Source organism: Strigops habroptila, chromosome 8 (assembly GCF_004027225.2).
Source record: "Strigops habroptila isolate Jane chromosome 8, bStrHab1.2.pri, whole genome shotgun sequence".
In the NCBI taxonomy this organism is placed as follows: Eukaryota; Metazoa; Chordata; class Aves; order Psittaciformes; family Psittacidae; genus Strigops; species Strigops habroptila.
Genome location: NC_044284.2, coordinates 19,310,112 through 19,382,200, shown reverse-complemented (window position 1 = coordinate 19,382,200; position 72,089 = coordinate 19,310,112). Strand labels below are relative to the sequence as shown.

General features: G+C 41.5%; 1 protein-coding gene across 1 annotated transcript; it reads left to right on the top strand.

Annotated features, from left to right (window-relative positions):
- Positions 1-14,793: 14,793 nt before the first annotated feature.
- Positions 14,794-67,838, top strand: IRS1 (insulin receptor substrate 1). Its single transcript, XM_030495140.1, has 2 exons — positions 14,794-19,522; positions 66,252-67,838. The coding sequence occupies exon 1, from the start codon at positions 15,891-15,893 to the stop codon at positions 19,497-19,499; it is 3,609 nt and encodes a 1,202-aa protein (XP_030351000.1). The 5' UTR covers positions 14,794-15,890; the 3' UTR covers positions 19,500-19,522; positions 66,252-67,838.
- Positions 67,839-72,089: the final 4,251 nt, after the last annotated feature.

Sequence of the window (72,089 nt, the reverse complement as noted above, 5' to 3'; positions counted from 1 at the left end):
TCCCGTCTCTGATTTTAGAGTCTATTTTCTGCATTTCTTAACTCCTGTTTCATTCACTTTTGTATTCTATCCTTTGTTCCTATTAACTGTTGCTATGGGAAAGCATAGTTGAATTATTTTAACACTTAAACCTGAATTTGTGGTCCTTCAAATTTCGTCTAGATAAGGAGCTACAAGCCAACAGGTTTTCATGGTTTTGTTTTCTGCTCACAGAAGTTTTGTCTGTGAAGTTGGTCACTTAATTTCTGAGGAATGCAGTTATCGAGGAAGGGCTGTCATCACAGATTTAAAAAGCCTTGGCTATCTAAGGCTGCTTACACAGAGCCAGCTGCAGTTCTCCAGTTCCTCTGTCAGGTCTCTACGTTTTGGTGAAGGCTTTGCACTTCTAAACAAATACATTTCACTTGCAAGTCTTCAGAGTATATGTCTGTTTCATATAGGCATACTTTCTTTTTGAGGTCTGATGTGCAGAAGTCATAGATATAAAACATAGGACTTACAACATGGATACCTACCCCATAGTTTTATTGCTAATCTGTTGGGGGTCTGTGAGTCTCCAACTACATGATAAAGGTAGACATTGCAATGCAATTAATCAGCTATAATCATCATAAAGAGGACACCGATAATGTAACTGATGGGTTTATTCTCATTCTGAAGTGACTGATGCCAGTATCAGTCACCAGGTTCAGGTGAGGAGGAGGGCATGACTAAGATGTTTTCATCCCTTGGTTTTTGGAGTTCTCCCTGGTAATAAAAGAGAAGTAGTGAGGGTAATTCCTGCCAAAACCAGACCACCAAGACTGTGACTGATTGGTGGTGAGGTACTGTGATATATCACACATATAGGACCTTGGTGCAGATATTTAGTGTTTATGACACTAATGCTGTTTACCAAGCTGGATCTATGTTTTACACAAACTTTGTTACAGCACTTAATGTGACAGGAGAAACTGGGTATTCTACAGTAGCTTAATTAAAATTAAGACATTTGAAGTTAGTTAAATATGAAAGTGTTTCATTATGAGAATGAATTCCTCTGGGATGTTATTTTTTTTTATTACTTTTCCCACCACACGGACAGCTTTGGACTGGAGGTTAAGAACAAAAGCTGGATGCTTTTGCTGAAATTCTCCGTATAGAAATAATTACTTGGGGCAATATTGTAACTTTCAGTTGCAGACTTCACAATCCTTTCAAATGATTAGGGGAAAGCAGACTTCTCCTTTTTTTTTTTTTTTTTTTTTTTTTATTTTCAGGTGTTCTGCAGACTCTGGAAGATGTTACTTCCAATCTGTTCATGTATTTAAGTTGATCTTTGTCATTGTGTGGTGAGAAACATCTGTTTTGAACAACAAAAGCTGAGATTATTTATCACTATTCTATAGGAAGGAATTAATTCAATAATAAACTACATAGCTGTGGATTCATTCAATACCTGGAGCTTTACTGATAGCATGGATAAATTGAGGGTTTCATTGAATTGAGATGTCAGTCTTGCATCTGTCATCACAGTTAAATAATTTTTAAAGGCATAAAAAGCCCAAGAGGTATCCTGTCCCCATGTGAACTTCAAAATCCATTTGTTCCTATCTCCTGGGTGCTATTTTTAGAAATAGAAGAAACGGACAAATTAGTAACTATGTTCATGTTTATAGTTTCATCTTACAAAAGGGGGAAAAAAAGTAAGGCAGTTGTAGTCATCTGCAGAAATTTGATTTAGTAGCACATTTGGGTTTTCTTTTTGGTTAAAATATTCAAATTGGAAAATTGTGTGATCCTTAAAGATTTCTGTCTGTGAAAGCAAACAGAGGAACTGCAAATGGACACAGAAGGAGTGTCTGGAGGCAGCCTCTGTGAATGCTGCCAGTCACAACAAGGAAATGATAGGGTGCAAAATAGACTGAATAAAGTCAAATATTTTACTCGGGTATTTTCACCAGTTTTGTGCTTGTAACATGGGAAAAACAAATACAGAAGTGTGCAAAATTGGGGAGATCCTGGGTGAGAAAGTAAGTTAAACTTCTCTATAATTACTTGAAATCTGGTCCTTGAACTAAGAGCCTTCAAAGGAAAGGAGAACATACATAGGATTCCTGTAGGGAGTAGTCTCATATGTAAAACCTATATAGAATTAGGAAGCCTCAGCTTTGTGTTCTGCAACTTAGCCCTTGAGTTTCATACCTTTAACTCTGGCTTTTGCCAAACTGAGGGTGCAATGTCAAGAGCATGGTCCTGCCAGTCTGTACACTAGGCTGAGCGCTGAGCAGCATATCTCCTAATGACACTGTTGTTGCATGAAGGGAAGCCTTCAAAATCAAACGAAAGCAACCTATTTTAGTACTTGCTCTACTCCACACACTCCTAATCCCCCCATTTTATAATGATCCTGATTTTCCCAGATTTTACAATTGGGCTTTGCTGGCTCCCTTCAGTCCACCTAAATCCATCAATTGATAAATCTTTTCTTGTCTGTATTGGAGGAAAAAAAAAAATGCAGATGTTCTCCACTTTGATTCTTTCTTCTCCACAGCTGGTCTCATGTCTTGGGTAAAAACAGCTACTTGCAGTACTTTCAATGTAAACCCCAGCATGTAAATCTGTATGAGGAGATCACGGAAACAGAGTGCTCACAGACTCTCTATTTTTGTGGACTGTATAGCAAGGATAGTGTTCTCTGAATCTGTCAGCTACTAATAATCCCCAGTAATGCTTTGTAAAGAATAATTTAATACATGTAATAACATAATGGGGGGGAGAACGTATTTATTTAAATCAACTAAAACATCCTCAAAAATTAATGCATTAAAGTGATTAGAAAAGTCAGCAGAGAATAATAGGCATGGAGACCTTCTCCCATTTGTCAGCAGAGACTCTTAAATGGTTGAAGCTGCTGTAGCACTGCCTATGCCAAATAGATGCAACATAATTTTCAGCACTAGAAAATCACCTGATAGCAATAACTTGAAATATGTTGTATTCATGTATCTAACTTGTTGTATGTATAAATGCTATTATTTTATACTTGTGTGTGTGGTTGTATGTGAATACATAGTAAAAGAAAAAAGAAATTTACCTATTTTACTTATTAGCATTACAAATTATGTATCAGCATTTTCATGGTCAGTCTTTCTTGCAACAAACTTTCTCTGTTCTCTTTGAAATGAATGAGAATTAAGCACCTGCATTTATTTAAAGGTTTGGTTTTTAGTGTCCAAAGTTAACAAAAAACATTAGTTTCATTTTAAGAAAATGGATTTTTCAGCTCTTTTTTTTGTTTTTAAATTTAAATTTATAGGAGCAGTCTGAAAGAGGTGGAAATCGTGCTCTCTTTGCATTTACCTACGTTGTGCTGAGCACAGTATTAGGTTTTTTGAGCACAGCAAGTAGGGTTTTTTTCTAATTTTAGCATCCACACTGAGGAGACCAGATGCCGTTTAGATAACTAGGCTTAATTTTTGAGGAAAGCAACTGCTGTTGACAATAACAGTGGCTAGTCAGAATTTTTTATTTGTAATTATAGCTGTAGGGTTTGTTAAGATGCAGGTCTTGGGGTGAGTACAGGTTCTGGTTGAGAAACGAGGGAGAATGGAGGGAGCCTGAAAACTCCCATACAGAAATTCCCCTTTATGTGAACAGTGTAAATTCAGAGGCTCTGTAAATTGGATGTGACATGGAACATGTCTTCTAAGAGAGGTATCAGAATTAAAAAAAAAATGAAACTCTAATGCAAATGTTTTATTTGTAATGTTTGCCTCAGTTAATGGTCTCTTTGTCTCATTCTACTCAATGAGATTTGCCATAATTCAACTGTTATGGCTTTTCTAGATAAACATATGTGCATAAATTAGTATTTCCTTTTCTTCCTATATATACCACACTTTCTTTTCTGCTGGAATATTTTCACTGTAAACAGAAACAGTTTACCTTGGCTCTGGAATTAACAGTAACTTGGATCTCCTCAGTTTGCTAATGAAACAGTTTGAACTGATATACAAGAGAAATATTTTTTTGTATTAAAAATTAGCTCAATAATTGTTTTATGGCTAGATCAACACTGTACTTGGATGACAGGCTGTTTCCTATCTTATTTCTGATACTTGGAAAGAAGGATATATCTCTCTATTATGAAGCTCCCAAAAATCTCAAAAGACAATTTTTGGAAGGAAGTTCCAGTATCTGTTAAATAGCAATTCTCTACTTGCTAGAAACAAATTATGTAACACTGCTCGATTTATCAGTGTACTGATAAATCACTTTTAGTTTTGTCAGTGTAACAGCACTGACAGATTTATTTAGGGATAATTGTACATACTGGTTTGGTAAACAGCTTTTAGTTGCAGACGTTCAAGTTGTTTGCTTTGGTCATAAAAAACAAAAAATGGATCCTTTTTTATGATGGCCCTAAAGTCATCTCTAATTCAAACCACGTCAGATGGAGGATTGTAGATGAAAAACAAACCCCTTTATTTTATCAGTCTTTGTTGAACCTGGTAGATCTTAGACATGTAATAAACCAACTCTGAGTATTTCAGTAATTTAATCTATGTACAATTCTATAATAATTGGGAGAAAAAAAAGTTAGGGATTTTAGCCTACAGGGCAGAGCTGCTGGCTGGCTTTCTGGCACCTTTCTGGCATCTCATTTTCTTACTCAATTCTAAAACATTTGACATACTAAAACGTAAATAGAGAAATAATGTATTAAGAAGGCAGATAAACTTAACAATTCTTCATATTTGATTTTCTTGCTCATTTTTTAACAACAAAAAAAAAAAAGGCTGCTATTACTGTTACTAAATGCTCCATAATAGGGCAGTTTCCATTGATTGGAGTCCCATTGATGTGTGTGTTTCCAGAAACATAATCCATATTGCTTGGCATTCCTGAATTTCAAAGCCCCAAACCCCATTACTTCACACCTAATTAGCTATTTATGCTTTTGAATCAGATCAGGATTTCTAATCTGAGAAATTAGTATTTCTAATCACATTTTTGGGGTGATCAAGATATTTAAATGCTTAGGGGCAGGTGTCCAGTCCTGACTAGTGCCATTTCAGGTGCTCAGCATATCTGAGTTGTTTGCACAATTTGGGACTGGTGGATGTCATCTATTAGTGACTTTGGTCCTTCCGGAGGAGTGCTTGCAGTGGTTCCTCTCTGCACCTTCAGCTGGGTCTATAAAATACTTGCAGGAACCAGGATCAGCAGGCATTTTTGAGAATATTCTTGTTCATGACCTGTAAATTAAATTTTCCTCATTTAAGCAATAGTAGTTACAATGTTCCAGGTAAGTAGCAGTTATTAACTTCCATTAGGCTGAAACCAGTTTCTTCAATGATGTCTCCCAAAATGGCTGTTCTAATTCGGCATGTATCATTTAAGTGGTAATTACTGTGGTAACATTTTAAATGCATGTGGTGCCTTTCATTTTATACAGCAAACCTGCTAAGTAGAGCTAGGAGTTGAGAGAAATTAATGGGTTTTGACTAGACTATTTAGAGCAGGCTAGAAAAGGAAGCACCTGAATAGCAGTAAAAAAGAAAAACGTAGTTTGGGTTATTTTTTCCTGTAGACAGAACTCAAAACAATTGACTGTATTTTGTCTAAGATTTCCTAAATTTGCTTTTTGTCTCAGATCAGGCATGCAAATTGAGTCCTGAAAGTATGAAGAAAATTAAATAATGTGAAAATGGGATTTACATTCCTCCAGTGCCTTCCTTGGCGTGATAAAATGTATGAACTTGCAGCATACTTACTCATCAGTGGCCATATATGAAAGAAATATTTTTTTTTAGTGCTTAATACACCCCCAGCCTCACTACCCCAGGCAAATCCCCCCCCAGATGCAAATAAAGTCTTTTGGCCACTGGGGCAAACTAAACCAAAGCACAGTAATTAACATGGGTGAGTGTGCTTATGCTGTATTTTTGTATTTTAAAGTTTAAATAGGGCTTTCTGGGGGGAAAAAAAATAGAGCTGATGACCTGCACTTGAATCAGCTACAGGTGCAGCTAGAGATCGAGGGGGAAAAAGAGACTTTGGATGACAACTTCTGCCTAAGTGTTACCATACAACTTCTTGATCCCTGAGGTAAGGCCTCCTTATTGGGGCCATAGTTAAAAAATGCTTAGTAGAAATCTGCAAATAAAAAGAGGTAACAGATGAAGACTGGTCACAACTACATCCAGTTAAGGTGATTCCAAGATGAGCCCAGTTCAGACCATCCTAGAAAGGCCATTTGTTATGGAAGGCACCACAAATGTATTTTCTGGGGAATTGATCCTAATACGCAAAGGCTTTTTCTGTGAAAAATGTAATGAAAAACAGTGTATAAATAGTGAGATTATGACATCAGTGCTGCTTGTATCACACACTAGCACATGGATATATACTGGGTCTCATCCCAGAAACTGTTGAGATAGTATGGTTTAGGAGAGGTATGGGATTCTAAGCAAGTAATTTAATTTGTACTTTGGATCATTTCCTATCCAATAGCTCTTGATTTTTAAAGTCAGTGGATTCCTTACAGCAATAATTTAAGAGTTTGTCAGGTTCCTAAATGTTCCTGTTTAACGTAGAGTTAATATCACTGCTTACAACTCTGTTTCTTAAATATAAAAAAAATTTATAAGTGTAAATATGAATTTCTCTGAAAGAAACTTGTCTTTTTTTTTCCTTTGGTACATTAAAATGGTACAATGCAGAAATGGTTGAAAGATGGAAAGTCCTCATCTGCACTGCTTCATCATTTGTAAAGCTCTAACTCCAAGAATTCTCAGTCTGGACTTGAAGCTGCCTCTTTTATGCTATGCTATGTTGTGTCCAGATTACTGACATACATCTTGTTGAGCTTGTGCTTTGATATGTCAAAATTTTAGTCTGACAAAACCTTCTAAAAGTTAGACTCCACTGACCATATCTCATAACAAAAGCCAATATGCAGTATATACAAAAGGGATAATAGAGACTTAACAGTGTTAAGTTCCAAAAGTTGCCTAATGAAAGGTGATGGTGCAGTATCACCAGCGTGATCTCAAAAGACATTATATGCACTCTAATACTGTAATTAAGTATTCGAAAATAATAAAGTTTTTGGGATGGACTTATTTTGGTTCTTACTGGGTAGGAAGTGAAGGTTAGTAGGTTGTCCTTCCTGACCAAGAAGAAGCTGAAGCATTGGAATAATAATTTTGAAATTGGAATATACCTAGATTACTAATCCCCACTGTATGCCATGAATATGAATTTTCATTAAACTGAGTCCAAAATCTAGTTCTGCAATCCCCTTTGTGCGATGATGCCATTTTGTTAACACAAATTGAGTCAAATAGTGGCTCATGAGTAACAGCATTTCTTACAGAACTTGTCATGCTATAGGAAGCTGTACACAGCCTAGGCTGTGCAAACATGGAAAGTGCAAAGAGTTTTCAAAGAACTCTTACAGGATCAAGTGAAATGAATCTTAAAAGCGTAAGTGTATGTGTGCTGCATCATACCAAGGTCCACCTAGGCTGCTATTCGATAACAGAGACATGTACAAGAGTAAGACCCATAAGTAGTGGCATTTACCCTGAACACACTCCCAGCTTTTGCAGATCTGTACCTCATGAGCCCCCAGAGCTGGCTGTGATGTCTTTGTATTGCATGAACAGAGTTTCCGCAGTACTTGTCCACTGATTTTTCAAGTCACAGCATCCTGTTGCAATGATTTTACTGGTTCATTGACAGTATCTGAAGAAGTAACTGTATTTGTTTTGAACCTTCTAGTTTTAGTCCATGTCTTTTATCTTTTGTACTGGAACAATCAATCATTTTTCACCTTTCTTATGCGATATTTCTGGATATGTCATCCTTTCTCAGGTACTCTTTTTTCCAGTCTGAAAAAATTTAGACTGCTAGTTCAGTTAGAGCAATCTTTAATATTGTTTTCAAGACCAGAAAGTAGAATTTTTCCACAGCAGGCAAGATAAAATGCACAATACATTGTACTTTTTTTTATCTTTTTTTTCCCTCTCCTTTACATGATCATTCCAATGTTCTATTTGAGTTTTGACTTCTTAAGAATATTGAGCTGATGTTTTCATAGAGCTACCTCTTACGATTCCAAGAGCTTCTTCAAAAGTAGCTGTAATTAACTCAGTATGTCACTGAATATGTGAAGTCAAAACTGCTTTTTCCTCCAAGCATTTATACTTACCATTTTATTGCCCAGCATCACATAGTGTCATGGGGCTTTTCTGCCACTCTTTGAACCTTTAGTAATTCTTTGAAGGAGCAGAGACCAAAAAAGTGTGTTTAATTTATGATCAGCAGGCCATGATTAAGACTGATCCTATCACACAAGTGCAAGCTCAAGGAACCCTGAATCACAGCTGGAGCCTGTGAAATGAGTCCATGCCCTCCCATGTTGATAAAAGTCAATAAATTTTGTCCACTATTACTGGACATAAATTGAGTCTTTAGATAAGCTCAACTGCTGAACTCTTTGAAAAAACACAGGAATACTCCTTTTTCTCTAGAAACCATTCCTTACTCTTTTGCTCTGTTATCCCATTTTCAGGTCCCCGTTCCTGATTAGCGCAACTGAGAAATCAGTAGTGATCAAATACCAGCAGTACATTCTGCTTGGAAGTAACCAGCCCTGAGACCAGACTGCGGTGCAAGGATTAGCAGCAAAGACAGTTGTTCACAGGCAGCTTCCTTGTGGCCGAAGGAAGGATCTCTGACTTCATGCTGCATGGTTTCCATGCAGCTTCTGACACAGTGGACCCCAAAGCACAGTTAACCTCTCTCAGTGGCAGGTGGTAGGAGCAGATGGGTGAGGGCAGCCTGGCTTCATTCACTCCTTTCCAGCAGAGCAGGCAGACAGCTGATTCTTGACTCAGGAGGCTTTCACCCATGAGATCCTGTAGGGATCAACACCTTTTCTTCTGTAATTGCTAACTAGCACTGTGGGCAGTAAAACAAGACATTACCTTCTTTATCTATCATTCATGATGAAGCACTAAAAGATGAAATAAAGCTGACTCTGAGCAAGACCAAGACTTGCTGCTATCACCAAGTAACCACGGGCAAACCCTTCTATTTGGCTTTCATTTTCATACCTCTGTGGACTTTGCCGCAGTGGTAAAAAACAAAACCAAATCCCATGGATTTATGAAACTCCCTTCCTTGATCAAAAACTGCTTGAGACCATTGTTTTAAGCCATGTATAGACAAAAAATATAAATTGGATAAAAGATTCTGAAACTTCCCTTTTGAAATTCATGCTCCAGGCAATTTTGTCAGTGGTGAAGGAGACAGAATTGTAGCCAAAAAAAAAAAAAAAGTCTGTGAAGCACTGAAACCTTTTCTGAACATATTACAAGATGCTAATCTAAAGCTAATAGATGCAGAGCTGAAGGTTGATCAGTGTAGTCTGGGAATTATCCAAAAGTATTGCTTAGCTTCCTGTTAGTTTAGCGATACTTCAGTGGGATATCCATATTCCCCAAAGGAAAGTACAGGAATGATGTTTTATCTTTCCTGGCTTCTTTAAACAGAGAGATACAAAGGTACATAGGGAGGTAGAAAAATACAAAAAATGTGAACTGTATGAATTAATAGTATGTTAAGATGAAAGTTGCTTAATAAATCACTAGAACATAACTTAGCGTGCTCTAAATGCTGATATGAGTAAAACTGTTCTATACATGAACTGGAGAATGCACTATAGAAACAATCCTAGTAAGTGAGGTATGGAAATGATGACTGATTTTTCTAGTTCTCTTTACTGTGATACAGGGGAATATAGATGTTAACCATCAGATATGCTTACTGTTTGTAATGTGATACATTTGAAGGTTCTAATTTGGCATCCCATATGTGTTCTTGATTTGCCTCAAAGAGATGACAGTAGAAGTTGGGGATGTAAGATCTCTTGTTTTGTGTTTCCACTGTAATCATGATATTGCTACCATTCTTTTAACAGAGAAATTAAACAACTTGTTTACTTAAGTAATGATTTAACTAGCTTAGTCAACCACGCTGTTTTTGAAGGAGGAGTTATGCAAGTTTCATCCTTTCTGTTGAATGTAGAAAAGTAAATACTACAAATAAGCTTAAACAGAATATGCAATCAAATCAACCTTGGAATAAGGCCAGGCCCTGGCTGTGTCAGTGTGATGGACAGAGAGCTGGGCTCTTCTCCATGGTGCCCAGTGTCAGGACAAAAGGCAATGGGTGCCAACTCAAACATAGGGAATTCTGTTTCAATGTAAGAAAAGCCTTTCTTGCTGTGAGGGTGGTCCAACAGTGGAACAGGTTGCCCAGAGTGGTTGTGGGATCTCCACTTGTGGAGATATTAAAAACCTAACTGGGCAAAGACCTGAGCAACTTGCTGTGTTTTACCCTGCTTAAAATGGGGATGGATTAGCCAATCTCCAGAGGTCCCTCCAGCCTCACCTATTCTGTGGGTCTGGTTTCTGTCACTGGCTTTCCCTGCTCACTCTGGGTGCAATAGGAGTGGGTTGCTATTGGGGTGGTCACTGCCCACCTGCCTTGCTGTCCCTTGGCACCTGGCTTGCTGTCCCTTGCAGAGCAGTTCATTCTTCCTGCTCCTGGGCAACTTGATTCAAACTCGGAAGGAAATTTAAGAGAATAATGTTCAGAAAGTTTCATTTCCTGCTATTTTTTTTTTTTTTTTCTTCACGGTATTCTGTCCAGAACTAGTTTTTTTACAACTGTTTCAACTGAAGACTTAGATGTGGAAGATGAGATCAAGTGTTTTAGGAGCAGCTGGGGTCACTGGTTAGTGTAAGCAACTTGTTGGTCATTTGGGTCTGGAGAAATGAATTGAAGAAGCTGATGAACAAGTCGTGCTGCTTTTCTTACAGGCTTACAGTGTTGTAACTTCACCTTTGGGGAATATTTCTTTTGGTTTGTATCCCTGTAAGATTTTCAGTGGACCTTAAGAGCTAGAAGAGAGTTATAACAAGGCTAGCACCCTGTTAACAAAACAGTCAGGTACATAGAAAAGCGAGCAAAGTGCATAGAGATGTGTCGGGAGAGAAAGGTTGGGGAAAAAAAGAGCAATAAAAGCAGTGACAGCAGAGGGGTGAAAAAAGACCAACAGCCTATGACAGTCATCTGAAAAGATAAATGAAAAGGGTTTTTTCTTACTGCATTAAGGGTGCATGTTTAGTCTTAACTCCTACTTTTGCTCCATTTTTCATTCAAATATATTAAGAAAGCCATAAGGAGCTAAAAACATAATTTATCCAAACCCTTTTTTTTTGTAGATAGCAGAGAGTCCATATGTGAACAGGTAAAGGTGGCTTCATGGGAAACTAGTCTTCATTGTAATTTAGAGCAGCACTACATCTTTAATTTGGATGCTCACAGTGACCTTCCTGAGATGCCATTCCACCAACGCAGCACTACCAAAACCCAAGTTTTGATTATCTCCTGGCCCTTACCTCTTTGCTCTGCCAGGTTTGGTAGTGACACAATAGGAATTAATTGTTTCAAGCACTTTATGGCTCATAGGATTATGCTAAATTCATCTTCAACCACTTATTAAGGCAGATAAAAATAGGAACTTTGATCCTTATCTGTTCTTATCTGTTATACTCATTTCCCTTCTGACATTAAATAAATGTATTGACTCCAAATGAAAGATTATTTTCAATATATTCTGAGGTGTGTGACCTGAACTTGGAGATGAAAGGTACTGCAGAAACTTGGCTGTATGGAATTTAGGGTTTGGACACAGCTACTATAATAGCAACCTCCATTTTGTTCATCTTTATTGAAGCTAATTTTTTTGTATCAAGAGATAGGGATGTAGTGTGATAGCCATGGGTATTTATACAGGGAATGAAATGGCTTGATTTTCTGCCAGGATATTCTAGTATGTTAACCCCTTTGCAATTAATTGCACAGCCTGAATTCTTAATAGCTTGCTTGCAAAGCAGGGGGAGTATTTAAATAGACAAAGCAAGGGTATGTTCTTCTTTTTGGTGTGCTGGTGTGCATGCTTATGTACCTTACAGAGAAGCTTCAGCGCTCTGGAATTCAAAGAGCAAGAAAAAAATTCCAAGATGCGGTCAGGTATGATGCAAACTATCTCTAAAAGAATAGTTTTCAAAATATGCTGGAAGTATTAGTTGTTGCCTGTTATTTCTGCTGGATGAAGGACGTGAATCTGTTGATAAAGTTTGAACACACTTCTGGGACATTTACTGGATCCCCTTGAAAACCAGATAAGAACAACCAAATTTCATTTTATCTGCAAAATCAGTTGTTATTGAAGAGAATGTTTCCAACATGAACGGAGCACATTTAAATGCACTGTCTGCCCGCATACTGTGGACAGGACATGGTATGAATGAAATGAAGCTGTGTGAGGGGAAGTTCAGGTTGGACATGAAGAAAAGATTCTTCAGTGAGAGAGTGGTTGGTCACTGGAGCAGGCTCCCCAAGGAAGCGGTCATGGCACCAGGCCTGTCAGTGTTCAAGGAGCATCTGGTTGTACAGTTTAGTTTTAGGAAGTACTGTAGAGTAGGGGGTTGGACTCTATGATCCTTCTGAGTGTCTTCCAACTGGAGATGTTCTATGATTCTAGGACTATCTCCTGCATTTACTCTGAAATCCATTTTCCCTTGTCAACACAGTGCAAATCAGGTGGTTGTTATCCTCCATCAAGAAATCATTCCACTTACATGTGCGTATCAGTGTATCACTTGCAAAGGGAAAGAATGGGACAGAGAAATATAAGTTGTTATTTAATATTACTAACGTTACCTATGTGCAAAATGTTTAATTAAAAAAGTGCTACATATATTCTGTGCACAAAAGTGCAATCCCATGCTTGTGGAGGGACAGAAGAGGTTGAGGAGCTATTCTCTTACTACAGGACCCACTGCCTTTTTAGCATGTGCAGTGCAACTCGTGTGTACGGTGATGGTGCCCTTTGCCCACAAAACATCTTGTCATTAATGACAGCCACGATAGCTGATCTTCATGTGCCTTGAGGCTGCAGTTCTGTCTTGCAGCCCCATGGCATGGGCTGGGGGAGCAGTTTCCTGTCATTCTACTTGTTGAAGATGGAAGTATGTTTGGTTTGTAGTAAGCTTTATCTCAAGGTATGTATAACAGATTTATTTTCAGTACAAATATTTGGTTTTGTCATACTGAACTACAGTGTGGAGGAAAGAATGAGATGATATATGTTATTGTTATAGCATGGATTATTATCTTTCCTTCTCATTCCTTGTGTCTCACCAGCTAGACGCTGCTCCTATGTCACAAATTGTCATCCTGTGTTTGGTCAACACCTTTAAACAATGCTGTGGTTTATGATGTTATTTGTAGGATAACAGGGGAGGGTGGCTTGCTATTGCTGCCTGTTGTTCTCTGTGGGTTCTCTATAGTTTTCTGCAACAGTTTCAGGGGAAATTTTAACCTTTTGACGAGCTAATTTCTCATCTCAAATAATTGTACAACCATGGTCTCCCTTGATAACAAACTTTGTAATGCAGATGAATTAGAAAACCCTCTCACTTATTTGTTCCATGTTTGGACCTACACAAATCCAAACAATAGTATCATTTTGTTTTGTGTTTCAACCTTGGAGTAGGACTGAGCATTGCTATCACGCTTTCACCTCCAGGCAGCTGGGGAACAGCCTGCTCTGGCCGGGCAATGCCAGCAAGGGGCGGATTAAAGATCCGCTGCACTGCGCGGGGTATCCTGAGTCAGGTAGCATGAGAAACGGAGTTAAGAAAGCAAACCAACAGAAGATAAAACCTACAAGCAGGTCCTTTCTGCTGGATGCAGAGATGAACTGGGACCAGTTTGACCTGTCCTGGAGATGGCAGCATTGAGCAATTTATTTTTTAGACTTGGCTTGCAACACTTGTTTCCTACTTAAGAGGTAAGTTACGCGTACGGTACATTTCAGCCCTGTAAACAGCAGATCACGTTGAATATTCAGTTTAATTTAGCATATATAATGGTTCGGGGAAATACGGTTAACTGCTTGACACTACACGGCAGAAACTCCTCTGGGGCCCTTCCCTCGGCCGCCCCGCCGCACGCCACGGGGGCAGCGCCCAGCCTCCCGCTCCCCGACAGCGTTTTATTCGGGGAGCGACCGCGCTGGCAGCGCCGGGGACGCGCCGCTTCGGGCCACGTATTAGCCGGAAGCGGTTCCCGCGGAGCGGAACGGGACCCGGCCGGACGGAGGAAGCAAGCGGGCACGCCCGCACTGCCGCCGCCCGCTGAGGCCCCGTCGCCCCCCGTAGGCCCTGGGCTGGGGGAGCGGCCGCGGCCCCCCGGCTCCCTTCACAGCGGCCCGCGGCGGCGGCAACCGCGCGGCTGCCTCGCCCTGAGGGGCGGCGGCGGTTCCGCGCTCAGGCCTGCCCCGCCGTGCGCGGTCGGCGACAAGGGCTGCGGGAAGGAAGGCGGGACGAGGCTTTCCGCCTGGCCGGGCCCGCCGCGGCGAAAGCCGCCACACTGCAGAGGCTGCCGGCCGCGGTTATAAATAACACGCCGCTGAATGGCGTCTACGCCTCCTTACTACGCGCCGCGCCTCAGCCTGGCCGGGCGCCGCCGCCGCCGTGACGGACAGGCGGCAGCACCAATGGGGGCGCGGCCCCCGGCGGGCGGTGCAGCGCGGGGCCGGGCCTGGCGGTGGCGGCCCCCGCGGCCGCGCTGAATGAGGGCAGGGAGGGAGGGCGGGGAGCGCCGGGGCGGGCCGCGGGGCCGCGGCGCTGGGCTGGCCCGGAGCCTGGCGGCGGCGGCGGCGGCTCCGGGGATGGTCCACGCTCTGGCGCCGTCACGTGTTGTTCTCCTTGGAGTGAGCCTGAGCCGCGGCGGCGGCGGGCGGAGGGGGCTGGACTGGCGAGCGCGGCCCCCGCCGCCTGTTTTGGTGCGGGGCGCCGGGAAACTCCGTGAAGAAGCCGGCGGAGAGGGAGTCGCCGCGGCGGTGCCCGCTTCCCCGCCGGCCTGGGGCACGGGAGGGGGCCGCGCTGCCGGCCGCTGAGGCGCTGCCGACTGGAATGAAGAGGAGGAGGAAGAGAGGATGTTCCTTCGGCACTCGGGCTGCCTCCCCTCCCGCCGCTGCCGGGCTGCGCCGTGTGTGGAAATGGCACTTTCTCTGCCTAACGAGATGGGACTGAATGGGGTCGCCAGCCTCCTCCGCACGCCCGAGCGGGAGAAGCCGCAGCAACCTCAGCGCTGATATTTGGGGAAGAGGGGGGTTGCGTTGTGGGCGGCCTTTTTTTTTTTTTTTTTCCTCCCTCCCTCCTTCGTTTTCGCTTTTTTGGGGGAGAGGGAAGAGGGGGAAGCAACGAGTATTTTTGGGTGCAAACCCCGCACTTTGCAAAACAGTCTCCGCCCCCAAGAGGATATTTAATCTGCAACAGAAATCGCTACTCGCGGAGGCAAACTTGAGCCGGGGAAGGGGCGCAGGGAGCGGAGGAAGGACCCCCGCCCGCTCCCGGCCCCAGCGGAGCACGACCCCCGCAGGGGAAGATGCGTTTCTCTTTCCCGGCGGCTGCTCTTGGGACGAGACTTTCGTCTGGACTGATCGGGACTGGACTTTTTAAGGACGCGCTTACCCATCTAAGGGCGATCTGGGCATAAACAGCAACGCAAACTCTGATTTGGTGCTGGAAGCTGCCTCTGCCACTGAACAGCTGCTCTCACCCTGCCTCCGTCCCTCCCCCGTCCCATTCTCAAAAGAGGATCCTGAGCTATTTTGCTGCCTTTTTTTTCTTTTTTCTTTTTTTTTTTAATTGTTGTTGCATGAATTTTATTTTAGGTGGTTGCCTTTTCCAGCTGGCTGGGCTGTTCTGGGGTCTTGCGGACTGCTAGCTGCAGTAACAGCTCCACCACCTCTCATCATGGCTAGCCCCACAGATAACAACGAGGGCTTCTTCTCTGATGTCAGAAAGGTGGGTTACTTGCGCAAACCCAAGAGCATGCATAAACGCTTTTTTGTGCTGAGGGCGGCCAGTGAGTCTGGACCTGCACGGCTGGAGTATTATGAGAATGAGAAGAAATGGAGACATAAGTCAGGGGCCCCCAAGCGCTCCATCCCACTAGAAAGCTGCTTCAATATCAACAAACGGGCTGACTCCAAGAACAAGCACCTGGTGGCCCTCTACACCAAGGACGAGCACTTTGCCATCGCAGCTGACAGTGAGCCTGAACAGGAGAGTTGGTACCAAGCGCTGCTGCAGTTGCACAACAGGGCCAAGGGACACCACCACCTCCATCACCACCACCACCACCACCACAGCGACGTCACCTTTGGAGGCAGCAGTGCGGGACTGGGAGAAGCAGGTGAGGACAGCTATGGTGAGGTAGCCCCAGGCCCGGCTTTTAAGGAAGTTTGGCAAGTAATTCTGAAGCCTAAGGGGCTAGGCCAGACAAAGAACCTGATTGGCATCTACCGCCTGTGCCTGACTAACAAGACCATCAGCTTTGTGAAGCTGAATTCAGATGCGGCTGCTGTGGTGCTGCAGCTGCTCAATATCCGCCGCTGTGGTCACTCTGAGAACTTCTTCTTCATTGAGGTGGGGCGCTCGGCTGTCACGGGACCCGGTGAGTTCTGGATGCAGGTGGATGACTCGGTGGTGGCACAGAACATGCATGAAACCATCCTTGAGGCCATGCGAGCCATGAGTGAGGAATTCAGGCCCCGCAGCAAGAGCCAGTCCTCCTCAAACTGCTCCAACCCCATCTCTGTGCCTCTTCGCAGTAGGCACCACGTCAACAACCCTCCACCCAGCCAAGTGGGGCTCAGTCGTCGGTCCAGAACTGAGAGCGTCACGGCCACCTCTCCTGCCGGTGGTGGAGGTACGGGTGGCAAACCCAGCTCTTTCCGGGTTCGAGCATCGAGTGATGGGGAAGGCACAATGTCAAGGCCTGCCTCTGTGGATGGTAGCCCAGTTAGTCCCAGTGCCAACCGGACCCATTCGCACAGACACCGTGGCAACTCCAGGCTCCATCCTCCACTCAACCACAGCCGGTCCATCCCAATGCCTTCTTCACGCTGCTCTCCTTCAGCCACCAGTCCAGTCAGCCTGTCATCCAGCAGCACTAGTGGCCATGGCTCCACCTCAGACTGCCTGTTTCCACGAAGGTCTAGTGCTTCGGTTTCTGGCTCCCCTAGTGATGGTGGATTTATTTCTTCTGATGAATATGGTTCCAGCCCGTGTGACTTCCGCAGCTCTTTTCGCAGTGTGACCCCAGATTCATTGGGACACACCCCACCAGCTCGGGGCGACGAAGAGCTCAACTACATCTGCATGGGGGGGAAGGCCACCTCCTCCTGCTGCAGCCTGGCAGCCCCCAATGGCCACTTCATCCCCCGCACCTCCCACCCACAGCAGCAGCCCCGCTACCCTAGCACGCCATGCTGTCCTCGAGGTGGTAGCGAGGAGGCTGCCGACTTGGAGAAGGCATTCAGGAAGCGGACTCACTCTGCAGGCACTTCGCCCACCATCTCCCACCAGAAGACACCCTCACAGTCTTCTGTGGCCTCCATTGAGGAGTACACGGAGATGCTGCCTTCTTACCCCTGTGGTGGCAGCCGGCTGCCCTCCTACCGGCACTCAGCCTTTGTGCCCACTCACTCCTACCCGGAGGAGTGTCTGGAGATGCACCACCTGGACAGCAGCCATCATCGGACCAACTCTGCCCCGCACACAGATGACGGCTACATGCCCATGTCACCCGGTGTAGCCCCTGTGCCCAGCGGCGGGGGGCCCCCCAAGGGTGGAGACTACATGCCCATGAGCCCTAAGAGTGTGTCAGCGCCACAGCAGATCATCAACCCTGGCAGGGGGGGCCGCCACCCTCCAGCCACGGTGGACTCCAATGGCTACATGATGATGTCCCCCAGTGGCAGCTACTCCCCTGAGAGCGGCTCTGCAGGCTATGGCAAGATCTGGACGAATGGTGCCGGCCACCACCCAAAACTCTCGGTGGAGAGCAACGAAGGGAAGCTCCCCTGCGGCGGCAGCGACTACATCAACATGTCCCCAGCCAGCGGCTCCACCACTAGCACCCCGCCTGACTGCTACTTCGGGGCCGTGGGGCAGCCGGGTGTTGAGGAGGCCGCTGCCACAGCGCACCACAAGCCCATCTACTCCTACTTCTCGCTGCCGCGCTCCTTCAAGCACGTGCACCGGCGAGGCGGCAGCGGGCCGGCGGTGGCGGGCGAGGAGGGCAGCCCCCAGCCCCGCATCGCTCTCGGCTCCGGCCGCCTCCTCTACGCCGCCGAGGACTCGTCCTCCTCCACCAGCAGCGACAGCCTGGGCGGCGGTGGCGGTGGCTCGGAGGGCGGCCCCCCGCCGCAAGCGCAGCCTCCGCGCAAGGTGGACACGGCCGTGCAGACCAAGGGCCGCCTGGCGCGACCCACGCGGCTGTCGCTGGGCGGCCCCAAGGCCAGCACCCTGCCGCGGGCCCGGGAGCAGCCCCCGCTCCTCCTGCCCCCGGAGCCCAAGAGCCCCGGCGAGTACGTCAACATCGAGTTCATCGCCGGCGACAAGCCGGCCTTCCCCTCGGCCGTCCTGGGGCTGGGCTTGCCGCCGCCGCCGGGCAGCGAGGCAGCCGAGGAGTACATGAACATGGAGCCGGGGCCGCCGCGGGCCCCCTGCACGCCCGGCTTCGCCGCCGCACGGGCGGCCCCCGCGGCCCGGCCCGGCCGAGGCGCGGCCCCCGGCGGCCGGGACTACGTGACAATGCAGCTGGGGGGCGCCGCCGCTGCCGGGGGCTCCTGCTCGGACTGCGCCGACAGCCCTTCCCCCTGCTCGCCCGCCCGCTTGCTCAGCTACGCCGACGTGCGGGCGGGTCGCTCCGCCGCCGAGAAGCCCCCGCCGGCGGCGGCGTCGACGGCATCCCCGGAGCTGCCGCGGCCACCGGCCGAGCTGTCGGCGGCACCGCCGCGTTCCTCCTCCCTGCTCGGGGGCCCCGGCGCGGGCAGCGCCTTCACTCGCGTTAGCCTCAGCCCTGGCCGCAACCAGAGCGCCAAGGTGATCCGCGCCGACCCGCAGGGCGGCCGGCGGCGGCACAGCTCTGAGACTTTCTCTTCCACGCCGAGCGCTGCCTGCGGGGCGGCGGGCGGCGGCGGGCTCGGGGCGCCCTTCCCCTGCGGCGGCGCGGGGGGCGCCGAGGAGGTGAAGCGGCACAGCTCGGCCTCCTTCGAGAACGTATGGCTGCGGCCCGCCGCGGGGGAGGCGGCCGGAGCCCCCGCGGGCCGCCGGGACGCGGGAGCCGCGCCCGCCCTAGAGAACGGGCTCAACTACATCGACCTGGACTTGGTGAAGGACTTCAGCCACCGCCGGCACCACCTCCACCCCCCCGCCGAGGGCGCCGCTCTGCCGGGCGGGAAGCAGCAGCCGCCGCCGCCGAAGCCCCCGGGCCAGCCTCGCGGGAGCGGCCACTCCAGCGACGACTTGAGCGCGTACGCCAGCATCAGCTTCCAGAAGCGGGAGGAGATGTAGGAGCCGGGCGCCCGCCGGGGAAGGTGAGCCGGGGGCGAGCCGCAGCTGCGCTCCGGGAGTTGAACGGCCCCGGGCGTCTCTGTGAGGGGGAGAGGGCCGAGGTGGGGCGTTGTGGTTTATTCCCGTCGGGAATGCCGGCTGGCGGCGGGCACTGTGCTCCCATGGGGAGGCCTGGGGAGCGGCTCGAGCGGCGGGGATGTGGCATGTCAGGTTGGTTTCGTGGTGTGTTTTGGCCTTAATATCTGCAGCATGTTTTAGTGGCAAGAGCATCCAGGAGCACAGCATCCCTGCGAGTGGCCCTCACCTGCCCTGCATGGGCTGGAGGGTTGCTTCATGGATGTGCCTGTTCAGGTGGGGATCTGAAAATTACTTTTCAGAATTGGGTGTGCTTCAGACGTGCGTGTAGGGGCAAGAAAAAAAAGTTGAGTTAGCTATAGCACAGGGCTGGAAACAGGAAACTCACATTGTAATCCTAGTTTGGCCAGTAATCACTGTTGTGGCCAACTACGCCAGCTCTTGCTTTCCCATGTGCAAAACACGGCTAATGGCATCTACCTCACAGGGCTGTGTTAATTCAGTTTTGTTTGGAAGGTGTTTTGAGTTTGAAAATGGACTTCAAAGCCTGTAGAGTGTTATATCTGTCACTTGTGTTTCAGCTGATACTGAGTATGGTTGTCCCATGCTCACAGCAGTGTTAAAAGCTCCACAAGGAATGGGTTCTATGAACTGTGTCTTTGACACTGACTGATGTGTTCTTTTTTTCCTTTTAGCTTTTCATTTTCATTTGTGAAAACAAACTTCAGCCAGGCTGTTACACGTTGATTACAGGCGTGTAAGATGAGTAGGAGCATTGTTACAAGTAATGTGATGTTTCTGCTATGTGGGAACTTCATGCAGCACATAAGAAATGCATCTTGTTTAGAGCGCACAAAGTACAGTGCACCTGTGTGAGTCCTTTCCTGGAAGGTGAAGACTGTTTCGGTGCAGACAAGCACTGGTAGCTAGCTACCCAGTTAATCTTGTTCTGACACTTGACTTCACTAGTTTTCTACATACTTGAGCAGCAGCAATCACAGTTGTTGAAGTAGATGTTATGAATATGTGCAATAACATTAGGGGATGAATCTCATGCCACTGTTTACATTGTAAGTGTAATAAACTTACTATCAGTGTTGCTTGTTCGCTCTGCTGAAGGGAACACTGAGGGCTGGTCTTGGTACAATTCCTGGGATCATATGTTCACCATTTTTATACGTATTCCATCCTTATAACCTGAACAAAACCAAAACAGTCTTTGAGCATTGCTATTTGGCCTTTGCTGCTGCTGCCTGTTAGAGCAATGCAGTATTAGGTGTTAGTCTTGATGTGACCTATGAATACCAGGTTAATTTCAAAGTTCAAGGTAAGGTTTAAGATCAGCGCAGATCTTGCTGGTCTGGTTCAAATGGTAACTGGTAGGAAATGGTTATTTCTGTGGATACCTGACAGGGCATGCTGGCTGTCGCAATACACTGTCTTTGACCAGACTTATGCTGCCACACCCTTCTCCTGCTCTGGGATGTGCTTGCGAGAGCCTATCTAGACTGTCTTCAGATGCCTCTCACCACCCTGGGAATTTGTATCTGCCTAGGGCAGCGTTGGTGTTACGAACTCTTCAGGAGGGAATTTTTGCCAGAGGATACAGCGTGTTGTGCTATAAGTCACACTGCTTGGAGCATCGCTTTTCCCCACCCTCTGTTGTATGCTAAGATTGGGGGAGCAAGTGTGAGAGAAAATTTTCTGTTAGCATGTGGATAAATAATAAATGTGTGCAAGAGTATGAGAATGCAGGTCTGGGGGAGAGCAGTGTCACAATTGTTTACTTACACAGGCTTTTTCCAAGTGTAGACAACTTCAATTGATCCTGTGTGTCGTCTTTAACGTAAAAGCTGTGGCAGTGTTGTCCATCATGGTGGTAGGTAGATACCTGCTGTGACTATCTTGTTCGGTGGAGCATCAGGATGTGGAAGACCTGATACAAGAATGTGCTGAAAAAGATGCAGATGTTTTTCAGGGCAGTGTTGTGAAAGGTAGTGTCTAACAGAGTAACCGCTGTTTGAAGTTGGTTCTTATTTCCCCAAATTAGGGCTGGACTGAGCAAGCATAGCTTCTTCTGGGAGGCAGGGGAAGAGTCAGGCTGTAATTATATGGGAACTTTGTAGCCATGGCTGTTCCCTTTCCCTTCCCACTATAAAGCTGTGTTAGTTGCTTGTAGCTTTCTCAGACATTAACCCTCTAGGCTCTAATTTTCTGTGCTAGGTTTCCTGCCATTAGCTGAAACTTTCCTCACAAAATTCAACCCAACTAGCTCATCCGTTGTTGAGTGTGTTAAGGAGAAACCTCACCCCAACAATGTTTTGTCTGTGTTCAACCATTTTTAGAGCTGATTTTTTACGTGCTCTTGTGCCTTTTTTTGCTTTGGAGGTGGGACTTAGGTTTGGCAGGGGAATTGACCCATGTAGGTTATACCTTGTGCTGTTCTTGAGAATATCTGCCTGGAGGTGAGTGATTTACAGTCCTGCAAACAGTCTGTTTGCACATGCCTGAAAAAGTTGTTGAGCACCTTAAGCTAAACTGTGCTCTTGAAAAATCCATGTGCAGTGGTTCCTGGAGCACCTCCTTCCTCCTTTTGCTGACCTTGGTGTCTGCAGAGTTGTTTTGTCAATTCTCACTCCTCTCTCCAGCTGCAATTGTGCAGGTTATTTTTCCCCTTTTATTAAATATGTTATCCCAGAGGTGTTACCACCGTCACTGATGGGCTTGGGCTTGGCCAGCAGCAGGTCCATCTTGGAGCCAGCTGGCATTGGCTCTGTTGGACATAGGGGAAGCTTCTAGCAGCTTTTCACTGAAGCCACCCCTGTAGCCCTCCTGCTACCAACACCTTGCCACACAAATCCAATACAATGATGAGCAGATGTGGTGGATATGCTGTGGATCCTGCTTCTGGGATTGCTGTGAGAAGAGAAGGCTTCTAGACGGCGCAGGGGGTTTGAAGATGGTCCACGGATAACTTGTGTTCTAAGTATATAGTCAAAAAATGTTCCAAAAAGGAAACCATTAGATGCTGGCTCTGGAGAAACAGGGAAGGCTGTAGTAGAATAGTAGCATGAATCCAGGTATGTGGCTTTGGTCTCCAAAGCTTCAAAGCAAAGCCATTATTCCCCTGCCTCATTTCCATTTTGTTCATGAGTCTGAGAGCTCATGAAAGTGACTGCTAATAACACCAAATAGAGTATATGTAGCATGAGCAAGTGGTAACTTGGCTCACTCGCAGCTTTAATGATGCCTGTTTTACACAGTGCATGTGTGGTTTGGATTTTTTTGGGGATGTAAGAAAAAGGAATACAGTACAATGAGAATACAGTACAATGGGAATACAGTGCAGTGGCATCTATACGGTTGTTATGCCTTTTGTCTGGTTCCAGTTAAAGCAAAGCACTGCTGAGGGGAAGAGCTAAACATTTGTTTGCGTCTCATGAAAATATACATGATGGGTAACAGGAAACTACTCATTTAATCCTTGTATAATATACCTGGGGTTTTTGTTGTTGTGGCATTGCCTGTTTATTGTATTTCTTTAATACTTTTTAATAGTTGGTTTTGTCTCCTCAAGTTAAAAACTTAAGGTGAAACAACAGAAACACAGAAAATACCAAAACAAGACATGCACAATTAAATTATGCTTTTTGGGGGAGATTGTTTCCAAAACTGAAAGAACAGAAGTTCTTACAGTTTTGCATCAGCACCAAAGTAAATACCAGTAAGTTACGAACCTTTTCCACGTTTTATGGGTATAACCATAGACAAAACAGTGCATTTCCCACTGTATGCACACACCAGTTTTTCCCCATACCTATTTGCCGAAATTAAGCCTGTCTCTCCACATAGCTGTGTATTTGCAACTCTTCTGTTTAACAAGATGATAAGCTTATAGTTAATGTTTTTAGGGTTTTTGAGGGTTTGTTGGATTTTTTTGTAATTTAGACAGTAGATCAGTTCCTTTAATCTAGCTGCATTAGATTGTAGTATTGATTATCCCCTCCTCCCCCCTTGATTTTAATAACAAGTTTCTTGGGACTTTTTTGTTTTCCTGCCTTAAAAATTGGAACTGTATGATTTATAAACCAGATCAGTTGATCATAAAGTACTATCTGGACTTCCTTAGCACATAGATTTCATATTTAGTCAGTGTTTAAACTGGCTTCTGAACGTGTTTTAAGTTTGAAAATGAAGCAGGACATTGCAGGGCAAGGATGACGCTCATTTTTAACTAGCAACTGTGGAGAGATCACATGTTTCCTTAGATAACACTTGTAAATAGAGAATTACAACTCTTAAATAAAATGCAGCAAGCAGCTGTGGAGTGGGAATGTTATTTGACCAATATCTTCAGTATGTTGCATTGTTTCAGGAATGCTTTATAGTAGTTGAAATTTTGATATTCCTTAGGACTATACAGTTTTCATGACTTTATAAGTACATGAGTGCAAGTACTGGAAGTAAAGTGTACTTGAATATTCTTTTGAACAAGTTGCAGTAACTCTGTAATAGCTTGTTTGTGAAGAAAGTGGGGTGTTTTTTTCCAGTTTATTGAAGTTCTGAAAGTGGATCTGTTCAGTGCTAATTGTTGTGTAAATAAAGTCACTAGTGAACATAAGCTTAAAAAAAATATTTTGGTGTCCAGTGTTATGGAAGAGAAATAGATACTCTTTTCCAAAACTATTTTGATACTAGATTTAAGCTCTGTGCCAGGTTTCATTGAAAACTAGTTATTGCATTTGATTGACAGAATTATGAAGTACAGTACTCTTAAGAGAGAGGAAGAAAAAGAGGGGAAATGCTGTTCACGGGACCCATGCTGTGGCTAGTAGAGAGACTGTGGGATGCTGACATAAGATAATGGGGAATTAGAGGTAAAGACTGGGGAATAGTTGCAGAAACTGGTATGGGAGGGAGATGGAAATGAGCAGTGGGAATTACTTAGGGGACGCAGAGAAACTGTGGCATGATGATGTGGGTGGGAAGAACTGCAAGGTATTTGTGATCTGAAGGGAATTGGGAGGGTGGCATATGAAAGTTTGAGGACGAGTGTAGAGAAATGTGGAGAGCCTGGATATGCACAGAGAGTTTATTCTAGAAGCGCTCATTTTGCATGGACCTGCAGTTTCCTGAAGGTGTTTTTACTTCCGTATTTTTCTTTTGATCTTTGTTACTGGGATAGATGCTGTGTTACAAGGTGTGTGTGTTCCTTACTTGTGATTAGATTGTGTTTGGGTTTTTTTTAGCTATTATTGGGATATTCTGCTGACCTTAACAGGATGATGTGCATAGTGTGGAAAGCAGAATTTGCCTCTGGCTCTTCTTCCCCAAGTTCTTTGTCTTGTAGCATCCCTGTCACAACCACAGCAGTAAACCACAGGTAGGAGTCTAAATTAAGTACAAGATAAACAAGAATGAGTGAATTTTAACATTAAAACCCATTGATTTCGTCAAATATATACAATGAAAGGAGAACTGCAGTCACATTTGTGTTTTGATTTTGTTTTGTTTAACTGCAGTATTTGTTCCTTACGCTCTGTTACTTGGACAGTTATAAATTTGATTAAAAATGAAGTTCATTAGTTTCATAATTTGTCTTACAGGTTAGTAGATTCCCTTAAAATTGTTTAACTTAAAGAATATCTTGTAAAAAGAAATTTCAAATGGCAAAATTATTTTGGCTTCTTGCAGTAGATCTTATGCTTTTAATTTTGTGGTAGGATCTGCAACACAGATACATTAATATTAACAAATACTTCTGAATTCCCAATTTGTCAGAATGCTAAAAGCTGTCTTTTTGGACATCTGTACGTAATCTGCTATATTAGAATACTTATTCATAAAAGTGAATAGCATTATTTTTACATCTTTTTGGGTTTTTGATAAATGGTGATCGTGATGATTATTATTTTGAGTACATGAGAGAGAGGTAGTAAAGGAAAGATTTTGATAACTTAAAAGATTCTCAAGTTTAACAGCTTTATTCTTCGCTTACAGAAATGATGGAAAATACAACAAAAGCCAAGGTGTGAACAGATAAAGGAGATTTAAATAAGCCTGGCACTCTTAACTAACTAAAAGATGTCTTGATATATATCTCTCTGATCATGTTTGACATATCTAGGTCATGTTCTCTGAAGACTATTATTAGAGATTTAACCTTGGGTAATTGCAAAGTGTATTTTCTTCTGAGTAGTTTTTGATCAGGTAGGTGAGACAGTGAAAGTTTGTGTGTGTTCAACTGCTTGTAATAATTTGAGAGTCTAGTTAGAAGATCTGGTGTCAGCCTCCTGGGCTGTAAGGTGAAACATACCGTTCCCATGGTGTATCACAGAAGACTTGCCTGTGTACATTTTGTCAACTGTTGTAAAATTCAGTTTTTTTGGAAGCTGGGGATGTGGAAGAAATGACCTGTTAAATTTTCAAATAAGGTATGCTTCAGGAAGAATGGAATTACATTGTACACTTTACAGCTAGTAGAGCTGTTGAAGTGTTACTTGTACATTTGAACTGGCTGATGATACATGTTATACAATACAGGAAGGTAGTAGTCTGGGAACATCCACAGCTTTAACTGACTATGTTTCTTCTCCCCCCTCATCATCTGTGTAGGTTGGATATTTGTAACCCACTAGGGCACCTAAGCATTCTACAAGCTTGCTTTGAAGTACAGAATCTGTGTGAATAGGAAAAAATATGAATTGTCTATCAGCCTTGGTTCTTGTCCAGTTTCAGCAGTCTGGCTTTCCGTGCGGTGCACAAATATTTGTTAAGAAGTAACCATGAGGCCGGAACTCCCTAAGCTCAGCTTTGCCAGTCAGTAAAACACGTAACTAGTCTGTGCACAGGCGCTTTCCTTCAACAGCACAGTTCCATGAAGGAGTAAAATGCTCAAACGTGGAGCGGGGGAAACTAAACCAGTGATTGTATGGGTTCCTTCTGCTCTTATTTCACTGAATTGTAGACTTAAAAAACCCCTTAAAAGCCAACCCCAGTCCCCAAACCCCCTTCATTCTCCTCGCAAGACTCCAGCCGTCTAGTAACTAGTGACATTCATGTTGAAACGCTGTGTCCAGAGTTGTGGAGAAGACGTGTCTTGGTTGAGAGAGTAAAAGAACCTCAGGAAGTGTAGATGGGAGGTAGAAGATTGAGTTCATTGCTCCTTGTACAGTGTCTCTCAGCTGGGCTCTTGCTGTTTATCAGTTTGTAAGTGACAGCAGAGGAGTGGAAGGGAGGTGGGAAGCTTGAAACCCCATAGCTGAAGCTGTGACTTGCTCGCTTCAGTTCTGACATGAGCTTCCCGAGCCCTGTGCTGTGTATGAAAGATGCAAAAAGACATCTAGAGTGACAGCTGATGCGTATCAGTGAGGGAACCTTTAGATTAAAACACTGGATGGTGATTCATCTTAAGCATAGCTGTCCGCTTTTTTGAAGAGAAGATTGCTGTGTTAGAAATGGAGATTTTGACCCCTAGATAACAGGGAACAAGTGGCAGGGGAGACCTCTTGGCTTCAAACTTGGAGACAGAGGTGCAACATAATGTGTTTTGCTGCGCCTGTGCCTAACATGTCATAGGGCTGGTAGTCTGCTGCGTTTCCTGGCATGGTACAGCGTGCTTTTTCATGGTACTCGTTCTTTAATGGTGATACCCAGAGATATAAAGGTTGGGCACTTCTGCTGAAATATTGGCTGTTGTTCCGTTTCTGACTCTTGCAGGCACTGTCGGTAGATGACGGAGACATTGTCTGAATGGTCTCTGAAAGATGGGATTCCTTTTCATTTCCTCAGAAAACTTTGTCCTGTCATAATTACCAATTCCTCTCCCATAATTCCTGATCACAAATAATGAATTACTAGTTACTTCAAAATAGCAAAATGTAGCCTATATGGAGCAGAATGTTATAGAATAACAAGGAAATAACAAGTTGTTCAGTCAGTTGTGGCTAAGAAAATTTTCTCTCAGTTTTTTTTCTGCTTTAGAATATATCCATTGAGGATTTTCCTTTCATGGTACAGTTGTGTCTCGTGGAAGTGACCAACAGCAGGTAGCCCAGCTGCACAGTCCTTGAAAGAGGTAGTAGGACAGCTGGGCTTGCTGGAAGGATTTGAAATGACTTGTAGATGTCAGTAAGGTAATGTATTGCTTGTTTTGGTGGGAATGAAGATCTGTGTCTTAGCTGCGTGAAGGAAAAAATGAGCAATACTCACATTTTTGCAGTTATGGTAAATTCACTGTAACCATTTTCATCTGTTGAAAATGAAAGCGACTAACTGAAATCCTTAGGAGGACTAAAATATATTTTGGACAGGTAGGAACTGCTTTGTTAAGTGAAATAATTGCCTCTCTAACCTGCTACATTTACCCTCTTCTTCTTTTTTACATCTTTGCTTGCAGAGCAAAGGCACAGTATACCGTCGCTTCATGCTTTGCTGTGTTATGGTATTTTTAGCACTTGGTCCACTTCTGATTTTCTGTATTGCAGAACACAGTTGATTTTTTTAATTTTTTTTTTTTTTTTCCTAACTAGTGGCAGCTAAACTGCAGAATACTAAATATTTCCTGCCTTTTGAAAAACAAAAGGAAATGCACAAATATTAAATTGCTTGATCACATACATAGAATCAAAGACAGGTAAGGAAACCTTAACGTTTCTGAAGCTTAGGTGTACTGAAAACCATTACAAATAGAGGAAACTTGCTATCTACCGTATGTTCAGGAATCTCATAAAGCAGGCTGGCTGGCACATCCAGGATGTGGTCCTGCAAGATATTTGGGCAGATTTAAGCAGCTTTGCTTTACTGAAAGGGGTGGTCTCAGCTCAGCTGCCTTTACTCTCATCTGTGCGCTCCCCCTGTTTCTCTGTGCTGGTTCCATGCAAGTAAATGGCAACTATAGTTAGGCTGACGTACTATTTAGTAACTGTTTATATTTCCCCCTTTTGCGCATAACGGCATTCAGATTTCTGAGAAACAGCAAAATAAAACACATAAAGAGAAATTTAGTTTGTTTAGGAAGCTGTAGGTTGAAAACTGTAAATATTTTTCTCATTGAAAGTTAATATTTGTTCTAGTGTCAGTATTTTGGAAATAATCTTGTATTTTGTTGACTTTATCATCATCTGGTGAACATGATGCAGAATGTTCTTGAATTCCTTGGATTTCCTGATATGGGTGGATAGCCATGTGTGATTTTTACAACTGCTGTGCACACTCCTTCCTCCATGGCTGCTTCTTGGGAACAGAAGTTAAAGAAGTGGTATCTGCTGCCATCGGGGCAGTTTATGAACATAGCAGTTTAAACAGGTAAATTGTGAAAATGTATTCTAAAAGGGATTGACGTAGCTGATCAATTTATATGCAAGACAGTTTTGAATACTTTAAACAATTTGAGGGTTCTGAAAAATGAAACAAAACTCTTAAACACATTTTATTCTTTTCTGTGTGAAACTTCTTTGCCTTGCAAGCTCTGATACAAGGGAAAAGCCCTTCTGAAGGTGTGCAGGCATGTAGCTAGGGCATGTTTTTTCAGGCCTTTGAACTAGGTTAGGAATGTGTCTCAAGATGGAGGAATGAATAGTTACTTGGTGCTTTTAGCCTCCAGGCTTGAAACTCGCAAGAGGAATGTTATTGTGTCTTCAAAGCCTGTTTCACACAAGCCTTTGTTGAGCAGGAACTTGGAGAGTCTTTGTATTATCATGCACACAACAAAAACAGCCAGCCACCCAATTTGATCTAACTGGGCGGTTCTGGTGAGATGTTTCTTCAGTAGGAAGGCTCTAGAAAATGGGGTGCATATTTTTAATTAGGAAATACCCTTTAGAGCAAAGGAATTGACTACATGGACATTTACCAGCTTGATAAAACTCTCTAATTATACTGATGCAATTCCCCGTATGCACATACCCTCTTTTCCCCTCCTTTCTATGTGATGCTTTCCCAGGAAGAGAGCAAATATTTACATTTCTTTTAAATTCTGTTTTGACCCTGAGGTGGTGGTAGCACATCCCTAGAGAAGGCAAACTGAGGTTGAGAAAGTGGGGAGGTTCAGGTTGAAGTATTTGAGTAATGCTTTCTCAAAAGTAAGTCTGTGTTGAGGACTAAAAATGCTGTAATATACTAATGTTACCTAAATTAAGAGAGACCTTTCAATCAACACATCTATCAAGTGCTTAGAGAAAATAAAACCATTGCTCTAGTGCATATGATTGGTGAAGTATCCAGACTCTGTGTTTGAAGTGCTAAAAACTCATGTTTGAAGTGCTAAAAACTTGTTTTTGAGAACAGCAGCTGCTTCAGTACATATCCAGAGAAATTTATTTTCATTTTAGTGTATGACTAGTCTAATTACATGAGTAGTTTGTTCAAAGTTGGGTGAGAGAAACTGAAAAGATCAGAAAACTCATTTCCTTTCTAAAGTTTTTTAGTAAAAAAACCCCATGAACTCTGCTAAATCTGAAATTTTGAAGTTGGCAGTAGGCAAGCCCACACAATTTCACCTGTTAAATAAAGAGGAGAGTTTTTTGAAAGGAAGGGAATGATCTTTAAATGCAGGGTTTATTTTGTTAAGCAACTTCTGTGTTCAGGGTATTTTGTTAGTTTTTAGTTAACTGATAACTAAATACAGAGCATACAATTTCACAGTTTCATCCTGACTTTCATTCAAACACAGGTTGAAAAGTCATAAATATAAAATTTAACCAGCTAGCAAATAGCAACCTGTATTGGTCATTAATTTTATGTCAAGAATCTGCATAAATATACACTAATGGTATTGTCTAACTAGGGACTATACCAAATGCTGAACTGAAAGGTTATATTGCAGATCAGTGTGATTTAGTGGTTATCGCTCTTCGAGAATGACCATTAAGAACATAAAAAGATAAGTTTCCTCATTTGCTAATCTAAATATGATTATTTTAATCACTGTAATTTGAATTAATCCACCGTGAAGACAAGTGTCAGTATATACATGATAATTAAATGTATTTGAACTGATATGATCATGCAGAAATAAAGCATAGGCACAGAAAAGACCTGGTTACAGGACTTCATCTGATCCAGAGGAGGAGGAGCAGACAGGACATGAAATGATAGGAGGCAGGGAGGGTGAGAGGAGAGGACAAAACCACAAGTACAGAGAAGTGGTGGTTAAATGTATTGAAGGATAAGAGCGACAGGCAGGCTGTGTAAATTGGTGAGCCGGTTAGTAAGTCTTCTGCAAGAGAAGTTTCACAAGGTTAGAGAAGGGAAAGTTGTGTAGGAAGGGGTACAGGGGCTGAGTGAGCAGGAGAAATTGGAATAGTGCTAAAAAGCTCAGATTTCAGTTGATGTAATTGGGCTTTAATGGCTTGAATGATTCATAATCTCTTAGCTTGATAGGCTGTTATAAAATTTTAAACAGAAGTATGAATGAAGTTACTTACGCTGATAACATTGTGGGATTACAGTAGTGGAAAGGCATCGATGTGCCACGAAATGTTAGAGATATAAGATGTTGCTAACATTTGTGTAGATGTATTTTGGAGGAAGGTTTGAACGATGATCCTTCTACATGAGTGTGCTATGAAGTATTTCTCATCTTGGCGGGGAAGGGAAGGAATCTTCAACTGATGTAAATTGCTGTACCTACATGAAGTCGATGGGACAAGGGTAACATGGCTCAGTTTAGAATGTGTCCCTTTAACTTTTTTTTGCCTTTTTTTTGCCCCCTTTTCTTTTTTCTGTCTGTAAGCTGTTACTACACTGTTCTCTGTGAATTAATAGCAAGTCCCCATTAATTTTAATTAGCTGTAGTAATGAGTTAGTTCTAAAGTGCTACAAAATGATCTGTAATTTAATGTCTAATTTATCTCCTACCTTGGGTGTTTCATCTTTTCCAAATACACTTCTCCTGAAGATTGGTGAGATGTTTGATCTGTCTTGATTCAAGCTTGTTTACTGCTATGGTTGTTAGAGTAGCTCATCAGCTTTTATTCCTTTATCAGATAACTCCTGTGATGTTAATTGTGGCGTATGGATTTGGGTCACATTTCAGCATTTGTATTTAGGTTGAAGGAACAGGTAAAAACAAAGGACTATTAAGCAGGGCTGCTTAGAATAAACAGGACTACAGAACACTTTATGAAAGCTCTTGCGTTATAGGGCTCTTATTGTTTCTAGAGCTTTGTGACCTGTTTTTAACCAATACATTCTTATAGTAGCTTCTTACTGATCTTCACTGTAACTTTTTGAAAGTTTTTGTTTTTGTGAAGTCAGGAGCGATACAAATCATTATCTGGGATCTTGATTTTGTGTCTCTGCCTTTATCTGCATATCCTATAGTCAGAACTTTTACCATTGTTGCGACTTTCTTCTGCGTCCTTAGGTTTGGTTCATGAAGACGCATAAGACAGAATTAAGGTCAGAAAGAGCTGTGATAAGTATGGGCAATCGTTCCACTTCAGAAGCAAAATGCAGGGTACAGTTTTGACATCAGCTTAAAGTAGTTGAAGGCCACCCTATTGTTGCTGTCTTCTTGGCCATGTAGTCCTCTGGAGAGCTGTATTTGCCATCACCTGTGATTGCTCACAGTTGATGGTGCAGGGGAGCACTTGGAAATGTATTTATGAGGGAATGCTGGGCTATTTCTCTAGGCATTAGCTTGCTCCTAGTTCAGTTAAGGCCACCTGTGAAACCTCATCTGCCGTATTCCTTCAGGCAGCATTTAAATTTTTTTTTCTCCCAATCTGGACCTGGGTTATTTAAAACTTCAAGTAGAACAACTTATGTGATTGGTGCCTTATACCCTTCTTGAAACCACAGTTGTCTTGGTCTACACTCCTGCTGCTTCTGGTCTGGGTACTCCTTTTGCCAACTGCAGAACCTGTGTTTGAAATCACCTGCCTGCACAGTTGCTGCGAAACTGTGATTTCAGTGCGGTGTGACCCAGACCAGCTGCAAGTTGGTCAGAACCAGCTGTACCACCAGTCCCTCAGCCTCAGAAGCCTTTGCAGGTGTGCTGGGTTAGATTCAGAGAGATTTAATCAAAATGGGTTCACTGCTTCACTTGCCCTGGAAGTGCTAATGTTAAATGTGAGTGCAATATAGGTGTATTTATGCTGTTAAAAAACCTCTACTTCTCATTTATGGTTTGTTTTGGTTCAGGTTGAAAAATAGTAAAGTATATCTGAAGAAAGACATCTTTTACTGGGAAACCTGCACCTGCTGCTTTGGTGTTCGTACTGGTTTAGCTGTCCGTTAGTCATCTTCTCAAACAAACCTTTACCACGAAAATCAAAATCCACATTGACAAATTAGCCTTTCCAGTTTAGATAAGTTCATACATGTGTGGAAAACATTTTCAGGTGAAAATGAAAAATATATGTAATGGCTTCAGACAGCTGCCTTTCAGACCTTCTGATACAGTTGCTCAAGATGTCATATGAGAGAAACAGGCAGGGTTCTCAACCTTCTGCCCCCAGTTCTTGTTCAATTTTAGTAGTTATAGGAGGATTCAAAGAGTAACTGACTCCGACAGAAGGAAACATCAGTTTCCCTGAAACATTTCCTACTGATCTCAGAGCAACTCAGATGAGTCTGTAGAAGAAAATCTGTATTCTTTTATTTAAAAATCCTTTTCACGTTGTCCCATGTGGTGTGATCCAAAACTGAATGCATGTTGGCTGGCAGATGCGGGATTGTAAAAACGAAACTTAAGCTTTTAACTGTTTGCTGAACTTCTAACATTATGATCTGCATTAGGAAATCACCTCTTCCTAAAGATAGCTCTGCCTTTCTGCTGCTCTATGGAACGTTTCCACATGTATTTGAGTACAGCTGGAGGATTAAAATGCTCCAAGAGCTACTACAGGCATCTGTAGCTTGGTTGGGTTTTTTTTTTCCCCCCTTAATTTTCTGTAGCTTTCTGTTTTAAGCTTTATTTATGAAGAAGTGTCACTGTGTTCTGTTTGTTTTTTTCAAACAACCCTGTCATTCATTTGGCAGGAGAAGGGGAAGGTTAAAGTTCCTCCTTACCTCCTCCCCCTCTCTCCAGTGAAATTTTTGATTGTTCTGTTTAATGAGTCATTTTCTCTACAGCTGAAGTTAATTTAGTGGCTCATCCAAACAATGAGGATTCTCTGAGCAGGAAGTGAGGGAACTTTAGTTCTTTTCCTCCTTTTTTTTTTTTTTTTTTTTTTTTTTAAATATAAAGGTGTCTTGGGTGTTTCCAGGAAAACCTGGAAGAGACAGACACAGGTTTCTCACATCTTTGGAAAAGAATCTTAAATTTTTTCTTGCATGAGCTTGAGTTACTGTGTTCAGGTTATGTTTCTCTTCTTTGCAGACTCATGGAAATCCACTGATCTGGATGAATGAGTAGTTTTCTTCCACTTTAAGTATCTCTGGCAGTGCAAATATTTGGAATCTTTTAGTGGATGTGTTTGTCAATGCCAGGATTCCCCCAAGTTCATTCTGCTTCAGCAGCTGAAGGTCACACTTTTCAGTTGCTGTCTGGCAGTTTATTATTAGCAATGGTATGGAAACCAGAAATAAGCTGGACCAAAACATTCAACATATTGTTTCAGATGTTCAGTGCAAGCTTAGTTCACCTACGCTGTGTGGTGGCATCTCCTTTCCAAGGGCTGTCCGCCCCAGCCATTTGGCATTTCAAGCAGCTTCACCTTCTGCCTGTGATACATCTCCCCAGGCTTTCCTCCTTCTGTCCAGTTGCCTTTGGATCTGTTTGCAGTTTGAATTGTTGTGCCTTGGAAAAATAGGCTTAGTTTTGATTACTCTGTACCACAGTTAAATTTTTAAGCCAGGTAGTCCTTTGTGCCATTATCCTGAAGGCAGCAGGAAGAGATGACTTCACTAATGTGTTTGCACACTCTTGGAAGCATTTTGTCATTCAAGAATTGGTAACAAAATGTCCGTTGTCTTCCCCGGTGTGGAGTTTCCTCAGTAATATACACAGACTAGAGGGAAGTAGGATTTGCAGTGCTGTAGTGCTGCTGTATGTTCAGAAATGCTCTTTTCCAAGGGTTCTTTGTGAATATTTAAAAGCTGATAGTGAATGCCATTGAACTCTTATTTTCTCTAGTTCTTTCTTTCCTGCGGAAGTGTATGTGAGCATTAGAGTGAGAGTTATGTGCTTTGTGCTGTTCAAGCCAATCTGCTGAAGAGCATTGTTTTCCAGAGAAAAAGGGTAACCAAAGATTTGAAACGAAAATCACTTGTGAAGTATTTCTGACCTGTATGTCATAGATTTGTAAAATCTGTTTTATACTTACGTTTGTTGAACATAGGGTGTTCTGATTTGGCTGAATAATACCAAGTTACTGTGCATCAGCGTCCTCACACACAAGGCTTTGATTAAGCAAGAAAAAAAATGGCTGGTCTATGTACAAACTTGCACAGAGAAACAAAAAGTGTGAATTAAGACAGTTAGCATTTTCATACCAGGAATAGTAGTGACTGTTCTGGGCAAAATAAAGTGATGGCATAAAGTGAAAGATTTGTTTAGAATTTAGGGGGGGACACAGAGACATTTCATAGCACATCAGGGTTTTGGGGTTTTTTTTTTGTTTGGTGTTGTGTCTGCGTGGGAGTTTTTTACAACAGGGTATAATTTTAACCATGGTAAGTTCAGTGACTTTGCTTACTTACATGGACCGCAGGTATGAATGGTTATTCAGTGTTCAGTCATCAGCTCAAGTTCCATTTGACTAAACCAGATTCCCCCCCGCCTCCGTAAGCACTTTACCATTTTGATCACAGTGTATGGTATTATATTCCTGTGTTGAATCAGGTTGCTGAGCTGAACATGCTGTCTGATATGGACCTCCTCTTTCCCAGGAAGAAGAAAGGGTTACTGGAGCAGGTGAGATTCAGATGTGTCTCTGAACAGCCTTTGGACAAGGGAGAGTTTGTGCCCTGTCAGTTCAGAGCATGGATGGCGCTTGTACACGAGTACCTGCACGAGGCTTCAGGCATGCTCATACACCATCCTTTCACTGCTACTTTCTATACTGTCATTTTGAAGAAGTATTCTTATGCCTGCTCCCATCCTGCCATCTCCTCCATCCAAGTAGAAGCATTCCTGTAGCTGAGGAGGCAGCTACATCAGGGACCTAATCCAAGCTAAAAGTAACCTGGCTTGGAGAGGGGAGAAATCAATTTTTAATTCAGATCCAATTCATTGTGCTGCTATGCAGTCTCATGTGCCTGGGCAGAGGAGGGGATGCTGTGTGTGGTAGGGCTGTGTAAAGCAAGTGAGAAAATTTAAGGCAACAGCAGGACTGGCTTGTATTGGTTTCAAGGAGGCATGAAACTGTGATCATCTCCTTGCAATGTTTTTATTCAGTTTTCAGAGTGCCTATTTCATTGGAGCAGGATGAAAACTGCCTTGATGCATTATACTGATGGTGTGAAGCAGAAGGGGTTTCGTCATTTCCTGCATTAGGATCATAGAAACTTTCTAAGTCTAATAGGTGGAAGTAAGCCTTATGCACAAAGGTTCTTTTGTTTTGTCTTTTTACAAACCCATTTGATGTTTAGTAGCCACATCTTGTCCTTATGGTTACTCTAGTGCATGTTTTAGAAGCTTCTGGGCTTCCTGTTTGGCTTTCAGTTCCTGCTCTAGAAGGATATGCATCTCCTTACATGGTCCTGACTCATACCTGCCGGGTCAGGTATACTGAAATGGCACTGGGCACCTTTGGTTAGAAAGCTGAATTTCTGCTTAGGAGTGTTAATTACTCCGGTGATTTTTCTGTCTTTCAGCTGTGCAGAGGTTTGTTTGGCTGTTTTTTTGGGGTTTTTGGGGGGTTTTTTCAGTTGCAGTTTGTTTGGTTTTGTTTTCCTTTTTTTTTTTTTTTTCACTGGAAGAATTCCAGTTATTAATAGAAATGGGAGTGATTGTACTGAATTATTTAGTGAGACAAGGGGTTTGTTGTTTGGTTTATTTTCTCTTGAATAGTTATCCTGAAAGTATATCTGCCTTCTCTGTGCTTGCAGCTCTAGCTCCTTGGGAAATGTGTGACACTAAACTCTCTGTAACAGTTAGCTAGTAGAACAAATACAATGTTTGAGACTTATTCTGGAAGCCTGTCATGATCAACAACAGATGAACTGTTAGTTTATCTTGCCCAACATTTGACTTTTGACATGAAGGGAATAGATCAAGTAATTTACTTTGCTGTTAAGCACTAGAAGGGGGGAGTGCACTTTTATGTGCCACAGGGTAGATTCTAGGTTTCGTTTCTCAGATCTACAAGCAATTATTTTGATTTGGTCTTTTTACCATCTTACATTTTCTTTGAGAGTTAGGAACAGATGTGTGCTTAATTGTTTTTGTAACAAGGATTAAATGATTAAAACTCAAGGCCTTCTTTCAAAAAAGAAGAAATATCTATTTTTCCTCATGTTTCAGAACTAGAAGGAGGGGTAGAGGAGGGGAAAAATAATGAACTTCAAAGAAAAATTTCTGGATCTTTGCAGAAAACGCCGAATAAAGAGCAGGTCCCAAAGACAAAAATTAGTTAATTAAATTTTTACTTAAAAAGGAGGAGCCTAGAAATTCACGTATGGGATACCTGATGGGTGACCTCTGCAGCGGACTCACTGGGCTCAGTTTGGAAGCAATAACAACGTCATCAGGGGCCTCTGTAGTTCTTCTTAATGATTCCTAGGCTGCTGCTGTCAATATCACCGGCACCCACATGGACCACAAGAAGCGGGTAATAGTCAGTAGGACTTACTAGAGCAGGCAGCCTCTCAGCAACATCCCTGATCCGAGCCCCTGGTGGGCAACACACCTCCCTCGAGACTGGGTCAGGCCGGCAGATGGGTGCCTCTGTGCCCTTCAAAGTAGAGTCACCTACTGCTATGACCCGCCGCTTTTTCCTGGAGTCACCAGGAGTGATCCTCTTTACTGGTGCATCAGCAGGATGCTTATTTGGTGCGGTGTGCGTGTCCTCGTTAGCACCCTGCAGAACTGCGAAGCGGTTCTGGGTGGGGATGTCGGGTTTTGGAGGAAGCCCCTTGCTTTTAATTGTCCTCTTCCTCCTTTTTTTGCTGTGTTCTTTTGTTACTAGCTCCCAGCTTCTGGGATTAACGCCCTCCTCCTTTCCTGTATGCGCTGGGGTGGACGCTTGTGGCCCTTGCACGGTTTGGGCCTGCAGCAAGGAGCCCAGCTCCCTCTCAGCTTCCTTGAGAGCTTTCAGCTGCTGACAGTGTCCCGCAGCGCAGCCCCTGCTGCAGGAGGACCTCCACCGGGCGCACCAAGCGCAGCCCTGTCCGCTGCGCACCCTCGTCTCCAGAGACCAGCGGAGGCACTTTCTGCACCCCGAGCTCCGCGCCGCAGCCTCCCCTCCCGTCGACTGTCCGGTGCCGCCGCTGCCACCGCCGGGGCAGCCGGAGCAGAGCTCCCGGAGCGGGCTCTGCCCTGAGCCGAGCGCTCCCCATCCTGCTCGCCTACCGGCGCCGACGGCCGCGCCCCGCGCTGTTCCCGCGCTCGCCGGGGTTTTCGTTGCCCTCGGTGAGTCCCTGCTCACGTCTGCGGAGCTGCCGGCTCCTGGGCAAGGCCTGGCGAGGGCTTGGGGCTCCCTCAATGGCTGTCGCCGCTCAGAGCTGAGGCTCCTGGACATGGGGGTTGAAGGCTCCTCTCTGGAGCTGCTCACCTCGGCAGAATCTTTTCTAAGGCTTTAGATGATGGTCAATTGGAAAAGGAGCAACGAATGAAAACACCCAAGCCCAACTCCAAGCACTCTATTTTTTTAATGTTGTGTCCCCTGCTAAGCGCAGTTGAATGTAAGAAGTTTCACTGTTTGGGTGGAAGTTCTCTGATGAGGAGGTAGGAGAGATGTTGAATAGTTATGCAATTGCAGCATAACTTATGTTAACAAGAAGTAGCCCAGTTGTGGCCTTTGGTGAGTTGTACACGTGGCTCACAACATGTTGAGAAATATTATGCTGTTATTCCCTGTGCTCTGATGTGTCTACTTGTCTCTTTTTTCTTTCCCTATAGGTCTGCTGGGGCAGGGACTGTCATTTTACTTTGTTTGTTCAGCACCCAGTAAAGTGAGGCCTTCAGCTGGGACTGAGGCTCCTGTATGCTGTTGCAGTGCAAACACTAGGAATAATCGTTATCACTGGTTATCACTACAGTTCCTGTACAGCTCTGGCTGGGTGTTGTCCAAATATGTAACATTCTGTGGCTGCCGAGATTAAATGTCTTCATAAACCCCAAATCAATAAGCCTCACCCTGTTCACAAAACTCGAGTCATCAGGCTTTCTCCCCCTCCTCCATCCTGGTAGCTGTTTCTGCTGAAACTTGTCCAGAAGTGCTGGCAGTGGGGTTTTCTTAAGCCTGCATCATGAAGTCGTAACCGGGAATTTGGTGTGGATACCAGCTTCCTTTCCTCTGTGGGATTGCTTTCATTGCCCTGTAATCTGTCTTGCTGTCTCTACTTGCTGATCGGTATTTAAGAATGACAGTGATCTTCTTGAAAGGCACATCTTTCATTATTTAATAAGAATTGGGTCCTTTTTGACGTCAAGTGATATTTTATTACAAAGCAGGTGACAGATGATGTGTCTTCCTCACTCCCTACAATCATTGTACATTGTGTGTAGTGTGCTTTGTATGCCTTGCGTGAGCTACACGTGCAGCAGCTTCTCAGTGCAGCAAAGCTGAGACAGATGTGGTAACTCCCTATAAAAAACCTGGAACTGTGGAAGAGGGGTAAAGAGCTTCTAACTCCTTAATTTTATGACCTTAGTCATCTAAATTTAAATCTTCAGTGATTTCAGGGATGATGAAACCAGATAGCTTAGGAGGTTCCTCTTTTGGGGGCACCCAGGAGAGAGCACCAGCCAGACAGCTGGTACAGGCAAGCAGGAGGCATCAAAATGCACAGCGCGATCACTCGAGCCATGGAGGAGGGAGAACTATATTTAACAGATACAAGTGCTAATAATGAGACTTCAAAGAGAGCACACCCTTTCCTTTCACAGCTGTGCTCTGCCGCACAGAAGAGGCAGGGTAGTTTTCCAGAGGAAGTTTGCTTTGTGTCTTTGCCTTGGGGAAGAAGTTCCAAGAGCTCTGAAATTAACTTAGAATTTCAGAAAGGACCTGATCTACCAGCAAACCCTGTTATCATTTACCTAAAAGATACTCTTAAAGGACTGACAGAATGGTGTAGTTTGATCTTGCTGAAAATTCTTGGATGAAAACTGTTTTAAGTTTGCTCCTTTATACTGTGTCCATTACCTTGTAGTCAAGCATGACTACAAGCATGACCAATTCATAAAAGATGTGGGATAACAGATAATCATCTTAGATGCACTAACCTGTCATCATCACGTGCCTCATCTCTCTTGATAACTTAATGCCTTATTAGTTGAAAGTCCCAGTCCAGGGAACCTCAAATTAGTAATTGGCTTAAATGGAATAGAATAGATGTAAGTGAAAACATGTGAACACTGCTAGTCAGCTGAGGGTAAATGCATCTTCCATTCTGACGTTCAATCTGTGATTTGAGACTAGACTGACCACTTCAGCCCAGATATTCCTGGGGCAGCCTTTCAGAGACTTTAAAATGACTGAATGTTTCTTTGCCACTGTGGGTAGAGGTATAAAACAAGAAGTATCAAACTTAAAAGTGCAGTTTTAAAGGAGTATCTTCATTTCATTTGCCAGCTCCTCAGTTTTCTCTTACTAAGTACTGTATGTTTTAAAGGAAATTTAAATCTTTTTTTTTTTTTTTTTTTATAATGGCAAATGCAGGTCGGTTTCTCTAAAGATTTGCTCTAATGAATAGAGCAGAGAATTGGAAAGACAAGTGACCTGGAATGTTTGACACATAGCTTTTGCCTGTCTTAAACAGATTACAAATGATGTTATTTGTTGCCTCTGACTTATGTGGGGTGGATTGCTTCTTAGGGAAGGTCTAGGTATACATGCCAAGGTAAATGTGATAGTAGTAGTCTTTTTATGCTTTGCTAAGTTAAACAAACTCAGGACATGCAGGGTAAAGAACCAAATACCTGAGTTAGCCCATGCTCGTGTTGCAAATGTGTGTACACTGGCAACTTACTCGCTTACAAGTTGTTGTTGCATATACAGGTTTCAGAATGTTTTGAAAATAGATTCTCCATACAGAAGTTGTAAGGAAAATAAAAGTTGAAGAACCAAAGTAGAAGCTGTGTTCAGGTTTCAGAGTAAGAGACTTGTCTCTTAAACCGTTTATAAGGGAAAAAACCCTTATGTGAAGTTAGCAGTGGAATTTTAATGTTTTCTTCAGTTTATGAAATTGTATCTAAGGTTTTCTGATGTCTTATATGATTGAATTGAACAGAACATCTAGTCTTGGACAAGGTTGGAAAGAATTCTTAGGATTAAAGGAATGGTTTCATTTTAATAACTAACTATTTGCATTTTTCATTTAAGAATGGAAACAGACTTATTCTGAGTGTAAAGCTTATTTGAATTGTAAGGAAAGTGGAAGATAGAAATTTGTATAGGTAGGAATATTTGGTGGTTTGGTTTTGTTTTGTTTTGTTTTTTCCTAAGAGAACGGTATCCTTTAATGATGTTAAAAATTGTTTTTACTTAGATGTTCAGGTAAACGCCATTCCCTATTTAGAATCAGAAAATAAACATTATGTGAAGAAACAGTGATGCGGTTGAATCCTCTTTCCTGATACGCGCCAGAGGAATTTGGAGCTGCTGATTCTATGGTCAAGATTGAGAGGCTGCACGCGTAGCAGTGCGTACCACCATGCAGCTTAATGCTTCAAGCTGTTCTCCCTTAAGTAGGCACTGCAGCAGCATTAAAATCTACTTTGTAAAATTCCTCATTACACAAATCCATCCTTTTTTTCCTTCTTCCCCAAACTTACTAATGCTTTCCATGCTTGATAGCCTCTAATTTATTCCTGTTCTGAAATCTCCCACTCTTTCCACGGCATGGTTTGCCTTTTTCATCTGCTTGGGAAACTGAAAGGCAGCTCTGACTCCTCCAGAAAAACCCTTCCTAATGTGGAGGAAGAGAAGAGAAGCCGAAATGTAACTCCCACTTCAGCTTTCAGGCAGGAAAGCATCAGAAAGAGATTTCTTTCTTGTGTGGAAGTAGGTTACTAATAGAAGAGTCACTTCATACTTTTCTTTCATTTAAGAGTAGAAGTGGTTTTTGGTTTTGTTTCTGTCTCCTGGAGTGTTTTTTATCACCCAGCTATTTGGTGACAGATGCGTGGAGAATATGCCAGTAGTTTATTCAGCAGAGCAGCAGGTGCCTCGTTGAGAAGAGCTGAGAAGAAAAGTGACATGGTTTTGCATAGCTTCTCTGCACGCCCACAGCTTCCATACTCTGCACTGGACAGCCTTGGTACTGAAGGCTTGCTGTGGCCATTGCTAATAGGTCAAAAGCTTCTATGTATTTAGTGTGACTTTGCCATACCCGTTACTGGCTGACTTGTAGGAAAACAAAACTTGTATTCAAGAGAGTGCACAAAAGTTTACAAGGTTCTTCAATTCAGAACCAAAAGCAGGTTTTCTTCTTTCAGAGGTTTTCTCCTTTTATTATTCATTATGTCCCACTTTGCATTCATACTGGGAAGGGGGGGGGAAGTAGAGTTAAGATGATGGAAACTACTCTAGAGGAAAAATGGCAGACTAGGCTTTAGCACCCTTGATGGAAGTACAGTGCTTTCAGTTGCAGAAGATAACACCACATTGGTACCACATACTCCAGAAGCTTGTTCTGGGCTGCTACAAGGTTTCTTAGCATTCAAAATTTCAAGAAAAGAAAGTCAGTAACCACCCATAACCCAATCCCAAATGGAAGATTCTTAAGAGAATAGAGGTTTCTGAGCAAAACAATCAGAAGTTTCCAACACACATATTAGGGAGAAGATGGAGAAAGTAGATTTCAAACCTAAATCTGTTGCAATCAGAAATTCATTTGCATTCAGGAATCTGGAAGTTAGTGGGGTTCTTTTGTTTTGGGGAGGGTTACAGCATTTTTTTTTCAGCAAGTATGGTATGTGCTAATTGTTATGTGCAGTGTATAAGCATCTTTTTGATGTCCAGTCACTAGCATCTGATGAAACTAATATTTAAAATTTTTGTCTGAAATTATTTGATGCTCAAGAGAACAGCCATAAAACTGTCTTTGATTTCTTTGGCCAAGAAAGGAGGAAATACAGTTTTAATAGTTACTTTAACTTTTGGGTGTGACTAAAGGTGTTGTCTTGGTTTTGTTTGGGGTTGGGTTTTTTTTCCTTCCTTTTCTTTCCTTTCACAGAGCAAACTGCAGTCGTCCACAAGTGGAAATTACCAGTATTTTTTTTTTAGCTTTAGATCTGCTACTTCTAGCACATGAAGTTTCTGTGATATGCTTTAGGGAACAGCCCTTGGCATGACAGATGATAATTCCTATGGTGATATGTCAGTGTTTAGGGTGCAGTTGAGCCAAAATACTTATTTTCTTAAGATCTAGCATTAACCACAGTTCTTTAGGCTTTTGTTTACAATTGCTGGTTATAAGCTGTTGTAGCCCTCTAATTTGAGTAAGTTTTTGTTTAATTTCTGTTGGTATTGTGGTGATTCAGCTTTGCCCAAATACAGAACTCTTCAGTGGAAGAATCCTGGTTCAATCTTTAGTATAATTTTTAATAAGAATATTTCTTCAGTGTTACTTGGATTTTTACATTAACTTCTTAAAAGGTAGTTTTGAAGATCTCCTTGGCAGTAATTTTTCATTGTAAGGTAAAAGTGAGGACTGACAACTGACAGATACAAAATCACATTAGTAACCCTGCTGTCTGGCTGCCGTGTTAGAGCATCACCAGAGTTGGTGTTACAAGACATCTAATCTCCTCCATAATAGTGGTCAAATAGCTACATCCATGAACAGTCTACAGTTATACAAACAATCCATTGCAGGTTTTGTACTGTTCTCCATCATAAGCGATGTGTGTCTGGTGGGGTTTTTTGTTTTGTTTTTGGTTAAATTTGCACCTGATTTCTGCCTTGCTTAGTAAATCTCCTGTCTCTGGTAATTTTCCCACAATGATAAAACTAGCTCTAGTGGTCTTGGTTGATCTCAGTTGCCTTCCCTGTGGCTTCTAGACACCACTCAAAACAACAGCTTGATTTGTTAACTAGCACCAGCCTCAGAATAATTCTAGTTCTCATGAAAAACGGTATTACTGTTACTTTTGGGTAGCTAGATGCTGTGTCAGTGCTGAGGAATTCCAGAAGGCCATCACGTAACTAAGTGGGCAAAAATGCAGTAGACGAATGTCAGCATAGGTAAACATAGGTTTTCAAACATAAGTTTTTCCAGTGAGGAAAAAATTACACTAAACCATGCTTGTGTGATGCTGAACTCAGAACTGAGGGTTGCAACTTGGAAAACAGGCCTTGTGGTTGTCATTGACAGTTCTCCAGGATCATTGTCTGCAATGTGGAGCAGCAGCAGCCAAAAAAAAAAGGCCAGAAAACCATGGGCAGTGCATTTTGGCGTCATCAGAAAAGGTTACTGAGGAGAAGAAATAGGTGTCATTTTGTTGGTATTTAATACAGTGGTGTGCCCACCACGTTTTGAATACTGGGCACAATTTTTGTGTCCATATCTTAAGAAGGTACAGTTTAGGGAGGGTACGAGAAGGGCAACCCTCAGTCCAAGGGGATGATATCGCTGCCTTGTGTGGAGTTGTGTCACTTAAAATGCTTGATTTAGAAGATGAGGGGCTGAGAGGGGCATGATGATCAAGGTTTACAAAATCATGAAGTTGGTGGGCAAGGTGAATGCAGAACTCTTGTTGACAGAAACCCTGCAGTACCAGAATTACAGGACACTTGGTGAAACTGGTTGGGAATTGGTTTAAGACAGATTAAAGAAACTATTTGTTTACATAGCAGGTAGTGAATTTATGCAACTTGCAGCCAGAGGATGTTTTGAAAACAAGCCGTGTAGGCAGGTTCAGAAGAGGGTTAGGAGTGTTCATGGTCAGCAGGTAGAGTGTGAAGGGAGTGGAACACAGAACATAGTTTATGGATTCTCTCTAAATGGTACCTTTTCTGCCCTGTTAAGAGATGCATTCTTGACTAGATGAACCATTGGTCTGACCCAGCTGGGCATTTCTTATATTCCTGAACTCTCAGGCTTAGTGGGATCTTTCTATCATTCACTCAAAATCATATTCTCATTCACAGCAGGGTTAGATGGGAGGCATGAAGCTTCTGTCTTCTTTTTGTTTGTTTTTTCATGTTCAGTAAGCTGCACCTCCAAGGGAGACTCTTGATATACTTGCTTAAATTCATCACCACTGCAAACTGAGATGGTATTGCTTCACAGTAAGTTGGAAAAAATGTCATTCTTTCTAGCCAGGAAAAAAGTACTGGGAAGTCCATCTGGGAATGTGATTCATCCGGGTCACACTCATAATTTTCCCTTCAGATTGCAAGGAGAGAGAGGTTCAGGGTGGTGTTCAGCTACTAGTGATAAGGTTTTATTTAGACTTAGCTGCCTTCGGTTTGTGGTGGTAAGCAGGTACACTGCTGTTTATGCAACAAGATGCCAAACACACTTCTTATTGCTTCATCGGTGTCATATATTCCTTGGTATTTGGTTGTGTCCCAGTGTGCTTTGAGAAATGCATATTCTTTGTCCCCTGCCTCATCTCTAACTTACCAGCTCTGCATATTGATGCATATAAAGTGGGTGGACCTTGCTGGTGAGTGAGAGTAAAACCCACAGCTAGAAGGCATTGAATTATGCCTGTAGAATGTGAGTAGTTCTTTTGTTAGAGTCTAGCATAACATATTACACTATTTTCAAGTAAATATCCTTTTTTAAAATCCTCACAAAGATAGCTTCAGTATAGCAGTGGCTGGTAGGGTGGTAACCACTGGGTAACTGGAAAACAGTGAGCCTAGTGCTATTAGTGGTTTTCTTTGTTATATTTTTAGAATTAATTTGGGTGGAAATCATCTAAAAGACAGATTAATAAAGAGAATTTGGAGGTTTTGCATAGTGTTAAGACTGGAGAGGCTGCAAGGCTGAAAAATAGCAATTTGAACAGATGCTAAAAATGGCATAATAAGAAAAATAGAAAAAACAGTGAGGGCATTCCTTTCAAAAGTGGTGGGGTTTTGTTTTATTTTTAACTTCAGTTTCTTGTAACAGAGAAACAAATGTCCCATTTTAAATGTAATGTTCTACAATGTATTTTATTCTGCAGAAAAAATGAATTAATGAAAACTAGGTTATATCTAAATGTGGACACAGTCGAGCTTCATTTTAGTCTAGCATCAAGCTGCTCTAGAATCTGTCACTAAGAAGGCTGTGCTAGCAATAGTTACTATTCATGTGGATATATCCATCTGAATTTTTCTTGCTGGGGCATAGCTGTCTTGGGAGAACACTGAGTATGAGCCCTCTGAGAGCTTGTCCTGCTTACTTCCTGCCTTCCCTGTCCTCCTCTTCTCTTTGCACAACTCTGCAGTATGATTTGGTAGCTCAAAGACTAAATTAATCCTAAGCTATGAAAGTCTTTCCTTGAAAGAGACCATAAATCTCAGCAGTACACTTCTACTTCTTAGAGTACAGAAAAAGAGCCTCTGTTTGGGGAAGAATGGGGGTGGGTTGATATATATACTTTTCTTAAATACTGAATGGAAGTGTAGAAAGTAAACTTGCTCAGTAAGTTCAGAACCAACCACACAAAAAGGAAAAAAAAAACCAACCAAACCAACAAACCAGCTTTTCTTCTTTGGCCAAGAGAACACTTTCTTATTAAATTATGAAGTACATCAAAAATGTCTGTATTTACTATTCTGTGAACAGTCTTTCATATTTACAGTTTGAGCCAGCTCTGTACTTTTTTTTTGTGTTAGGATTTTGGTTGATTTGGTTCCAGTCATGGCATGCAACAAGGAAAATCAAACGTCTTGAGAAAGCTTCCTTTGCTTTTTGTCCTCTTATAGGATGCACCTGCCTGAGTGACCTTGGAAAAATTGACTTTCCCCACTCTCTTACCATATTATTGCTCTAGTGATGGGGAAAGAGGATGATGATGATGTAGATTGTTTTGCCGCTTCGTTTTGCTCCTTGAAAGTTATTTGCTGTAAAGAGTGAAAAATGTGAGGGGGGAATTAAGTCTCCTCAAACCCGTGTGGTTTGTTGCTGAAGGCCACAGTATAAAACTCCTTAGATTGCCTTGCTGGTCAGTTGGTAGCCCTACCACTCCTTGGAGCATTATATTGCTGCAACTTGGTCTATGCAGCAACAACATCCTGGTGACATCAGGCCAATCTCTGAGGGTAACTTGGAGCCCACCTCTGTAGCACAGGGAATCGTGCAGAGGCCCGCCTAATCCCAGGTATTGCATGCAAGTCCTTAGGAATGAGTGTCAACATCTTTTGATCAAGGGGAGCTGAAAGTATATGTCTGAGTGTGCTGCGAGAGCATTTAACAAATACAGCATAAGAGGAGGTGCAAGATGCTGAGATTCAATTTGTGGCTAAGTAAAGCTCTAAAGTGCATACCAGCAGTGGTGAGTTCAGGGCTCTCTATAGCCATTCAAGTGCCCTTGCTGCTTAAAGTGTAGGTATTATTACTGTTCTGTTCACAGATGCTTACAGATAATATTACAGCCTGATCATTGCTGAAGGAAGAGCTAGAGCTCTCAGCCCAGAAAACTGTAGCAACTTTGTTCAGTTTCTGTGTCTCTATGGAAGCTGTTTTCTCCCCTCCCCCCACCCCCAACTATATTTGTAGAGCAGAAACTGAAATCCAGTCCAGCTTCCTAATATATATGTATTGCTGTTGGCAGCTGGATTTGAAGCTTCGCTTGGTTATTTAGCTTTGAGAGGTTGGCAAAAGCAGTACAAAATACTCTTCTCTAATAATGAGGTAACTGACTGTAACGTAGCATGTTGGGAAGGCTTCTTGGCCAGCTGCATCCTACGAGCAGCTAGAGCAGCATAGGAGAGGTGATGAAAAACATGCAGCTCCAAACCAGCCAGAAAGAGGGGACAGACGGAACTACCATCCCCAGCTGCTGCTGAAGGCTGCAGTACATTGCCACAAACAGAAAAGATGCAGCTTGGTGGTATTGAATGTTGAAGGAGCCTATTTCAAAGGGAGAAAACCATCTGATAAGCTGTCAAATAAGCTGTATTCTGAGTTCTGGCTGGTGCAGGAATGGCAGCCTGTCTGTTGCACTTGAGGTTAGAATGGAGGAATTATTTTAATAAAAAGTTGAAGTGCTGTAGGCTACGAGCCTCTGTCTGCAGGCTGGATCCCTGTCCTCTCCCTATTGTGGGTTACTTGTGCTGCAGAATGTCAAACATCGTGGTAGTCCTATGACAGTCTCACTAATTCAGCTGCCACAGTTAAGGGTGACTGTAGCCTAGTCACAAGCGGAGGTACTGAAGCTGCTACCTAACATCTTGCCACTGATATATTGCACGGTCACATTGTCATCCCTGAAGTTCTGGTAGCAGGAAATTCCTTCTGTTACTCTTGCAGTAATATGTGGAGTAGCCCCATAATCTCTTCAGCCTCTCTGTTCCTACAAATCACAGGGTGCTTTGACTGGCATGGCTGTCCTTTCCTGAGTGTTCTGCAATAGCATATTCATTATAAGAAGGCTGAAATCTTGTTGTATAGCTTCAAACATAACTTTTAACATCTCCTTGGAAGTTATCTCAAACTGTGAGATTTGTGGCTTTTTATATTTAGCTCAAATTGTCTGCTATAATTGGCATTTAGACTAGCTGCAGAAGGGTAGCTGGCTCCCCATGAAATGCACTTGCATTTCATGTTACTTGAGAATACACATCTGCCTTTTTGTCACCTCAAAATCTGCTTTGCAAGGTAAGATTCATTGGCAGAAGTCTTTCATTTACTTCCTTTATTTCCTTAGTTTAGTAAGAATGAGATCAGGCTCCTCCTGCATCTTCTTACTTGGCTACACACTTGTCTTGACACCTCACCCCCCCGATGGTGCTCAGCTTGGCTTCTAACTTTAGCTTCACATAAACAGCCAGCAGTGAAACCTAGAGGTATTGGTTTTCATCGAAGCCCTGCTGAAAGAGGCGCACACAGCTGTGCCGCAGAGTACACCCTTACGCTGTGCTGTGGTGGCGTGTTGACTTGATGTAGTCTTTTCCCCAACATATCGTATCTTCTAATTATAGAAGAAAGCAATGTAATTACAGAGCTGCTTGGCTTTGACTTTTTAAGAAAAATAAAAGTATCTGTGTTGTTATGATGTTTAACTGTTTAACATCTAGTTTAACGACTGTTTAACAACAAATAGTTTAACAACTATTATGATACTTGTTCTCAACGCCTTGTTTTTGGGTGATACGGACAGAAAAATAAAGTGGAATTCCTTCAAAACAGTCTGTGAATGGTGTGAAAACAAAATACAGTGAAAGTCGGAAGCTTCCATTTTTTGTTTTGTGCTTTTTTCCCAATAGAGGTTTTTTATTAACTTGCTGTTAGGTTGCAGTACCTCCAGGTTTGTTGTACTCTTTCCAAAATTACAAAAATAGATACATCTAGAATGATGGTTACCAACTGATGTGCAGGGACATGCAGAAGAGCCAGCAGACTGTTAGATATGCTTTGAAATCTGAAGTAATTATAGCTGTCTCTCTGAAGTGTTGCATTCAGTTTATAAGCAGACTTAATGGAGGGATATTGGCAAATGAGTGTAGGGTTATCATGGAACAGTTAATGGATGCAAGAGAAAGCTGCTAAGAAGCACTACTCAAGAAAGTTAAGATACGTGGGTGTCAGGTACTTACCTGGTGTGAATCTTACTTGATGCTGTGTTTCATAGTGACATGAACTCATGTTGTTTATTCTTAGTATAACTGAGAGCTCTTACTTCATGCAGATGTTTGCATCATTGTGGTTAACTAGAAAAATTGCAGCATAATGATCATATTAGTGACATGTATGATGCTCTTGCTTGTTCTTTGTTATACGTGGTTACTATAAATATCTTGATGTACATGAAGCAGAACACCAACTTTTCACTTAAAAAAATAAAATCTCCATTTCATGATTATGCGCTGTACTAGCAAACCTTATACTATGGGTTTCTAGTGTTGATGTAATTCTTCCTTTGGAAGGGCTATCTGGCTTATTTGCGCTCCATTCATATGCTTGCTCTTTGTTGAGTTGTAGTGTAGAAATAAATGTTAGTGCATACCAAGACATATAGGAGGTGCAGCAAGGTTTCTGAATGTGATTTGCTCCAGCTGTTGTGCAGTGATTAGTATGTCCGGATGTTTAGCAGCTGCTGAAGTGTGCACACAAGCACATGCGCGCACACCCCCCAGTTTAACTCGCTAGCGTAGCCTAGGGCTTAGTGCTTGTCTTGTGGTTTGAAGCCGAGAATCTGCTTTTCCAAAAGAAAGGTGTACCTGAAATGATGGGAGAAAAATGTGAAGCAGAGGACTTGTTAGAGTTGTTGTCCTGCGCTGTGACTAGAACGTGTTTAGTAATGGCCTTTCAAAATTATGAGTGTTTTTCAAAAAAGGATAATATAATTAAAAACTGAGTAATCCACTCCAATATTTTTGACTTTCCACCACCCAACTGATAAGCTTAAAACTAAAGTAGCCGCTGCACAAGAAGCTGCATGTTGTAGAGTACAGTTAGTTTCCTGAGCTGGAAAGGGTCCCAGTCTACAGAAGGTGAAGAGGGGCTGGTGGGGCCTCTCTACTGTAACTTAATCCAAAGAACAGATAAATTCTTTTCAAAGTTAAAGCAAGTAATGAGTTCCCTCCTGGTACGCCAGTGTTATACTGATTTATAAATGATTGCTGTCTTACAGGCTGTCATCTTTACAGCCTGTAAGATGGAAGGGCTTGAATTATATATATATATATATAGGTTTTTTTAAGTGTGTAGACATAAGATTAATCTTTTGTATGTTATTTTGTGTTGGCATATATGGGTACTAACACTTTATTTGATCTTCCCAGAAACAATCGCCACTAACTGCAGAAAATGGTTTAAAACTATAGGAAGGCCAAATCTTGCTTATTAACATAGTTTGGTTTTAGTATTGGTATCCCAAGGCCTCTTTTACGTTTTTCTTTTTTCCTGATAAAGATTAAAATCATAGAAAATAGAAGTCAAACTATTTTCTCACAAGAGACCTGAGACAAAATACAGAAGCTATATTTTTATTAAGTTAAAATAAAACTTATATTGAGTAATTAAAATGAACAAAACTACTAGGAACGTTGTGTGTGAGTGAGTTGCCAACTCAATCAGTTGCTAGTAGCAGATGATTTTATAAGGTGGTAGCCAAGATACCGTTTTGCAACTACAGGTAATTTTGGGATACATGGGAAAGAAAATCATTGATTCCTGTTAACTTCAGGTAGGTTTGCAGACAGTGAATTGACACTTCTTATAACATGTTTGAAATCCCAGCTGCAAGTTATGTGTGGATTTATTTATGAGAGTTTGCAGACCTACAGAGGATTGCATCTGTGTGTTTGTAACCATGTCTGTTTTCCACCTAAGGGGAAACCTAGCTTCTTGCCTAACCTAGCTTTGTTTGGACACTGTTGTACTGCAGGTTACAGAATTGTATTTGAACATTGCTTTGTGGCAGATGAAGCCAAAAGGTAAGCTAGCTCAAAGTACTTAATATATTTTGAAGACTGTCCCTCACTGTTAAGTGATTTTAGTGCTTCTCTCTCAAAAGGTTAGCCTGTAAGCTGCTTCAGGACTAGAGTTATGAGGGTTTTGAAAGCTTCTGGATGATCTGTTTTGAGTGCATTATTTTCTAATGACTGATAAATCTGTGCATGTAATTTTTACCTGTAGTTATTACTGACATGGAAGATAGTACATAAGACATTTGAAGGAAATGCTAAAATAAACCTTGTTTGACGTGAAACTGTACCAGCAAAGTAAGAGTGCTTGGATATGTTGTGTGTGTATATGCATATACTTACATGGGTCAGTCTGTGTGTGTGTGTACCTGTGTATGTGCAGAGAGAGGGGGAGAGAGATAAAAACTGTTTTGTGGCAATGAAGGCAAAAAGCAGGCTAGCTTGCATAAAAACACACATGTAGAAATGATTGCAGTATCGAGGTTGCTTGCGTGCTGGTGCGGATAATCTGTGCAGCAGTGAAGCATGCCTTTCCCCTGCCACCTGACAGCACTAACCTTTCTAGTTGCAATACCCTTTGAAATACCCTATCTACTCAGACTGAAGTTTAGTTTGCATAATATTGCAGGGAATGCAGTGTTTTAAAACTACTATTGTTGTGTCCTTCATTCAGGCACAACATGTTTTGATTTGTATGGAGAATATTTTAAAGAGTGGATGCTTCAGAAATACAATTGGAAAAGGAAAATGCAGCTGTTTTCTATTACTGTTTAATATATTTAATATTATGTTCGTCTGTGGCCTCTAAGTAATGGGTACTTGTTTACATATTGCAGAATATGGATTATAATTTTATACACATATTGTTTATAGTTGCATATTGGTTTCCTAAAGAAAGCAATATTGGCTTATGGAAGTACTTGCACTAACACAGTCATTAAAGTCAAAAGCAGCAGCTGGTATACAAGGATGGGAGCAGGAGGAGCCAATGCTTTAAGGGCTGCCCTTCCAATAGCTCAGGTACCAGCTCTCCTTATGCTCAGATCTGTTTGTTATTACTAATGACTTTTGCTTACTAAATGTAGGGTGTATTGTAAATGAATATTGCAGAATTGTTTTCCTGTAACTGAATCTGATTTGTAAACCCTGAAGTGAAGAGGAAAGTCTTCTTTAAACCTTCTAAAGTAAAATGTCAGTAGACATATGTGTTCTACCCTGATTTAATCGCTACATCTAAATTGCAACTGATGTTTCTCAAACCCTGTTCTCCTTTCTTATATTTCTGTGAATTTTGTGATCTCACTTTCAATGAAGCATGGTTTTGTTCAGTGAAGTGGCTTTCTGTATTTCATATACATCATATAACTGAAATGGCGAATTCAACATTTAAGATACACAGCTTTTAAATCTTGGACATGTCTGAATGTATTATTACTTTTTGTTGTCACAAGATTGCTCTGTCTGAAAGAACAGTGCAGAAGAATTTGGTTCTTTACTCCTCTCTTGAATGTTTAAGCTGAGAAATAATATAGCAGCAGCAAGGAGGCATCTGAGCACAGAAAAGGAAATAAGAGTAATGGAGCATGTGTGGCTGTATTCTTAAGCCCATCTGGAAGACACTTCACAAATAAAAATAGTAGCAAAAGAGGGGGGTTTGTGGCTTTTTTTTTTTTAAAGCGCTGTGTTTACAGTTGTGCAAAGATTGTAGTAACAAAAATCTGATTGTCTGAGATGGGCTAGCTTTAAAATAATCATATGTTGCACCCTACAAAGAAGTTTAGGGTATTTTAGCTAAGTCGCTTATTCTTCTGCAAATGTATATTACAAGATTTTCACTTTAAAAATCATGTGAATGTCTGTATTGTCTATATTTTGCATGGTAAAATAGCAGAACATCTAATTTGCTTGTATTTTTGACAATTTTTAGTGCTCAAGGCTGAAATTACCTGTGCTTGTTACCAGTCCCCTCCAGTCAAAATTCATTGGAAGGCTTTAGCTGAAAGAATTTAACCATCTCAATGAGATGAGAGAGACTGTTAGTTATTTTTCATCCCTTGCAAACAATACTTTGGACAGCCCTGATAGTCTGCAGATTTTGAATTGACCTTGAAGTTTGGAAGGAAGTAATAGCTACATTTCAGGTGTTGCATTGGTTTGAAAGCCATGCTTTCTTATGTCAATACTCCAAGTAACTGAAAAATGCCAAGTCGCATTTGCAATAGAACTAGCTACTCCTTTCAGTTAGCATTTCTAAAAGCTGTGGCTCCCACCGGCTGTGCTTCCACAGACCCTGGTGCATCTTTTCCTAACAACTAGGCTTTTAGCTAGAAGAGAATCACAGACGAAATGAAAAATTTGAAAGGTTGTTTCACCTTGCTGAAACAGCAGGGCTCTGACTTACAGAAAGAAATGATTCCTGTGTTTGTACTTCATCAAATTGTTTCTGCAGAACAAGATGCCTACAGATGCTGCAGAAACTCTGAATAAGCATGTACAATGCATGTGGTAGGTGGAAAACTCATGTTGCAGAAGAGTGTGATAAGCAATGTACCTTCTGATAAAATTCTAAACAGCAAGATACATATTTTCAGTTAACAAGATATTTGCAAAATTGTTTTCTTTTGTTCCTTATGTTATTTTAAATTATGAAATGTACTTTCAAAAAACCCTTTTTAATAGTATGAAAAATCTGCTGTTATTGGAGAACAGATGGACCAAATAACATAGACCGAGATCTCTTTGGTTGCTGTGCTGTGTACATTTTGTTTTGTTTTTTCCCAAAAGCTATGAAAATGGAAGTTTTATAACAATACCAGCTTTAAAGCTGTCTCTTAATTAAAGCCTTCATTTAATTGAACTGGACCTAAAATTAGACTTAGAGTATTTTCGGCTCTGGCATGAAGATATAAACATGAAGTAGAAGTCAAGATACTTTCTGCCATTCTTCATGTGTTTTCCTTACTGTAGCAAGGACATTCAAAGTCGCTACCACTGGAGCTGCAGGGAGTTTCCAAACATATACAAGAACTTAAAAAAAAAATTGCAATATTCTGTTGGGTAAGGGAAGAATACAGGGAGAGTTTCAGATAGATAGCTTCTGAAAGCAGAAGAGGTTTTAAAAGGGACCGTGCTGTAAAACTTCCTTACTGTGGAGCATTGGCTTTGGAAGTAACTTGGTACTGATGATACTTCGGTATCATCAATGGGATAGCTGCTTGGTCACAGTCGAACTGTGGTTTGGGTTTCTTTTATAACAAAGATCAGAGTGATGACAACATTATTGAAGATTGCACTGTTACAATCACTAATATTTCCTTTTTTTTTTTTTTTTTTTTTTAAATTTAATTTTATCATTTCCCTCTGCTTCTCAAGCTGCCTTTCCCCATCTCAGGCATATGTTTGATCTGCACTTGCTTCCTGAAGTATAATGCAGGCGTATGGTTTTTAAGTCGTATCTATAAGGCTGAATGGAACATTATCCTCCTTGTTTGACCTCCCACATGTGATACACAATCCATTAAATCTCATGTAATATTTAAGAATTTAATACATTCTTTGCATAACATAACAGTACTGACAAAACACTGCTCCAAGCAAAACTGCTTACACAAACAGATCATCTGTGAGCAGTGGAACTAATGAAGCCCTGTTTCCTATAGATTTGTCTTGCATATATTAACTGGCAGTTTCGTGCCCACACCATACACCCTGTGCCCCTTCCCTCTGCAGTATCTGCCAGGCAGTGGTGGGGCTGTTGAGATGGGTGCAGGGGGCTGGTGGTGGGTGCTGACCAGCCTGCTCTCTGCTCTTTGTAGAACACATGGTTTAAAACTGTGCCTCTGAAAAGGAATCCTTTTTTCAGCCATGGATTTTTACAGAATGTACTGCATCTTAGTGTTGAACGTCTGAAACATCGTGTCTTTACCAAAGTTCAGCTGAATTTTACATCCTGTACAGAAGGTCTGCTCTCTGTTCTACCAGTTACATAGCTCTGTTTCTTCAGGAAATCACACCAAAGAAACCCAAGCAAGAGCAGGTTTCTTAAGTGTGGCACAAGTATTTTGTCGTTTCGGTGACTGTGTTACTTGTGCTGTCCATACCCTCCTTTCCTCTCCTTCACTTCATTGTCTTTGAGTTTTGTGCTGACTGTATTTCTGTTTTGCAACAGATGAACATCTTTGCCCCTTGGCTGGGTTGTGTTTAGTTGCCAGTTGGGCAATCCACTGAATTACAAACTCATTTAGGTTGGAAAAGACTCTTAAGATCAAGTCCAGCTGTTAACCTAACACGGCCAACTCCACCACTAAACCTTACCCAAAGCGCCACATCTACATGTCTTTTGAATACCTCCAGGGATGGTGACTTAACCATTATCCTGGGCAGCCTGGTCTAATGCTTGACAACCCTTTCTGTGAAGAATTTTTCCCTAATACTTGTTCTAAACCTTCCCTGATGCAATTTCAGGCTGTTTCCTCTTGTTTTATCACTTGGTGCCTGAGAGAAGAGACTGACACCCACCTTGCTACAGCCTCCTTTCGGGTAGTTGGAAAGAGCAATAAGGTCTTCCCTGACCCTCCTCGTCTCCAGGCTAAACAACCCCAGTTCCCTCATAAGACCTGTGCTCTAGACCCTTCACCAGCTTTGTTGCCCTTCTTTGGACACGCTCCAAAACCTCAATGTCTCTCTTATAATGAGGGGCCCAGAACTGAACACAGTGTTTGAGATGTGGCCTCACCAGTGCCGAGTACAGGGGGATGATCACTTTCCTAGTCCTGCTGATTTCTGGTACAAGCCCCGATGCTACTGGCCACTTTGGCCGCCTGGGCACACTGCTGGCTGAACAGTTACTCTGAAAGAAAAGTAAGTAGTTATGTTCCTAGAATAGTTACTTTTAGGATATTGTAGTCAATGGTTTTCTGTTGTATGGCTGAACTAGAACATAGACTTCAGTAGTGGGATACATAGTCGTTAGAAGACCTGACAGTGAAAGGAAGCACAAGGTGATGTCCATCACAGTAATTTGTCTTGAGGACCTTTACTTCTTTATGCCAAAGTTAATCCTTTTTCCTAGTCCTGCTTGTTGCTTCTTCTAGTACATTTCAGATTTTGAACTGCCAAAAGTATGCCTAGTTTTGGACATCAAGGAAACTGCTTTGTCAGCAACACTGATTTAAGCAGTACTATCATCGGTAAGACTAGCAGTTTCAATAAATACTTGGCAGGTACTATTTTGCCAAAGCATTTCTAAAACTGTTATTGGTGCTTAACTAGCATGATATTAAGCTTCTTTGTGTTAAAGGAAGAGACCTTGTTCTGTGTAATGTGTGTTTTGAGGAACATTTTGAATTAAGTTGGTATTGGAGGGTAATTAATATAATTTATGTGGGGGAAAGGTTTAAATGTAGCATCAATTACTTTTGTAATCATTGAGACTATCAGCAGTCCAAGATAATTAAAAATTCCCCTCTTGTTTAAGACGACTGAGTGGCCAATGATACATGTTTGTGTTGTGAGGTTGTGAGAACATGGAGAACCTTTCATTTTATGAGATTATACAGTACAGTCATACGGTGTAATAAGGCTGAGTTGCTACATATTTTGTCAAGGTTAATGTTTAGTGGATGTTTTCAATCACTGATTAACCAAAACATCTTAATGAGATGTGATATCATGTACAGATCCTTTTGTGTGCATGCTAACCCTTTAATCTGTATTACGATATGCTTTTAGTTTTTAATTGACTTATCCTAATAGCTTCTAAAGGGTTATCCTTAATACTAGATTTGACAACTGATGGGAGATTTATGTGTCACGGTAATACAGTATCTATCATCTAGTGAGATTTTTACTGATACTGTCGTGAACAACTTTCATTACATGGGAGAAACTTCCACGTGGCGTGTTTTTTAAAAGAATTTAAGTAAGAAATATTGAATTAAAATGTCTGACTGCAAATTCTGAGATGAGAAAAACTTTTACCTCCTTTGACTTGTGCTTGTGTAATTACACAGTTTCATAATGCTAAATGGGTGTTAAAATTATATCAGATAATTAATGTGACTGTTGATTAGTTTCTCATTTGAAATCATGGCAATTGAACAAGTGAAGATTAGTCCATTTAAGCTGTTAGTAACTCTGAAATATAATATTAGTAGTCTACAGGCTTTTAGGATTTCACTGAATGAAACGCTAAAGAAACAGCAGTAAAAGCACTTGGTTTGTCTGATTGGTCTTTATAATTTGGATTTAATTCACAGGTGTATCCAAATAGGGGTCCCCCTCCGTGAGAGCTTGTCAGGTGCTGCTTCGTCTGTCCATATACTTCAAACTTGATGTAGCTCCATTGTTTTGAATCAAAATTACATTTCCTTTGTGCCCTTTCATCACCTTGTATTTACTGTTTTCTTATTACTATGGTTTCTGGAAATAAATTGGAGGACAATTGTTTTGAAACCTAAGCTATATACAAACAAGTATTTCAGTGTTTAGATGGTACAATGAATAGTTTAGCCATGAATTACCTTAGAGCTCATTAAAATGCTCAGTATTGTTTTTGAGGTTAATCCCATTGCAGTCCAGAGTATCTTGATTGCTAAATCAGTGGGAGTAGAGCTCTTGCTCTACCAGTAAAGGCTTATTTTCTTATGTTGGAATTTTGTTTCTTTATTCAACTGCAAATTCTGTTTGCATGTGGAGTTTAGTTAATTTTATAAAGCTGTTTTAATATGGAATAATGCTTGGCAATATATACAATCACAAAATATTATTCTTCAGTTTGTAAGCAGTCTTCAGGGAATGAATAATTTTTTCTTTTTTCAATTCTTTTTTCAATTCTTTCTATTGTCATCAATATATGGCTGAACCGATGTTTTATTTATAGCTCCTTGTCCAGATGTTGCCAGGCATGTGTCATCATGTGGGCACTGTCAAGACACTCATCACCCTGCTGTCTGGCCCCTGGCATAGTCTGAACTCTTCTGTCAGGTAGCAGTTTTCATCTCACAGTCAAGACACTAAGATACAGGAAGATTAAGGCACAAACCTAATTCCCTAGATGTTACAAGTGACTGTGTGAGTTTGAGACATCATGGCTTCCTCCTCCTCACAAGAAAATTTCATGTAGAAAATAGAAGGGGTAGATGTTTTATCTGTTTTACACAAGATCAAGACAGAGTAACTTGAGTAAAACCATATAGCAAATCAAACCAAGAAGAAGAATTAGATTTAAGGTCTTTCTGCATCCAGTAGTGTGCTTGTCCACCTGCCTCTAGGTCGTATACCCCAGCCACAGCCCTTTATTGTTGGAAGAGCTTTTGAGCATGGCTGATGCTTTGGATTTCAGTTACCAGTTTTAGTGTCATAGGATTCTGAACATCAGATTTGAAGTGCTGGGAAGAGGAAAATGCCATATGGCTCCACCTAGAGAAGTTTTGCTATTTAGGGCAGAGAGAGAGAGAAGGTAAAAAGGTCAGGTCAAATGAGTGCACATCATTAGAAAGTAGAAATAAATTGTGAATGTATGTGGATGTACATGAAAATACATTCTTACTGAAACAAATTTATGTCAGATGTTGTAGACTTGTAAGATTTGTTATCTTCTTCGTCTACAGAGGAGTAAACAATGGGTCAGAGCAGTTAACGTAATTCGTTTGATGTCAGACTGATGGTGGTATCTTGGTGAAAAGCTAAATCCATGGGTAAATAATTGTTTTGTAGTCCAGCTTTGAGGTGTAACAAACTTCACTGTTGCTTTTTGCCTTTTACCAAAGGCCTTCTCCTTTTACTTTATTCAAGCACTACTTCTAATGTGTTCTCAGCTGTTATTTCTGCTGTATGGTACAGGACTTGTATTAAGGCATAGCAAACAGTGTCAAAGTAATGGATGCTTTGTTTCTACCTTGGCTTTCAAAACTTAATGTTAAAATTTGTTAGCTTTATGACATTTCATTTGTTCTTATCCCCTCCTCTGTTTTCTTGGCATGTTTTTCAGAATGTGTTTTCCAGCTTCTCTTTATTATCCGTTTTTGATATTTAATGCGCTGTTGTTGGGAATTGAGGAAGTGTTTCATCCAAAATCACTGCAGAACTTCCTTCCCATGCTGCTGCCAGAAGTGCTGCAGACTAGCTACTTAATTTGCACTGGCAAAAATTCAAAGGGAAGGTCAGCTGGCCAGGTTATTCCCCTGTGAGACTTCTGTATGTCTTCCTTTTAAATGCCCTTTTTCTTCTGTCTGTTCTACTTTTTCTCCTTACTTGTCCATTGGGAGGAAAATGGCTCCAGCTAAGCCGAGTGGTGTGAATCATTGCTTTAAGGTGGAATTCTCACAATTTAGCATGTGTCAGGAGAATAGTTTCAAGGTAGTTGAGGCTATTTATGTAGAATTTTTAACATGTTGTCAGGGAGAAGTAAATCTGGCAGAAAATGAGCATTACAAAGTCAGGTCAGAAAAACACAGATGAAGGTGGCAACATCTGGGTGCAGGAATGGGGAACCAGACCACAATGCCAGAAAGACATGTGAAATACAAATTCACAGAAGGATAATGAAAATTCAGCAGCTGAGATCTATTCTCATTATGTGGTAGCTACACTGGGTGTTATGTGTTGCTGAGCTCCACTGCTGATGTAATTTAGTTGATATAATATGAGCACAGCTTCAGTGCACTCAAGTTTGGTCAAATTTAATTGTGTATGTTTAAATTGCTAACAAGCTGAGGGTGCGTGATTGCATCTAAAGGCACACAGGTTCTCTACTTCTCCATAGGGAGAGCAGTTGTAATGATTCCCAGCACTGGTGAGTTTTATTGAATTCCAAACTACAATAAAAGTAATTAAAGAAAAAAAGTGCTAAGAAAACTCCTTTGAGAAACAAATTGTATAATGAAATCGTGTTTCTGGATTCCCCGTATTAATATGGTTGATAGAGGGTTTTATGCTTGATAAAGGTAAATGCTGAGCAGTGTTTTCCTCTTTCAAGGATACAGACGTACAAAGTGCACTTCACCATGGCTTTCTTGAACTGGGAATGGGTTATTGGGTCATCAAGGGAAACTTGCGTGCCCCAAATTCTTCCGGGTTAGACTCTAAAAACTCAGTGAACTAAGGAGTACGAATTCCAAAATCATTGGAATGACCCTGGTCGTTGAATTTGTACGTTTCTTTACATCTTAAAAAAAACCCAGAAGAAATGTTGTCCTCTGAAGGCTGAAGCTATTAACTAGATGTTACACATCTAGGTTTTGAGATCCCTTCCCATTATTGCAGTAGGAGAAAACCCTAGACCAGCAGTGGGTTTATCTGAGGGACATCAAAAACAAACAATGCTGCCAAAAGTATTAGAGAAGCATTATGAGAAGAGTTGGGACAAACTTGGACTATTGATCTTGTGAGATCCTGCATTCCCTGCCTTCATAGTAACATTATTTTCAGTCCTGGAACAAAGGGAATTTCTCTTGATGTAAGTTGGACTCAACCTTTAGTTCATATGCCAGGTGCTTGGGGCAGGCAATCCTTGGCTTCCTGTCTGCAGCAGCAGCCTTTCTTGCTGACCTCAGTAATGGGTTTAGTTTTGTCTTGAGTGAGTTTAAATCAGGTTGACATGCTGTGAAGTTGAAATCAAACATATGAATTCTTTGCTGGGCAGAAGTTCATTGAAAGAATGTGTGTGGTTTAGTTTGTGTTTTCCCATTGTACTTACACTGCAGGAAATGGGTTCTTAAATGCAAGAACCTGGTTCTGCTCATCATCTTATTTTAAAAGTCTCTTAGTTTGGGTTTTTTTTACCCCCGCACCCTCTCTATATGGGGAGAAATAAAGCTGCTTCTGTGGTGAGGATGACTTTTTTTCAATGCTATACATGAAGGGAGTATAGCAGAAAGACCATACCATCTATTACTGGTCCTTAGGTTCCTCTGTCAGCGGCTGATAACCTCTATGAAGAAAAAGGGGATGAAAACACCAAATCCAGTTACTTGGCCAGATAGGGAAGGACTTGATGAAACCAAATCGTCAGTAATTCCCCACTTAATAACATTCAGCAGAAAGCTGAAATAGGCATTTTGGGGTACAATGAAGAAAACCTTATCTAGGTTTATTTAATGTAGATTATAGCCTGTCAAGTTAAATAGCAATGTTGTAATTACTTTGTTTAGTTCTATTTTGAATTCCTTTTGTTAGTATTCAGGCTGCAATTAACATACTAGAGCAACCATTGTTTCTTCTTGCATTCCTTTACTCTTTCAATGGTCTGTGTGAGATTGGAAAAACCGCACAATGTACTTGCATCTCTCTGAAAAGCAGCTATTTGAGCTAGTTTAAATTTTGGTGGATGTTTTTGATTCATCTGGATGGGGTACTTCCCGTACCTGTGCACACATCAGTAATGCCAAGAAAATTGTAAATAGACAGTATTTATGATCATCAGTATGAACACAAAAATGTGGATAAATTCAGCTTTCAAGTAGGTGTGCACCATTTCATTATAATTAGGTGATGACTCATGCAAATGTCACCAAGACAAGAGCTGTAAATGAGCTTTTGAGAACTACTTAACATGTTTACTTTGTGTCAGATTTCTAAAGATGCTTGGTTATACCTGCCCAGACAAAGGGCTGGGTGCCTGGGCTGCCTGCAGACCTCGACTTGTGAAATTCTTCACAAGTCTGTGCTGTATTTTCATAATGGCTATCTTTTTATTTTGAGCTTTTGTTCCTGAGCTTTTATTTTTTACTGGGTGGATGTGTTCATCATGCAGTTAATCACTGTTTAATCTACACAAATAAGATGCTCCATATGATCCTAAAGTAAACAACAAATGCATTTACTTTTAAAACCTTTTGTTTGTAGCTAGCAACTTTGACAGAGGGTCTTCAGTTCTTGTTGTTCACTATTTCAAATGAGATGCTGGTGGAGGTACAGTTTTGGAGCATATGTTTGGTTTAGCAAGGTTGGTGGCAGAGTTGGGAAATGATCTTCCTTCAGTAGATCTGGAAAAATCAGTGTTTTCTTCAGTTGGGAGTCATCTTTCCATTGACCTGGCTCTGTTACCTGTAGATTTGTTTCCTAAACAGATGTCCAGCTGACACTGGAGGGTATCACAGGGTAATAAGCAGGTCTGACATTTGGGAGCTGCGTTTGGCATATTAATCAGTGACAAAACAGTTGCATTTATTTGCTGAAACGATCATGGAGCTTCAGCAGCAACTCTGTATTGTTTCACTTGTTTTGAAATGAAATGACCCCTTGGAATGGCATTTCTGTTGGTGTTTTAGGGATGAGATACGTTACTGGCCCTTAATAGCAAATAGAAGTTTAAATTGGCTACTGGAAAGTCTTTTGCTGAAGATCACTTGAGTTTTCACTTTAGTTTCTTTGGATGTATTTGCTCCTCCCTGGTAACTTTTCAAAGAGAATGGATGGTAAGGTGGGAGTAAGGATTACACTTTAAATATATTTCAAGAACGCATCTATTTTATGTATGAAAATTCTCTTAACTTCAGGAAAGATATATTATTAAATTGTCTAGACACTCTGCTCTCAGTGAGTTCAAATTTTAAGTACTCCTCTCCACCAGCTCCCCGATAATGGAAATAAAATGAAGTATCAACTTATTTTTAGTTACTGGATTTAAGAATGGGGCTTCAGCTGTAATAGGAACTACGGCTAGCTGTGTCGTATCCAGCCCGGACTAACAGATTTGAGAAGAAAGCATTGCCAGCTGGAACGTGCGTGACTGTTATCTGCATGTGTGTTGTAACAGATGTTGAGCAGAGACTACTTGTCAAAGGTATCCCTTCTTATAGTAACTTTTAAAGATGCTTGTTTGTTTCAGTACATTTTTCTTGCATCACTTATTTTTTCCATAAAGCCAACCACAAACTGCATTACTGGGGACTCCAACTGAAACTAGTGGTGAATAGGAAATAGATTAAACACAGGTTTTCCCTTTTCTCTGGTTGCCAACAGTGATGTCAGTAGTTTTAATGATCCTTACCTCAGCTCGCTGCAGCCCTAGCGCTCTCTATTAAACACTTGTCTTCTGCACTGTTTTTATATGTTGTTAAGGAAATGCTGATGGCTGTTGATAAGAAACAATGAAGTATCCAGCCGATGACTTCAATTCCAAATAAGGTGCTTCCGCCTTGAAACATACTGAAATAGTTCACTGGGGAGAGAGGAGATTCAGATTGTTGTGTCAGAAATCTTAGAAATACTCTCCTAAATCCAGAAAACTTCATTTGTATGCTGAAATTGAGGGTGGGGCTTTTGGCTGTAAGTTATGCACAAACAAGAATTCCCTGGATTGAAGGCCTTATAGGTTGACTGTATTTTCAGTGGCCTTGGAGGAGCAGCTTTGCTCTCAGAACGGCTGTTTTCTAGGCATCCTTGTGCATTCAGACAGAACAGGCACTGCTGTCCTGTAGTAGTAGCACAGGTTGTCATTCTCAGTTACACATTTTTTGTTTTGTGGAAAGAGATTTGTCAGAGCAATTGAGGATTTGAAAACAAATAGTTGCAGTCAGTAATTTCAGATAGTCTGTAGCAAAGTCTAAATTATTTTTCCATCACATAATGAGAAGAAAACAAAAGCTACTGATACATTTTGATCAGGGGGTGAGAGGTAGATTTCCATGTTGTACTGCTGAAGATCCTAGAGATGCTATTATGAGCTTGAAACTGCTCCATGCCCTTTTGTCCTGTCACACCTGCAGCTAAGTTTGTATGAAGTGCAGCCTGTACCAGTTGGTGTCCTAAGATGTTTCTGGCTCTTCATCCCAAGTCTTAAACTCTTGGATATATCACTCTTTTTACACATGCGCAGGACTTTAATATGCGAGTGTCTGGACTTCAGTAACTGTGGGTTTCCTCAGTATTATTTTCTTAGTGAATTCCTCAAGAAGTGTTTTGTTTTCCAAATAGACTTGTTGCTCTCTTCCTTTACTTTTCTGACTTCTGAATTCAGGAATGAATGCCTGCTAGTAGCAGCTGTGATGACTTCTTGGCCATATTGGTTGAACTGGTGAGAAATTGACTGGACAGGCCATTTCAATCAATACATGATACATTTAAGTTTAGATGACCTGAACACTAGTGAAGAGGTGTAATACTTGGCTCTGATATGGAAAATTATTATTTATGTACTTAACATCTCATACCAGAAAAATGTATAGCGATGTAGAAGAGCTGTTACTTGCTTTCCTTTGGCTTGCTCTGTACATGCAGGGCAGGTCGGGCTGCGGGGCCCTGCTGGCGGGCACCCAACTGTTCGTCTGGCCATGCTGGACAGGAGCTGGGTGCGAAACACCCACCTCAGATATGCATCATGCAAATCACGCACACGATGCTTCTGTTTAAATGAAGCCATTTCTCCTTTGTCGCTCATCTTTATTAATAAAGTATGGCATTACTGACTAATTTTAGGTCCAACATAGTTGAAAGCTGCAAAGCTATGTGAAGCTGTATATAGATATTTGGGTAGGAACATTCCAGTAGATTGCAATGTGAGTGCAGAAGAAAGTTGAAAGTAAATAAGAGATCTGTGAGATAATTCTCCAGGGAGTTTTCACAGCATACCACACATCATTTGCAGGGATAGGCTTTCCTTTTGCTTGAAGGACCACACAAAGTAAATTCTGTTTCTTGGGCAATTAAAGAATATAGGACAGGAGGTCTTTTCAATTTTCCTTACTTCAACATGTCTATGGGAAGCCCTTATTTGTACTGAGGAAAATGCACTGTTTACCTATCTTTTCAGGAGTGTAGTTAATATCAAATATAGAAATAGACACACTTTTATGTAAAATCTAAGTCTTGCTTCATCAGATTTTAGGCAAAACTCCTGAAATGTAAATGATGGCAGTTCTCTAACCCCAGTTAAAACAAAAATCGTATTCATTTCACTGGTGCGTTGTTCAGTCCCCAGTGGGTATGGCTGCATGTGACTGTAGCGCGAAGAAAGGAGGACGGGGCCGTGGTCTGCTGTGGCTCGAGGATCGCATGCTGGTGTGGCTGGAGGCTGGCTGGAGGTGCGTGTTGTGCAGGTGGGCAGTGGCCAGCTATTGTACAGGGTCTTGGGTGCAGGAGGAGGCACCCCATGGTGCCCCTGCATGTGACCTCAACCCTGCATCCTCCAGCAGGGACACCACTCTGCTGGGGGCCCAAAGCATCTGCTGTGGGATTGTCAGCAGGACACGAGGTAGATGGGCACCAAGAGCGTGCCACCATGCACTGTGTCACTGGTGATCAGAGCTCTTGTACTGATGCCCTGCCTATATAAAATCAACTGAGAAGCAGAGTTGAGAGGACTTACTGACAGAGGCAGTTGGACTGTGTTCTAAATTAGGGAGCCTGGAGCCGAGAGATGAGGAGAGCTGGTGGGACAGGGCCAAAGGCAGCTTCTGACATTCATTCCCCAGTAAACCTGTCCTGTGCATTATTAGGGTTGCAGGACCTTGTTATTCACCCAGTCCTCTCTGAGGGAGAAGCAGAATGTAGATAAATGTATGGACATTAAACAGGATACAATTCTGGATACAGGGTGGGTTTTTTATAACTTGTATGTCAATAGGGAATGGTAATGCTCCGTTCCTTGGTCATCCTTCTCATGCAAGCTGTGGCATTTGCAGGTGGCCAGGAAGCCCTACATAGTATCTAGTGAATTTTACTTGTAGTGGGTAGAAAAGCCAACAGCAGGCTAGGGGTTTTGAGCTTTACTTTTCTTGTCATAGAAGCTTGTCAGAGTTAATCAGTATGGACACTTAAATTGTTTCTGCTTAGGTGAATCTCTTACAAGTTCTAAATGTATTTCTGACTGCTTTGAATTTTATTGCCAACATCTGTTTTAAATGCTTTTGGGATTCAGATGCTCGAGTACAGTTCAACCGTGTATGCCATATTTTATCAAGGTGCTAACATTTTCAGTTTGGATGAGAACTCTTTTAAAGGTAAAAAAAAAAGGGAGGAAAGGGAGGGCAATAATTACAGAAAAACTTTTAAAGTGCCCATGATGCTAATTTTCTTTCTCTTTCAATTTCAGAATGATGACCTATACAACCTCAGCAAATCCTTCTTTTAACTCATGGGTATCAAGACTATAAATGTTTCATGCTACCACAACTAGGACCTCACCTCCTCCTCCTCCTCTTCCTCTGTAAATGGGTACGATGCATCCAGTTCAGTTTGTTTACTTTACACAAACCTCAGGAGTTAGTTGACTGAGCTGCACATCCTGTGTTGTGCCAAGCAGAAGCACTGTGACACCTGGACAATGAGTCTCTCTTACTTCATCCTCTACCATAAGGACTTAGCTGGCCACAATGAACTGATGTGCCCACCACTACATCATGGTGAGAATGGGTATTTTACTAGCACATTTACACAACTTCATTTGCTGCTGAAAACCTGTATGACAAATCATCATTGTAAATTATTACATACAAAACTTAATGTTGGTTGAAGAGTATTAAATATTTAACATAGGTTTTGATTTATACATGTACTTTTTTAATTAAAATGTAACTTTTCCTACAGCACATCATTTTTGATGTGGAACTGAGGTATACTATATTCTGTTGTAAACAGAGTGGGAAACCTGCTTAAAACAAGGCTTCTAAGAATAGAGTAGGGTACTATTCTTGTTTTAAGATTGTAATTCAGAAAATAATATAATATGAGTCATTGGTCCCTGGGCCTTGATTGTACAGTCATATTTACTGATACTATCAGTTGTAAGATAACCCTGATGTTGAGTTGAGTTCTTTCCAAAAGAAAAAATAATTTTGTACTCCTTGTAAGATAATAGTCTGTATTAACTACAATGAAGACAAACATTACTGTATATGGTATTTACAAGTGTCAACTTGAATTCATCAATTGCACAGGTCAAAAAAAAAAAATCAGAAAAAAGAAATCAAAGTCTTCCATTGTATATATTGTAAAGAAAAAAAAAATCAACCAACAGAAAACAACAAAATGAAAACAAAAAAGGGTGAACTTTTCAAATTGACTCTTTCCCTGGAATGAAAATGTGGGTGTTTGTAAATTCTGGAAATCTCTTTCTACATGTAATAAACTAGATACTGTTTTATCTGCTGTAGTGGTTTTTGGGGGTTTTTTTGGTTTTCTTGGTAAGCTGTCTCAAATATCTCAAATTGTCCCACCAGGTTTCTTTGATGTTTCCATTGTGTGTAATCAAGAATGGCTGTGGATCACCATAGCTTGAGAATAAAGTGAAGTGTAATTAGGTGTAGGAGGGAGTATGCTTTGAATTATTTCGCTAAAGCTCTTGTTTCAGTTTTCTGGAGACTCTTCAGGATACAGCCCTCCTTCCACTGAAGTTGGTGGAAGAGTTCACAGCAAGTGAAATCACTGGAAGCCACAGCAAGACTTCAGCATAAAATTGAAAAAGATCGTTCCAGTTGATTGTCTGGAACTCAGACAATCTAACAGCAAGAGGAAGGATGAGGAAGGATTCTTCTGCAACTCTCCTCTGCTCCACTTGGGTTCTGTGCAGATAGAAATTCAGTTGCACGTAGCATTTGCAAAGCCTTAATTCTTTTGGGGACTGGAAAAATACCAAGATCATGGATTTCCAAGTAAAGCATTGTTGAAGTGATAATTGAACTTGAAGCCATGTCAGGTCCCTGTTGGTCCTTCCTGCTTCTGTGAAGCAGCTCCACGGACCAGTGCACATTTGACGGAATTCTTGTTATCAGGAAAAGTCAGGCACTCAAAGCACCAGTTCTTCATGCAGGAAGGCTCTCAAACCCTCGAGGAAGGGGTTTCTTCCCCTGAGATGTTTGTGATGTCTGGGGTTAGGCTGTGGTTAATGCAATGTCCTCTGCTGACTGCAATATAGATGAAAGACCATTGCACAGCAATTTTTCACCTCTCCTTTTGCTGGAGGCTTGTCATTCCCTTAGATTTCCTGGTATTATTACGCACACATAACCGCTTTGACCCTGTCAAGTCAAAGTATTCACTTAAGAAAGGATGTGCAGCTTTAGAGTACTTAAATCATTCCAGATCACTGGGAACAATTGCATGAATGGTGATGCTGGCAGACTGGCGGATGTTGTTGCATGGTGAAGCTGCAGCCTGAGAAGGACCTGCAACTGCCACAGGCCTTTGGAAATCTTGGCCTTTGCTGACAGAACAGTCTCCTCCCAAAGAGGCTGATACCAGTCAGTAAAAGACAAGAGACTTTGCTTCTTTCCCATGTAGGAACGGGCATGTTGGTCCACAGTAGCTTGCCTGTTACTCGTGATGAGTGTTGGTGTGTATTTATCTATTCATATCTAAGAAGGCAGCACTTGCTTTAAAAAGAAAGCCACATGCATCAGACCAGTATTTAAATTTGTAAGTTATCCATTTTCATTTATCTTAAAATCCATTTTTTCCTCGCTTCCTTTTTTTTTTCTTTTTTAATGGGGTTTTAGTTGCAATGAAAACTTGCTTATGTTCTGAAGTAAAAACATAAAAACAAGTCACCCCAACCCCTTTGCCCACAGCCTTTTCCAGCTTAATGAATTAACATAAATGTTCACTGTGTTGATTTGGTTGCTAAATATTAGCCCGTGTTGATGTTGAAGTGCCTTGGATAGAACAGTATTTTATGGCCATTGTGCTTTGCTTTGTTTCAGATAATTTGCATGCTCTGGCAATTACTGAAATAATAGGTTTGTAGACACTGGAAGCTACTGTTAAGTATTAAAAGGCATTAGTGAGTACATTTAATCCTGGTAGAAGTATTTCACAGTGAGCAAATTTTGTTCATAAAATATGAATTTTAAAAAATTGTAGGAATTGGCACTGGTCATTACAGAAGGGAAAGGTGGGGGGAGGATGGTGCTGTCTGGTGGGTTTACATTCATGTTAATAGTAATGTACAGCCAGAGAAACAGCTTGTTAATTATGTTAATGTGCATTGTTTTTATGTTAATCGTTATTTTTTCCCTAGTAAAATTAAAGATGCCTATTTAGCAAATGTTTTCAAAAGGCTTTTGAAGCAAAATGCATTCATAACCAAACCTGAGACTCTTGATTCTTTTCCTGCATAGATTTTTAGTCTTATAAATTGCAAACTTTAATAAATAGACCATTATGAACCAAACCCTTTTAAATTAAAGCATAAATGACTCAAAAATATGGTACTGTACTATCTGATCCTTTTATGAATTCTTTTGTTCTGTCTGCCACAGAACAGATTATCATTTCTTTACGTTTCAAAATGAGCAAATGGGATCAGTCCTATATCAGCTAGTATAACTCAGATGCTCAGGAGTTTATTTTGCTTTGAATTTTTTTTCAAGTGGAAGTTTCTGGTTATTATTTGAGTTCTATTTTGCCTCTATTACTGGGGCAGCTTCAGTTTTCAAAAACTCTGTACTGAATGCATTTATTAGTGCTATTGGTTGAAAATGAGTGGGGTTGGAAAAAACATTTGAAGCAGACTTCAGGAGCACAAGCAACACTTACAGACTTAGGGTTTTGCAAGGCTTGCTGTGTTCAAGTTTAATTTGATGCTGAGTTGGCATGTATGTTGTAGAACTAAATAAATTTTTGTCCTTCTGGTTTTGATATTAACCTCTTTAATAACTATTTAAAATGTCGTATGTCTCCTATAGTGTTTATTAGGGTTTTTTTTTTCCCTAGCAAAAGTGTAAATTCAGAAAGCAAAAAGGAAACTCAGGCCACATTTACAAGCATTTTCCAGTGCTGTAGCCTTACTTTCTGTATGTTTAAGAACTAAGCATCTGTGTCCATCTTGCTACCAGCTGACTTTTAGCTGAAGCTATTATTCATGCCTTCTATTATACTCAAGGGCTGTGTAATGAGTAGTATGTGCTTAAATGGGTCCTATCAACTTAGTGTGTGCCCTATTTCAGTTACATAATTCTACTCTGCAGAAACAGATTAATGCAGCAATATGAACAGCCTTCACATTTGTTTTTGAAATGATTAGCTGAAGCTACTACTTGGTAGCAGCTTAAGTACAGCATGTCAACTGTTAATTGAATCAATCTGGATAGACGTTCAAGTGCTTTGTTCTGCAATTTAATTCACCTAAGCTAGCTTAGGTTAAAGAAGCAAGACTGAAAATAATGAGGTTAAGGTGAATCTTTTGCCCATCTCCTGTGTGATCTCGAACCCATCTTCGGATGCAACTGATGAGGATTTCTTTGGGTTGGTTTGGGTTTTTTTCAGCCTTCAAGACTTTAGGCTAGTTCACTGGTGTGAAGTGAAGCTATTCACCCTTGTCCAGTTCACCTTGTATTTATCTGCTTATTAGTGATTTCATTGAGTTGTGACTTTGAATATACCACAAAAAAGTTGTTTGTGAACTTACCAGATGCCTGTATGAAATTCGTCTCCATCCTGTAGGATGGAGAATGGAAAAGAGTAGAAGTGGGAAAAAATTCAGGGTTTTCAGTTCATAGAAAAGCTTTTCATTTTTATTTTTTTTTTTTTTGTCTTTGTACCTCTAAGGTGACAACTATTCTCAAAAATGATGAAATGAGGAATCTGAGATGGGGCAGACCATGTCATACTCTCTTCTTTCTAAATGTATGTTTTGGGAGAACGTTTACATGTAAGAGGAAAAGTTGGAGGCTAATCAATGACTACTTGAGAAAGCAGGCATTATTCTAACTTCTGTATTTAAATTTTTCCAGATTGGAAGTTTTGTATTCTACATTCGGGCTGGCAGTAATGGGATAATCAAACGTTAGTGTATGCCTTCACTGAGCAGGCTCAGATGTTGCAGAAAACAGCCCAGGAACTCTGCATCTGTACTGCAAGGCAGAGTAAAGCTGGTGCAAGGCCTCCTGGGGTGGGGGCGTGTGTGGAACTTGAATACGTGCCTCAGAAAACATTGTAGCATGTTTTCTGTAAAAGGTTCTGTGCCATTCTGAACTCCTGATCTGAATTTTTAGATGGTTTGAAAATTGGTACTTTGCATTACCCAAGGGTCACAGAAAAGTAACTGCTGGGAAATCCCCCTAATTAATTTATGGCCGCTGCACAACCTGTAGAAAGGCTCTGTTTGGTGGGTATGCCTCTGGCTCTGGATCCCCAGAAATCCCATTTCTGCTCTGTTAGCATACTTGACAGTTATATTTGGAGATGGGCAGTAAGAGAATAAAATAAAACCTATATGTCCTCTGTAGATTAAACCAATTGAATACATCTCGAAGAAATCAAGTTATCTGTAGGCAGATAATCTGTGTTGAATCAGAACAACAGGAAGAGGAATTACTATGTGTCACAGCTTGAAAAATTATGGTTATGCTTTTTCAGCTACTCTTAGGCTCTACTTCTATCTATAGTAATTGAAGGACTGATCAGAGGAAAGAGACCTGACTGGAGAACTCACCTACTATGTTTATAGAAGGTAGAGTGTTGCAAGACAAAAAATATTAAAGCAACAATGCTTCTACAGAATTGATAAAAAATTAAAAATACCAGATAAAGTCTTTGATATTTTTGCCAGTAATTTCTTAAAAGGAAAATCCTCCTTACAGCTCTGTTCCTCTCTGAATATCCAAAGGCTTGTGACATTACAGTATATTGTATGCAGCAGTCACAATCTCTGCCTTTCTTTTATACTTATATTTTTTAATTTCAAAATCAGTCTGGCCCCATTTGGCTGTTTGATGTCATCATTGAACCCTCCATGTATGGAATTGGGGTTCGAAGTCCCTCCTGCTGTGCATAGCTGTGCTGTACAGGGGCTGGGGGGAACTCTGAGGGGCCGTCTCGCTGCACTAAGAAGTGGTAGCTCCTGTCTCCCATTCTCTGTTTGGTTTTGTTTGTTTGTTTGATTTAATAACTAAGTATTAATTATACTGAACAAAATGTCAGTTACACCATGAAT

Excerpts from the sequence above, each read along its gene's own strand:
- IRS1 (XM_030495140.1), top strand. The coding sequence starts at position 15,891 with ATGGCTAGCCCCACAGATAACAACGAGGGCTTCTTCTCTGATGTCAGA.